The 72089-nt window shown below is 36.6% G+C and overlaps 1 protein-coding gene, 1 long non-coding RNA gene and 1 pseudogene across 8 annotated transcripts; 2 read left to right on the top strand and 1 right to left on the bottom strand.

Moving 5' to 3' along the window:
- Positions 1–3400: 3400 nt before the first annotated feature.
- LOC127116605 (uncharacterized) lies at positions 3401–3500 on the bottom strand (annotated as a pseudogene).
- A 37368-nt stretch (positions 3501–40868) lies between these two features.
- Positions 40869–41843, top strand: LOC127107643 (uncharacterized mitochondrial protein AtMg00810-like). The gene has a single exon (XM_051044948.1). The coding sequence runs from the start codon at positions 40869–40871 to the stop codon at positions 41841–41843; it is 975 nt and encodes a 324-aa protein (XP_050900905.1).
- A 1277-nt stretch (positions 41844–43120) lies between these two features.
- LOC127137355 (uncharacterized) lies at positions 43121–71134 on the top strand. Of its 7 annotated transcripts, none has more exons than XR_007808707.1 (11): positions 43121–43462; positions 43550–44056; positions 44133–44264; positions 44438–44580; positions 45149–45215; positions 45688–45818; positions 46654–46777; positions 47311–47426; positions 59023–59906; positions 59988–60078; positions 60167–60731. It is a non-coding gene; the product is annotated as an uncharacterized LOC127137355 (long non-coding RNA). The 7 variants fall into 7 exon arrangements; XR_007808706.1 differs by lacking the exons at positions 59988–60078; positions 60167–60731 and adding exons at positions 67630–67720; positions 67808–68881 and having other exon boundaries at positions 43122–43462; positions 47279–47426; XR_007808705.1 differs by having other exon boundaries at positions 43122–43462; positions 47279–47426; positions 60167–60729.
- The last annotated feature ends 955 nt before the right edge of the window (positions 71135–72089 follow it).

Here is a 72089-nt window from a genome sequence, read left to right as displayed (position 1 = left end):
TTTGTCGAAATATGGAACCACCAATCTGTCAAAGTGTCGAAAACACTTATCAACTAAACTGTTGAAAATGCTCTTCAAGTATATATTTCCATTTTTTTTCTTTTTGCAAGCATCTCCATTTGTCGAAAACACTATTCTGCTTATTAATTTCATGGCGTCAAAAATACATGTATACAATTACGAGACTGTAATTTCTTTTCTATTCTTTGTTTCAGATGTGAAAATTTTGATCGTCGATTTATTATAAACCGAGTTACCTCTATGTTTTGAAAACAAAAACCGAACGACTGATGATCAAATATTTCACCTTCGACATGGGCACTGATCATGTAATGTTGTGTGGAAGACATTTTGTTCAAATATTAAAAATTTAAGTTTCTTTACTGGAATTGAATGCATTTCTAAGTTGTTCATCTGCACAGCATAAATAGCATATCACATTAAACGCATTGATCACTTGGTTTGTCTGTACAGACTTGACCATGCATGCAGTGAAAAGAATCCACATGCATTGACAAGAATGACAAGAACACACATGCGCCCAGGGAATCCAGGAATCTCTGAAGCAAGGAATCTCCGAGCCCTAATATTCCTAATAGACGCCCATTCCTTAGGCGCCATAAAGCAACTTGCGCGCCAAGAGGAAGAACGCTCCTTCACTTCAAATGCACTAAGGCGCCACTAGGAATGACGCCCTTTCTTATTCCCTACACTAAGGCGCCAAGAGGAAGGGCGCCTCTTCCTTGCATGTGAAGAATCACATGCAGGCGCCAAGAGGAAGGGCGCATCTTCCTTGCATGTGATTCTTCACATGCATGCGCCTAGGACAAAGACAAAGGCTAAGGGTAGTCTGCATTTTGTCATTCCATTGACTACTTTTGTCATTGCATGCAACCAATCCCATTCGTCTTAGGTTGCAAACCTACTAACTCATTCATCTATAAATAGCCTTTCATATCAACAATATCAAATCATCTCCAACACTACTGATAACATGAAATAATATCACATTTTTGGACTCGATTTAATTAAATTATATTATTATTTGATTCGATTTATTTCATATTATTCGATATTACTTGGTATTTTCCTTCTATTTATTTCAGGTAACACTATTTGAAGCATACGTGAAAAAGAAAGAAAAGGAGGTGCAAAAAGAGGATAAAAAGCAATCCACTAAAGCCCAGCCCATAACTACAAGGAGAGGCACTATGATGCTGTGACGATCGCCACACAAGGTGTGACGAGCGTCACGCCCTCCTGCTAAGTGTTACGAGCGTCACACAAGGTGTGACGAGCGTCACACCCCCATTCCTATATTTTTGGCTTTGACGCGTAACAGAAGCACGTTCACCTATTTCTTCGCTTGACCAGTTGACGTGTGACAAAACCTACTGAAGGACTTTGGAAGAAACGGTCACTTGATGGATTGGTATAAATATATCCAATGGTGGAACCCTGCAGCTCTCTCAATTTTCCAGTTTTCGGTACCGTGCATTATTTTTTCCTGCTTTTTAATTTTCCAGCACTCAACTTTCTTAGCAATTTTTATTTCCTTTTCTTTTCTAGTTAATTTCCAAAGCATTGAATTTATTTTCTTTCACACTAGTTTCTACACCGGAAACTATTGTGTAGTTTTTACTGGATCTAACCTTACGTTAGATCATAGTATTTTATTCCTTCGCCTTTATTTTACTGTCTGATCGAAGATTGTGAAGAACAAATCCAACCGATTTGTGGTGGAGTGTTCAAGCATCGAAGCTAGGGAACAATCAAGATTTCTATTAATATTATAGGTTCATTAATTTATTGTTTTAATTTATATATGCTCTGTACTGCTGTTTATTTATATTGTTTGTCTGACATGGCTATATTTAAGCATAATTATTGTTTAGGCTTGTTTAGCATGTCCGGCTAAATAAACTTAGATATCGGTATGTAAAGTAAGCGGAATAAAGGAATCAAAACTAAGTTGGTTTAAATTTATTTAAAGATATAGTCACTCTTTTTATGGTCTCAATTTACAGGGTTAATACCAAAGTTTTTGAACGAGAGTAAAAGACGTAAAGAAGTTAAAATCAATAGAACGACGGTTTGAGTTTTTAACTGGACAGTGTAAATTGGACATTAACTTTAAATCAGGGCAAAAACAATTTTTAGAGTTAATTAAATTCTAATCATTTTCAAAAAGTATTTTTAAAGGTTAAATGTGAGGACGAGAGTTAAGCATTTAAGTTTAATCATATAATCTAAGTCAACGGAGCGAGAGTTTGAGACGAGGGTGTTTAAACGGTTAGTATTTTAATAAAAAGAGTTTCTATAGATTCTATTGTTTTCAAAAAGTGATTTTAGTTTTAACTAAATAGTGAGAGCGTACGTTAAGGTAAAATCATAGTCTATTCAACAGAGCGAGAGTTTGAGAAAAGATTTTTAATCAATAGTGTCTAATGAAAGGACTTATTTTAAAACTAAGAAACCAACGAAGATTTGATTCCCTAATTACGACGAACTACATACCGATATCCGCGTTATTCGATATTTAATCTAGATCCAATTTTAGTTTTACTTTTTCCCCCTAATCATCAAAGTATCATCCGCCTTAGCTTTACGAAGTAACCCTAGAAAAACGGTATATCGATTCATTAAGTCCCTGTGGGATCAATATATTTTATTACTACGCGATTAGACTGTGCACTTGCAGTTAATACCCCAATAGACTCATAAAGTCGCGATCAAGTTTTTGGCGCCGTTGCCGGGGATCTTTTATTTAGTCGATATCGTAACTCTTCTGTTACGCTGTAGAGACTAAGGCAATTTTTTATTTTTTTTCTTGTTTTTTCGTTGATTTGTATGCCACACACTCGCTCACAAGACGAACCGTATTACTTACGAATCAACGACGTTGAACGATATCTCCGAGTCTTACGACGAATTCGGGAGTATCGTGCTGCAAACAATCTTCCTCCAATCGAAATTCCTGATCTCAAAAATCTTCTTCCTTCGCCGATACCCGAGATGGCAGAACCAGCTCGTGCTCTTCGAGATTACGCCGCTCCATCGCAAGACGAGCCGCATTCGAGTATTGCTCCACCCACAATCGAAGCAAATAACTTCGAACTTAAACCTTCGTTGTTACAGGCAGTGCAACAGAATCAATTCTCTGGAAATCCTACCGAGGATCCAAACCTTCATTTATCCGTATTTGTTCAATACGCTGATACTGTTAAAGCTAATGGTGTCACTTCAGAGGCAATTCGACTTTGTCTCTTTCCTTTCTCGTTAAGAGATAAAGCTAGAAGATGGCTTCAGTCTCTTCCTTCCAACTCAGTCACCACATGGAATGAGTTGAAGAAAGTCTTTCTTGCCCGATATTTTCCTCCAAGCAAAACAGCTATGTTAAGAGCCCAGGTAAATAGATTTAAGCAAAAAGATAACGAGTCTCTTTTCGAAGCATGGGAAAGATACAAAGACATGATGAGACTTTGTCCACACCATGGTTTAGAGGACTGGTTAGTAATCCATACCTTCTATAATGGTCTCTTATACAACACAAGATTAACAATAGACGCCGCCGCAGGTGGTGCGCTTATGGATAAACCTTACGCTGACGCGTATCAACTTATCGAAAGCATGGCCCAAAACCATTATCAGTGGGGAAGCGACCGAACAATGGTAGAAAAACCTCAAACGAAAACTGGCATGTACGAGATAAGTAGCCTTGATCATGTTAATGCAAAAGTGGATGCTCTTGCCCAGAAAATTGAAAGTTTAAATGTATCACCTCCAGCCACCGTGGTTGCCGTGACTCAAAATTGCGAAGTCTGTGGAATCCAAGGTCACACGCCTACAGATTGTCAACTCCTAACAGGAATCCAAGCAGAGCAGGTGAACTATGCTCAAGGAAATCCTTACTCGCATACCTATAACTCAAACTGGAAGAACCATCCTAATTTTTCATATAAGAGTAATAATGCTTTATACGCACCAGGACAAGCTCCCAATCAAGCCCCAGCTATACCTCCTGGATATCAAAAGTCGACCCCATCTACACCTAACAATAACGTTCCTAGGAAATCCAACTTGGAACTCATGATGGAGAACTTCATAGCTTCTCAATAGTAAACCAATAAAGATTTCTTAAACCAGAATGTACACACTAACGAACAAATTAAACAACTAGCAAGTAAAGTAGATGCCCTGGCTACCCATAACAAAATGCTGGAAACACAAATCTCACAAGTAGCTCAACAACAAACGCCTACTGCTGCCCCAACTGGTACATTTCCTGGACAGCCCCAACCTAACCCGAAAAGCCACGCTCATGCAATTATATTAAGAAGTGGAACAGAGGTAGATGGACCGTCTGATCCAAGAATTGAAAACCAAAACTCTAAAAAGTCAACTGAGGAAGAAAATAAACCTAAGGAAAAGGAAGAGAGTAATAAGGAAACCGTAGAAAAGAAAGAACCTTATGTACCTCCACCGCCTTACAAACCACCTACCCCTTATCCTCAGAGGCTAATTAAAACCAAAGACACGGGCCAATTTAAAAAATTTGTTGACCTACTGAAACAATTAAACGTCACCATTCCTTTCACAGAAGTTATTACACAGATGCCTTGATATGCTAAGTTCTTAAAAGAAATTCTTTCTAATAAAAGGAAACTTGAAGATAGCGAAACCGTTACACTCACTGCTGAATGTAGCGCTATAATCCAGAATATGCCTCCTAAACTTAAAGATCCTGGTAGTTTCTCTATACCCTATCACATGGGAAAATTTGTCATAGACAAAGCTTTATGCGATTTAGGAGCCGGCATCAGTGTTATGCCCTTGTCCATATGCAAGAGACTTGAAATGGGAGAATTAAGACCAACTAAAATGTCTGTGCAATTAGCAGATTGTTCCGTTAGATATCCCGTAGGAATTCTTGAAAACGCTCCCGTGCGCATAGGTCAATTCTACATTCCAACCGATTTTATAATTATGGACATAAGAGAAGATGAAGTTACCCCCATTATATTGGGAAGACCATTCTTAGCGACCGCCGGTGCTATCATAGACGTAAAATGAGGACGACTCACTTTCGAAGTAGGAGAAGAGAAAATTGAATTCATTTTTTCCAAATTTTTGAAAGCACCTGCAATAGAAGACACATGTTACTTCATGGATATCATCGATGAATGCATAAAAGAAACAGAATTAGAAAATGACGAATTGACTGACTGTCGTGTAGAAGACAGACTGAACCAATGTTTAGCAGTAACATCGGATCCTACGCAATGCCTTAAGAAACCTACCCTCGACCTGAAAACACTTCCCAAAAATCTGAGATATGAATTCCTAGACTCAGAACTTGAACGACCCGTGATAGTCAATGCAGACCTAGGAAAACTCGAAACCGAAAAACTCCTACATATCTTAAGAAAATATCCGACCGCACTAGGATACAACATCACCGATCTTAAAGGGATAAGTCCTTCTATTTGTATGCACCGCATCATGCTAGAAGAAGACTGTAAAACTTCTAGGGAACATCAGAGGAGATTAAACCCGATCCTGAGTGAGGTAGTGAAGAAGGAAGTAACGAAGTTATTAGAGGCAGGTATCATATATCCTATATCCGATAGCAAATGGGTTAGTCCTGTACACGTAGTACCAAAGAAAGGAGGTATAACAGTTATCGAAAATGAAAAAGGAGAAACTATAACCAAACGAATCGAATCGGGATGGAGAATGTGCATTGATTATAGAAAGCTAAACAAAGCAACCCGAAAAGATCATTTTCCTTTACCATTCATAGACCAGATGTTAGAACGATTAGCCAAGCATTCTCATTTCTGCTATCTAGACGGTTACTCAGGTTTCTTTCAAATACCAATTCATCCTGACGACCAAGAAAAGACAACTTTCACATGTCCTTTTGGTACCTTCGCTTATCGACGAATGCCATTTGGCTTGTGCAATGCTCCTGCAACCTTCCAAAGGTGCATGATGGCCATATTCGCCGATTTTCTTGAAAACATCATGGAAGTCTTTATGGATGATTTTTCCGTATGCGGACAAAGTTTTGAAGAATGCCTTGAAAACCTAGAAAGAGTTCTAGAACGATGTGTAAAAGTAAACCTAGTACTTAATTGGGAAAAATGTCACTTTATGGTACAAGAAGGGATTGTTTTAGGACACATCATATCAAATAGAGGAATTGAAGTAGACAAAGCCAAAATAGAAGTAATCGAAAACCTTCAACCTCCGAAAACTGTGAGAGAAGTACGAAGCTTCTTAGGACATGCTGGTTTTTATCGACGATTTATTAAAGATTTCTCTAAAATAACTAAGCCTCTAACCGGATTATTAATGAAAGACGCTAAATTCATCTTCGACAATAAATGTTTAGAAGCATTTCAAACACTGAAACAAGCATTGATCTCCGCGCCCATAATGCAGACTCCGGATTGGAATGAACCATTCGAAATAATGTGTGACGCAAGTGACTACGCCGTAGGCGCTGTTTTAGGACAAAGAAAGGATAAAAAACTTCATGTCATATATTATGCAAGTAGAACTCTAGATGAAGCACAGATGAATTACGCCACGACCGAGAAAGAACTTCTAGCAGTAGTATTTGCACTAGATAAATTTCGTTCTTACTTGGTCAGAGCAAAAATAATCGTTTACACTGACCACGCTGCCATTAAGTACCTCCTAACAAAAAAGGACGCTAAACCTAGACTCCTAAGGTGGATCTTGTTATTACAGGAATTTGATTTGGAAATCAAAGATAAAAAAGGAACTGAAAACGTAGTAGCAGATCACCTTTCTAGACTTGAAAATCTGGAACCGGAAAGAACATCGATCAATGATGACTTCTCGTACGATAAACTTATAGCTAATTTGGAAGAAAATAGAGCTGATGAACGGGTAGAGACCACCTTGGTTGTATGCGTTACACCATGGTACGCCGACTTTGTCAATTATTTAGCCGCCGGAATGGTTCCACTTGATTTATCCTACCAACAAAAGAAACGATTCTTCCATGACATAAAACATTATTATTGGGACGACCCTTTACTTTTCAAAAGAGGCCCCGATGGTATCTTCCGTCGGTGTATACCTGAAGAAGAGGTAGAAAGTATAATCCAACATTGTCATTCCGCTCCTTATGGTGGACACGCAAGTACATCCAAGACCTGCTCTAAAATCCTACAAGCCGGTCTTTATTGGCCAAACATATGGAAGGATGTGCATGCTGCTGTCAAGAAATGTGATAGATGTCAACGCACAAGAAACATATCTAGACGTGACGAGATGCCACAAAAGGGCATTTTGGAAGTAGAGATTTTCGACGTATGGGGAATAGATTTCATGGGACCTTTTCCACCTTCTTTCGGTAACAAGTATATACTCGTAGCGGTTGACTACGTATCAAAATGGATTGAAGTTATAGCTTCTCCAACAAACGACACACGAGTAGTAACTAGACTCTTTAAGAATATAATCTTTCCAAGATTTGGTGTCCCAAGAATAGTAGTCAGTGATGATGGATCGCATTTCATATCTAAGATACTCGAAAAACTATTGTTTAAGTATGGTGTAAAACATCGAGTAGAGACACCTTACCATCCTCAAACCAGTGGACAAGTGGAAGTGTCTAACAGAGAAATTAAACAGATATTGGAAAAAACAGTCGCCACGTCAAGAAAAGACTGGTCATCAAAATTACCTGAAGCTGTATGGGCTTATCGAACTGCTTACAAAACTCCCATAGGAACAACCCCATTTAGGCTTATTTACGGAAAATCTTGTCACCTCCCGGTAGAATTAGAACATAAGGCCTATTGGGCTATTAAAAATTTAAATTTAAACTATAAGGCCGCCGGTGAAAAGCGAATCCTTGATATAAACGAATTAGAAGAACTTAGACAAGACGCATACGAAAATGCCAGAATCTATAAGGAAAGAACGAAAAAATGGCATGATAAGCGCATATCAAGGAAAACTTTCAAACAAGGCGATGTAGTCCTTTTGTTTAACTCTAGACTTAAGTTATTCCCAGGAAAACTATGCTCTAGATGGTCAGGCCCTTTCCAAGTCACTAATGTTTTCCCTAGTGGAGCAGTGGAAATTAAGGGAAAATCTATGGAAACATTTATCGTAAACGGGCATCGTCTGAAACATTATCACTATGATGAAAACAATGAAGACTCGCAAGTCCTGAGATTTGACGTATTGTCTCCTAAATCTATAGATTAACATTTACTAGTTTTAGGTCGAGCTTGCGACATTAAACAAAGCGCTTCGTGGGAGACAACCCACAAATTTTTACTATCTTTTCTTTGATTATTCTTTTGATTTTATTTAGTATTCATTCTTCATTTATTTTATTTTATAAAACTTTTCTTCTTTTCTTCTTTCGGCATCTGGCCAAATCCTGACTAAATTCTTGTTTTTCTTTTCTTTAGTTAACACTAACCTGATGGGACAAATTGATCGTATGGGTATCAAATTCAGAGGGAGAGCTCAGAGACAAAAAATTGAAGAACTTTCTGAGAGAGAGATGCACCCAACCTTCTATGCTGATGAAGATGCAATGATCGTACTTGGGCTAAGAGATAGTGTCATGTATCTGCTGAATCAAATAGGGTGGGAAACCACTCCTATTCGCAGACAATTTGTTACTTACCGAAGGCTAACTCTAGAATTCCTTAGCTCCCTGATCTATTTACCAAACCATGGAAAAGGAATAAACCGAGGTTTCATTCAATTCAGGATGTTCAATATGGAGTATCAATTTAACATTCAAGAGTTTACTAACCTTTTAGGGTTCCCTACCTCTTTTGATACATTCACCATGAGCCAAGAAGACCTTTTTGAATATAGAGAGCTTGAACATTTTTGGGGAAGTTTGACGGGTAATGACGACCCTGAAGAACATGAGTTTCTCTCTGGAAACATACATAACCCGACTTTTCGCTATTTCCACAAAATCCTAGCACACACTCTTTTTGGAAAGAGATCAAACATTACCACAGTATCACGTGATGAACTCTTCATAATATTTTGTGCTTCCCAGAACCGTCCAGTGAATGGTGCAACTTATATGTTGGCGAGTTTCGACCGTCTTATTCAAGCTGACCATGCACCGATTCAAATAGGAGGATTGATAACCATGATTGCCAATGCTATTGGATTGCGCCAACCCATGCTTGACTCGAACCCTTTCTGTGGCATCGAGTCTATGAACATACATTTCCTTTTCAACACTTTGTTTATCAGAAATCTGGGACCTGAAGAGTTTGAATTAGTAATTAATAACCAAGTTGTTTACCTATTCACAATGCATAGTCCGATGACTAGTGTCCATGACCGAAACAATTGGCTTTACAACCTGAATGGAATACCTTCTCCTGTTAGATTTGTTGAATCCATCCAAGACTATGAGATTTGTGACGACCAGATTCCTTATGCTGAGTCTGATCCATAGACACCAACTGGTTACCACGATGCAGCCTCTCCACCTCATCCTATCCCATCCGCAGAATCAGCAATACCAGATCTTAGACATCATCTGCCTGGAAATGATTATAATACCGCTATTCAAGCTTTGATGTCAGAACAAGCTGCCATGAGAGAGGAGTTAAATATGATGGGACATGAAATTCTGCAATACATGAGCACTATGACAAATCATTTTCTCGACTTGGACCGCCATGTCAATTCCTTTGCTCCTCCGGCCAGAGATCCTGCAAGTGGCTAGAAGTTTTTAGTTAATTAGTTTTAGTTTTAGGGAATCTATAGTTTCATTTAACATTGTTTTAATCTTAGTATTTGTTTTTCCATGTTTTCTTTTACCTTCAAATGTTACATTATGTTTATTTTATGAAGTTATTGCATTATTGGTTCAATTTTATTTTATTTTGATTTATGCAGTATCTACAATTATCAATAATGATATTTACTGTATGCTACTTACATAGCCTATTAGAGAAAAATATATATACACTATGGTGTGTAGTAGAGTAGCATGCATGGTAGTTCAAAAATATAACAATAGCAAAATATAATAAACATAAACAAAACAAAATAAAAACAATAAAATAATAAAAACAAATTATGAAGCACCCACGTAAGTGACCGTTGCAAGCTGACTGGTGTGACGAGCGTCACACAAGCCATCACGGTCGTCACGCAAGTGCATGTGACGCCCGTAACACCTTCTGTCACAAGCGTGGCAGCTCCAGAATAGGTGAACGTTGATGACCGTTGGGGACACGACCGTTACCCCCCACCTTTTTATTTTCCCCATTCATTCACCTCTTTACTCCATCCCACTCACATTCCTCCACATTTATTTTTCTCTCACCCACTCCTCTTCCAACTTCCAAAAACTTTTCCTATAAATACCTACACTCCATTTCTCCCTAAACCACATCATTCCAACAAACCACTCTATACAAATACATTTGCATCCTCTTTCCTTCTTTCAACCCACCTATCAATATGGCGGAAAACCAACAATTCGGAAATATCATCTTCCGATCCGAAGATGATAACTATCAACGAGAGCAATTCGATCGGTTTCAACAACGAGGTGTCGTCTCTACCAGGTATCCTGATTTAAATTGTTTACAAGAATTAGGATTACTTCAAGGTGTGCAATGGATGCTTCGGCTTGCTGATTTGACCTTTCTTTGCACACACAATCAACCTACCTACCCATCACTCACCTTAGAATTTTTAAGTTCTTATTCATACACCACTCCAGCCGGTGAAGACGAGTACTTAACCGGTACCGTAACTTTTCGCATGTTCAACACCGAGTACTCACTATCCCAGGATCAGTTGAGTGCCATGCTATAGTTCCCTGTAGGAGGCCAAGTCCACCCAAGAATCCCTCCGAACTCACAGTGGCCCATAAACGCCTTCGACCTCTTTAGAAAAATATCCGGTGTGGAAACCGATAATTGGGATGCACTACTTGCTTCACACATACATAACCCCACTATCCGGTATTTTATCCGCATTCTGCAAAACACCATTTTTGGTCGACCCAACAACAGCAAAGTCAATGCCAAGGAATTATTCTTCCTCCACTGCGTCTTTGAAATGGATACAAAGGTAAACGCCGCTTCTTTCTTATTTCAACATATCCGCACCCTATGTGCTAGAGGCCGCCAACCTTTCATGATTGGAGGATTAATAACCACCATCGCACTTGGTTTGAACCTAGGGGACCGACTTCAAAATTTACAATCTCTGCCACCTCTATTTATGGATATAAGCTATTGTCGCTCCAGTCGCTTAATCAAAAATAGGGTAGGCGGAAGGTATTATCTTATGGTGAATAACCAAGAAGTACCAAGCGTTGTTTTACCCAACATTGCCCTCACAGATGTCACCAACCCCGACCGATTCATCTACGACCTTAATGCTCCCGAAGCTACCGAGCCTACACAAGCAAACCCGGCCCCGGACGAGTTTGAAGAAATGGAGCAAGGTGATCAAGGTCCTGAACAACAGTCAACCCCGCTTAACCCTTCCGATAATGCAACTGGTCCATCCTCCCGACGTCGTCGAAGAAGAAGGCCAGCAACTAATGATGACATCATGGATGCTATTGATGCCATGCATGCGCAGAATAACGAAGTGATGCAACTGATGCGCCAGATGCAACATCAACGGGAAGCAAGGAATGCAATAACCGACCAGTGGTTCACTGATTTGCTCAACAGGTTTGATGACTTGGAAGTACGTTAACGCTCACCGGGCCCGAGAACAAGAAGACGCAGGCAAAATTGAGCATATTTATTTTATTTTCCTTTCTTTTCGCTTTTCTTTAAAACATTGGGGACAATATTTCACTTAAGTATGGGGGGAAAACTTTGTTTCCGTTATGATTATTTCTTTTCCAACATTCCTCTTTCAAGTATGTTATCTTCCCTTTCATTGTTATTTCCCTTATCTAAATATAATATATTTATTTTAAGTCGAGTCCCTAGTGTGAAAATTTTGTATTATCTTTTCCCCTCAATTTTCTTGAGCCATAAAAAAAAAATTTAACACTTAACACACTCAATAAGTATAAAGGTTGCTTATTTTATCAAACTTGAGTAAAATTAAGACGAAAATTATTACCGCCCCAACGCTCTAAAAACCTCAACATGCTAGATCAGGAAAAGTACCTATTATACCAATCCCTTGAACTTTTAGTTTTATAGTAACCCCAAGTAGTTTATACGAGAAGTCGACACCATCTTAATAGCAAACTACGTGGAGAGCCGATGAATATAAGTGAATGATTCCCAAAACAACATAAAAAAATATATATAAGGAAATGCACTAATTAAGTTAGGTGATCCTTACCCGATCATTTAATCCAAAGGTTGCGGACCCTACAAAAATATTGTATGAACGATCCACTGTGAGTTGGTTCAGCGGTTTCTGGTGTTGAACTTGGTAGGGCGGACTACGGTCCGATCCCCCGCAATTTATAATGGACTAAATAACGAAGTTATCCAACTTATGTACCAGAACTTCCAGCTAAAAAGGGAATCAGAATCGCTAACCGGTTACTCCACTATGTGCGCGAAAAGATAAAGGGCTTAATGTGATTTCGCTAGAATGAAAATGGGTGAAATAAGAGTAAAAGAACTAGGATAGCTATAATAGCGTGACTCGAACTGGTTTGCATAAGGTGGGGTTATATCTGAGGTTGTAACGGTAATTGTTGATGTTAAGATTAAGCGCAAGTTATTTTTAAACGAGATTTACTTGCAACCTACTACGAATTGATGTGTGTTTGGAAATTTCATCTGGCTAGTATTTTAAACCGATTTCTACATTGAATCTTGCTTGAGGACAAGCAAAAGTCTAAGTATGGGGGAGTTTGATAACATGAAATAATATCACATTTTTGGACTCGATTTAATTAAATTATATTATTATTTGATTCGATTTATGTCATATTATTCGATATTACTTGGTATTTTCCTTCTATTTATTTCAGGTAACACTATTTGAAGCATACGTGAAAAAGAAAGAAAAGGAGGTGCAAAAAGAGGATAAAAAGCAATCCACTAAAGCTCAGCCCACAACTACAAGGAGAGGCGCTATGATGCTGTGACGATCGCCACACAAGGTGTGACGAGCGTCACACCCCCATTCCTATATTTTTGGCTTTGACGCGTAACAGAAGCACGTTCACCTATTTCTTCGCTTGACCAGTTGACGTGTGACAAAACCTACTGAAGGACTTTGGAAGAAACGGTCACTTGATGGATTGGTATAAATAGATCCAATGGTGGAACCCTGCAGCTCTCTCAATTTTCCAGTTTTCGGCACCGTGCATTATTTTTTCCTGCTTTTTAATTTTCCAGCACTCTACTTTCTTAGCAATTTTTATTTCCTTTTCTTTTCTAGTTAATTTCCAAAGCATTGAATTTATTTTCTTTCACACTAGTTTCTACACCGGAAACTATTGTGTAGTTTTTACTGGATCTAACCTTACGTTTGATCATAGTATTTTATTCCTTCGCCTTTATTTTACTGTCTGGTCGAAGATTGTGAAGAACAAATCCAGCCGATTTGTGGTGGAGTGTTCAAGCATCGAAGCTAGGGAACAATCAAGATTTCTATTAATATTACAGGTTCATTAATTTATTGTTTTAATTTATATATGCTCTGTACTGCTGTTTATTTATACTGTTTGTCTGACATGGCTGTATTTAAGCATAATTATTGTTTAGGCTTGTTTAGCATGTCCGGCTAAATAAACTTAGATATCGGTATGTAAAGTAAGCGGAATAAAGGAATCAAAACTAAGTTGGTTTAAATTTATTTAAAGATATAGTCACTCTTTTTATGGTCTCAATTTACAGGGTTAATACCAAAGTTTTTGTACGAGAGTAAAAGACGTAAAGAAGTTAAAATCAATAGAACGACGGTTTGAGTTTTTAACTGGACAGTGTAAATTGGACATTAACTTTAAATCAGGGCGAAAGAAATTTTTAGAGTTAATTAAATTCTAATCATTTTCAAAAAGTATTTTTAAAGGTTAAATGTGAGGACGAGAGTTAAGCATTTAAGTTTAATCATATAATCTAAGTCAACAGAGCGAGAGTTTGAGACGAGGGTGTTTAAACGGTTAGTATTTTAATAAAAAGAGTTTCTATAGATTCTATTGTTTTCAAAAAGTGATTTTAGTTTTAACTAAATAGTGAGAACATACGTTAAGGTAAAATCATAGTCTATTCAACAGAGCGAGAGTTTGAGAAAAGATTTTTAATCAATAGTGTCTAATGAAAGGTGCCATACCCCAAAATTTGCCCGTTAATCTTTCAAGACATTCTTCAAGGCACTCCAACTCATTGTCCAAGGCATTAACCTTAAAGGAACAAAGACCCAGCTCACAGATGGCCAAATCCAGAAAATGGCCCAGAATGGCATGCTCGCTAGGCGAGCAACTCCTTCGCCTAGCGAACCCTTCGCTACGCCACTCGCCTAGCGAAGCTTGCGAATACCAGAATTTTTGGGCTTCATTCTGAGCCCATTAGGTCACAAAAACTATTATAAATACCAAGGACCTCATTCAGAAAGGAAGGACGAAAAGGGGAGATAGAGAGGAGGCACAGCAAACCCTGGAGGCTAACCCAGAGAATTTAGAGCAACCCTAAAGGAAACCCTGAAGGAAACTCATCGGCACCAAGGTTATCTTCGCCCAACTCAATCCGGCGCCAACCCTAAGAGTGACTTGCCAATTCAAGGTTGCAATTCAATTGCAAACAGGTTTGCATTACCATTACCGCTTTATGTTCTTAATTTGCATGTGGCATTATGATTGAATTTATAAAAATATCTTAAGTCTTGCATGTGAATTTAAGTATGTATGAATGTCTTGAACGTTTAACCATGTAATTTCTATGATGAATGCCATAGGGTTTGGAGCTTTCTGGAATTGTACTGCTATTAAAACCAGAATCCGCAGTCGCTCGCTAGCACCTCGCTAAGCGAGCATGTAGCGAGCATTCGCTAAGCCGTCGCTAGGCGAGGCAGGAGCGAACGTGACAGTCGTTGATTTTTTCATTCTGATTTTTGCTTATCTGACATGTTTTATTGTAATCATACATTATTCACCTAACAATATTTCTGTTGTGATGCCTTTTATTTGGTGCAACTCTTGATTGCACCCTGATTTGGTATTCTGACCTGTTTGCTGAATTTTGTAAGGGTTCACATACTCCCGGAGAAAGTAGCTTGCTAGGTATTCCACTTTATTTGTGGGATACCCTTGGAGAGATTCACCCTAATTACCTAATTGATTATAATATGGACCTAATTACCTAATTGATTACAACTAACTAATTGATTATAAAATATTGCCTTTGAATATGTGATCTTGGACCTCTCTTTATTGCCCTACGGTATTACGGTATTACGGTCATGTCCCGCGAACGTGGGGATACACTTAGCAAAGACCCTTCGGTTAAATCATCATGTCCCTATAAAATAAATCATTGTCCCTTGGATGTTGCCTGCGAATATATGATTTTGTCCCTCGATGACCCGTCGTTGTAGCCTACGGTTAAATGATGATCGTCCCTTCGAATGCTAAGGTATCCTTACAAATGTTGCCTTCAATGACCAAACGATGACCCTACGATGTCCCTTTACATCCAAAGGGATAAGACTACTTACTTCTCAATAGTAAGGACAGTTTTACCCTCATAAGGATAGGAAATACCCATAAAGACCTTGGGTGGGTATAACTCTTAATTGCTGGTTCACAACCTAAAACATTTTTCATACCTCACACTTCACAAATACTAGAAAATCACCACTTGGTATACATTCGTACTAGAATCATTGCCAAGTTATATTTTTCTAAACCGCTTTCAAAATTACACGAGATAACTACTTTGTATACATTCGTACAAGAATCATTACAAAGTTAAACTCTCTTTTCAAAACATTTTTTAAGCAATTCACAAACACTTTTTCAGACAAACATAAGTGATCAAGCAATTAAGAGCCCATGGATAACCATGGATACAAAGGGTGCTAACACCTTCCCTTTGTATAATGTACCTCCCGAACCCAAAATCTAATTAAGGTCTTTCCTGTTCTTTTCCACCTTTCCTTATTGGATAAAAGAAAAGTCGGTGGCGACTCTTGCTATCCGCGACATTTGCTTTCCAAAGCAAAAACACACAAAGTCAGTTCACCGTATGACAGAACTGGCGACTCTGCTGGGGATTATTAAAGAGAGGTTACCTTAAAAACAAGATCACTTATTCGAATTGTCTGATTTACTTTTAAGGGATTGCTTGGGTATTTTATGCTTGAGTGAAAGATCCTACACCCGGATCTAGTGTACCTTAGGTAAGTAGCAAAAGATCATCGCGACTATCCGGCGTATACTGGAATGGTCAAAATGATGGCTACGGTTAATGTGACACTTTGGATGTCCTGATGTTCCTCATGTTTACTTGAGGAAAAATTTGGCTTCCGCGTGGTGTCATCAAAGCATTAACCAGACCTTTAGAACCCTAATTGACTCATCCTAGCCATTAGAAAGTAGTGAGATAACTGACTTCGGTTCCGACTGGGGTTGGTTGAGACTCGATACTACACTCTTTGAGATTGGACTTTAGGGAAGCTTCGGTCAACCACTTGGTGTTGCACTGAAGTGGACTTAAAGGAAGGTCAATGATTTGAGATCCTTCTAGAACCCGGTTACTATTCTAGGACAGGTTGAACCAACCAAACTTCAGTGGGGAGGGTACTTACCTATGGAACTCATGCAAGCCTTAAAACCTAGGAATGATTGTTGTGTGACTTGTTTATGCTTGTTACTTATTTAACATCATAACATCATGACATCATAACATCATAACATCATGGCATTGTACTAACCATTTCAAGGACTCTAAACATTGAAAACATTTCATACATTGCATAGCATAACATACATTGCATAGTATAACATAACATTGCATAACAGGTACTCTAAAGGGATCAATGTTCTCACGATCTTCCTATTGCAAACAGAAAAATGGACCTCGAACAAACTGTCAAAGATCTCCAGGCTCAGAATGCTCAATTCTAGGAGATGATCTTGAACTTATCCAATGGGCAGGAGGAACTGAAGGCTCTATTGCTCGAGAAGAAGAAAGACAAGAAAGTTGTGAGTTACATTAACCCGGGAAGAAGGCTTAAAGGACAGACTGCAGGAGTCAAGATTAGATTTCCGAAGGGTAACACCCCGATTAAAATAAGAGAATTATTTAATTGAGTTAATATTATTTTATTAATTTAATTAAATAAAGTTGAATTATTGGATTATTTTTATTATTATTATAGATGTTATTTATTTTAATAATAATTAAATAAATAAAATAAATGGAATATGAAGAGTGGAAGGGTAAAAGTGGAAATTGGATAAAAGAGGCCAAAGTGAGGACTCAGGTTGTTTTCACGTGTTTTGTCTCAGAGTCAGAGGAAGGGGGAGAAACGCTGAAGAGAAAGAGAAGGAAGAGGAAAAGGCCAAAGATTTCTCAGAGCTTCCTTCAATCCAAAGAGGTAAGGGGTCTGAACCTTATTAAACAATAATATGCTGAAAATGGTGAAATATTGGATGAACGAAAATGGGGATTTTAATCGAAGGAATTCGTAGAAATTATATGCAATGATGTTAGGATTTGTGAAATCGAATAGGGGACTATTTGTATTAGATGATATGAATGATTTTGTGTGAAATTTGGACTGTGGAAGGATGAATTTGGATAGATCTCGTAGCAGAAAAAAGCCATTGCAGATCTGGAAATCTGGTTTCTGGTCATACGCGTATGGCACTAGGCAATACGCGTATGAGATTGCTGGTACGCGTATGGCACTAGGCAATACGCGTATGGATGAGGAAGATGATGTTTTGAACGTGTTTTGGTCTCTGTTGGTACGCGTATGGGATTGTGATACGCGTAGCATACGCGTATGGACATGGCAATACGCGTATGGATTTGGTCAGGCGTGGGCAATACGCGTATGGGCATAGGCAATACGCGTATGGGCAGACTGTGGTCTTTCCTAGGCTGTTGTTGTGCAGTTTTGGTTGTTTAGGCTGAGCGAGGTAACTTAGCTGATGCATGGTATATGAGGGATCATTTCCCGTTGCTTTGAGTGGTATAGATATTAGTAGAGTGTGATAATACTGTGTTTGATTATGTGGCATGATGTGATATGCTTTTGTGATAGAATGTGTTAATGATGATGATAACATGACTATATGATGCTGTTGTTGCTATGTTGATTATGATGCATGCTTGGTGTGCATGCATTCATGAAAGGCCGATGCCTAGTGATGAACGGACTGAGTTCCAATGATGTTGTTGACTCCGGGCTTGTTGAGAGGCTTGGTTCCTTGCGGGGAACTCGGATTCTATGGTGGTGAATCTGGGAGTGGTGATCCTGTAGTTGGTCACAAAATGGGTATACCGAGTCGTGTTGAGTCATGCATGGGTGTGTGCATTGCATTTGATATGTTGTTTTGTTGATGTTCATGACTATGTGATTATGATGATTATGATGAGCTGTGTTAGCATATGTGAAATATATTTATGTTTATATTTCTGTCGTTATATTATTATTTAATAATGTAATTCTTACCCCTTCTGCATGTGTTTATGTTCATCTATGATGAGCAATGTGCAGATAAAGAGGAGTAGCTATTGTTGAGGTTTGAAGAATAAGTGTAGAGTTATTCTACAGAGTCGAGTCAAATGCTCTGGTCATGTGACACCGGGGTTATGGGATTCGATAGATAATTGATTATTATTTACGTTGTTTATGATGACTAACATGTTGAGATGCTTTGTTGAGATAATGTTGAACCATTATTATGAATTGTTATATGATGAATGATAATATTGGTGTTGTTGTCCGCTGTGAAGTTTTAAATATTAAATAATATGTTTTATGTTGTAATGCAATAAGTGTTATGTTGTAAGAAATGTAAACTCTTCTACATGTTGTACTCTGATAATCTATTTAAATATGTCGTTTGGGTAGAAGGGTGTTACATTAGTGGTATCAGAGCATGGTCAGTCCAGTCGAGTCATAATGTGAGGTTTCCCTGTTGGTCGATTAGTGTAAATGACACTGTCGATATTTAACGGTTGTGGTTGTGTTGTGCAGAGTATGGCTGGAGAAAATGACCGTGCGATTGCTGAGGCTTTGGCTGCTATGGCGCAGGCTATGCAGGCGCAGCAGAATCCGCCGGTCGACGAGTTTAGGAATTTGGGAAGGTTTCTGAAGAATAACCCTCCTACATTCAAAGGGCGCTATGATCCAGATGGTGCTCAGATTTGGCTGAAGGAAATTGAGAAGATTTTCCGGGTGATGACGTGTACTGAAGCACAGAAGGTGCAGTTTGGTACGCATATGTTATCTGAAGAGGCTGACAACTGGTGGGATAACACTCGCCATAGAATTGTAGTACCAGGTGCTGAGATGACTTGGGAAAGGTTCAAGGCGGCCTTTCTGGAGAAATATTTTCCTGCTGATGTGCGATGTAAGAAGGAGATGGAATTTCTGGGACTGAAGCAGGGTAACATGTCTGTTGCTGATTACGCTTCGAAGTTTGAGGAGCTGGTGCAGTATTGTCCTCATTATAATAATGCTGATGCTGAGGAATCCAAGTGTGTCAAGTTTGAGAACGGGTTACGTCCCGAGATCAAACAAGGCATTGGTTACCAGGAGATTCGTAGGTTTCCTACACTGGTTAACAAGTGCAGGATATTTGATGAAGATAGCAAGGCTAGGACTGCTCACTACAAGAGTCTTAGTGAGAAGAAGAATAAGGATCGTGGTAGTCCTTATGCATCTCCGAATGGTAAAGGTAAGCAGAAAGTGGTAGATGAGAAGAAGCCAAGTGGGGGAGGATCTCCCATAGCTGGTAAATGTTTCAAGTGTGGCGAGCCAGGCCACCGTGCTGATAGCTGTACCAAGAAAGTGCTGAGATGTTTCCGATGCGGTCAGGCTGGACATAGAGTTACTGAATGTAAGGATGCTGGTCCGACATGTTTTAATTGTGGCGAGAAAGGCCATATCAGTTCGCAGTGCTCGAAACCGAAGAAGACGGCTACTGCAGCTCATACTACTGGTAGGGTGTTTGCTCTGAGTGGGACCGAAGCTCCTAAAGAAGATAATCTGATTAAAGGTACTTGCTTGATTAATAATGTTGAATTGCTTGCTATTGTTGACACTGGTGCTACTCATTCGTTTATTTCGTATGAGTGTGCGACCAGGATTGGTGTGATTATGTCGTCCCTAGGCGGAAGTATGGTGATAGATACTCCTGCTAATGGTTCTGTGAAGACTTCTGTTGTCTGTCGAGGTTGTCATTTGACGATCTTTGAGAGAGAGTTCGTGATTGATTTGGTGTGCTTACCCTTGCACCAAATTGATATTATTCTGGGAATGAATTGGCTAGAATTCTATGGCGTGTTTATCAACTGCTATAGGAAGACGGTGCGGTTTTCTGAAGTTGGTGAGAATGATGAGGCAAGATTTCTATCTGCTAGGCAGGTGGGGGAATTTGTGAAAGATGAAGCTCAGATATTCGCTTTATTTGCGTCTCTGCAAGCGGATAAGAAAGTGGTGAGTGTAGATTTGCCTGTTGTCTGTGAATTTCAGGATGTGTTTCCGGAGGATGTAAGTGAATTACCTCCAGAACGTGAAGTCGAATTTGCCATTGACTTAGTACCAGGTACTAGTCCAGTGTCGATGTCTCCTTATAGAATGTCGGCAACTGAATTAGTTGAATTGAAGAAGCAACTTGAAGAATTGCTTGAGAAGAAGTTTGTGCGTCCAAGTGTTTCTCCTTGGGGTGCACCAGTATTGTTAGTGAAGAAGAAAGAAGGTACGATGAGGTTGTGTGTCGATTATCGGCAGTTGAATAAGGTGACTATCAAGAATCGATATCCATTGCCGAGGATTGATGATTTGATGGACCAGTTGGTTGGAGCTCATGTTTTCAGTAAGATTGATTTGCGGTCGGGTTATCATCAGATCCGAGTGAAGTCAGATGATATTGCGAAGACTGCTTTCCGTACGAGGTATGGTCATTATGAATACACTGTGATGCCGTTCGGTGTATCTAATGCTCCAGTGTTGATCTTGCCTAATCCTGGTGAGTCCTTCGTTGTTTATTGTGATGCTTCTTTGATGGGTCTTGGTGGTGTTTTGATGCAGAATGGTAAAGTTGTAGCTTATGCTTCTAGACAGTTGAAAGTTCATGAGAGGAATTATCCTACGCATGATCTAGAACTTGCAGCTGTTGTATTTGTGTTGAAAATGTGGAGGCATTATCTGTATGGTTCCAGATTCGAAGTGTTCAGTGATCACAAGAGTCTGAAGTATCTGTTTGATCAGAAAGAGTTAAATATGAGGCAGAGAAGGTGGTTAGAATTACTGAAGGATTTTGACTTCGAATTGAGTTATCATCCCGGTAAGGCTAATGTAGTTGCAGATGCGCTGAGTAGAAAGTCTCTACATATGTCTATGATGATGGTTCGGGAGCTTGAGTTAATTGAACAGTTCCGTGATATGAGTTTGGGTTGTGAAGTTTCCGCTGATAGTGTAAAGTTGGGTATACTGAAGTTGACTAGTGGAATTCTAGAAGATATTCGGAATGGTCAGCAAGTTGATGTCGCTCTAGTTGATCATATTACTATGGTTAACCAGGGTAATGGTGGTAATTTTGAGATTGATGAGAATGGCATACTGCGATTTAAAGGTAGAGTTTGTGTTCCTGAGGTGTCTGAATTGAAAAAGAGTATTCTTGAAGAGGGCCATAGGAGTGGATTGAGTATCCATCCAGGTGCAACTAAAATGTATCAAGATTTGAAGAAGTTGTTTTGGTGGGCTGGTATGAAAAGAGATGTTGCTAAGTTTGTGTATGCCTGTTTGACTTGTCAGAAGTCAAAGATTGAACATCAGAAACCGGCAGGTATGATGCAACCTTTGAAGATTCCTGAATGGAAGTGGGATAGCATTTCCATGGATTTTGTGACGGGATTGCCGAGGACGATGAAAGGTAATGATTCTATTTGGGTTATTGTGGATCGATTGACTAAGTCGGCGCATTTCTTGCCGATGAAGATTAATCACTCTTTAGAGAAGTTGGCAGAGTTGTATATTGAGGAGATAGTGAGGCTGCATGGTATTCCATCCAGTATTGTGTCTGATAGAGATCCCAGATTTACTTCTAGATTTTGGGAAGGTTTGCAGAAAGCGTTGGGGACTAAGTTGAGGTTGAGTTCAGCTTATCATCCTCAGACTGATGGTCAGACTGAAAGAACTATCCAATCCTTGGAGGATTTGTTGAGAGCTTGTGTGTTGGAGCAGAGTGGTTCTTGGGATAGTTATTTGCCGTTGGTGGAGTTTACTTATAATAATAGTTTTCATGCTAGTATCGGTATGGCTCCATATGAAGCATTGTATGGTAGGAGGTGTAGAACTCCATTGTGTTGGTATGAATCAGGTGAGAGTGTTGTACTCGGACCTGAGATTGTGCAGCAGACGACTGAAAAGGTTAAGATGATTCAGGAGAAAATGAAGATTTCTCAGAGTCGTCAGAAGAGTTATCATGATAACAGGAGAAAGGCACTTGAGTTCCAAGAGGGAGATCATGTGTTCTTGAGAGTTACTCCGACGACAGGTGTGGGTAGAGCTTTAAAGTCTAAAAAGCTTACTCCGAGGTTTGTGGGTCCGTATCAGATTTTGAAGAGGGTTGGGGAAGTGGCGTATCGGATAGCTTTACCGCCGTCGCTTTCTAATCTGCATGATGTGTTTCACGTATCTCAGTTGAGAAAATATATTGCGGATCCTTCGCATGTTGTTCAGTTGGATGATATCCAGGTGAGGGATAATTTGACCGTTGAGGTGTTGCCAATTCAGATAGATGACCGAGAAGAGAAGACCCTGAGAGGTAAGAAGATTGCTCTAGTGAAAGTTGTTTGGGGAGGTCCAGCTGGTGAGAGCTTGACTTGGGAGCGTGAAGATCAGATGAAGGAGTCGTATCCGGCTCTATTTGCTTGAGGTATGTTTTCGAGGACGAAAACTCTTTTAGTGGGGGAGAGTTGTAACACCCCGATTAAAATAAGAGAATTATTTAATTGAGTTAATATTATTTTATTAATTTAATTAAATAAAGTTGAATTATTGGATTATTTTTATTATTATTATAGATGTTATTTATTTTAATAATAATTAAATAAATAAAATAAATGGAATATGAAGAGTGGAAGGGTAAAAGTGGAAATTGGATAAAAGAGGCCAAAGTGAGGACTCAGGTTGTTTTCACGTGTTTTGTCTCAGAGTCAGAGGAAGGGGGAGAAACGTTGAAGAGAAAGAGAAGGAAGAGGAAAAGGCCAAAGATTTCTCAGAGCTTCCTTCAATCCAAAGAGGTAAGGGGTCTGAACCTTATTAAACAATAATATGCTGAAAATGGTGAAATATTGGATGAACGAAAATGGGGATTTTAATTGAAGGAATTCGTAGAAATTATATGCAATGATGTTAGGATTTGTGAAATCGAATAGGGGACTATTTGTATTAGATGATATGAATGATTTTGTGTGAAATTTGGACTGTGGAAGGATGAATTTGGATAGATCTCGTAGCAGAAAAAAGCCATTGCAGATCTGGAAATCTGGTTTTTGGTCATACGCGTATGGCACTAGGCAATACGCGTATGAGATTGCTGGTACGCGTATGGCACTAGGCAATACGCGTATGGATGAGGAAGATGATGTTTTGAACGTGTTTTGGTCTCTGTTGGTACGCGTATGGGATTGTGATACGCGTAGCATACGCGTATGGACATGGCAATACGCGTATGGATTTGGTCAGGCGTGGGCAATACGTGTATGGGCATAGGGAATACGCGTATGGGCAGACTGTGGTCTTTCCTGGGCTGTTGTTGTGCAGTTTTGGTTGTTTAGGCTGAGCGAGGTAACTTAGCTGATGCATGGTATATGAGGGATCATTTCCCGTTGCTTTGAGTGGTATAGATATTAGTAGAGTGTGATAATACTGTGTTTGATTATGTGGCATGATGTGATATGCTTTTGTGATAGAATGTGTTAATGATGATGATAACATGACTATATGATGATGTTGTTGCTATGTTGATTATGATGCATGCTTGGTGTGCATGCATTCATGAAAGGCCGATGCCTAGTGATGAACGGACTGAGTTCCAATGATGTTGTTGACTCCGGGCTTGTTGAGAGGCTTGGTTCCTTGCGGGGAACTCGGATTCTATGGTGGTGAATCTGGGAGTGGTGATCCTGTAGTTGGTCACAAAATGGGTATACCGAGTCGTGTTGAGTCATGCATGGGTGTGTGCATTGCATTTGATATGTTGTTTTGTTGATGTTCATGACTATGTGATTATGATGATTATGATGAGCTGTGTTAGCATATATGAAATATATTTATGTTTATATTTCTGTCGTTATATTATTATTTAATAATGTAATTCTTACCCCTTCTGCATGTGTTTATGTTCATCTATGATGAGCAATGTGCAGATAAAGAGGAGTAGCTATTGTTGAGGTTTGAAGAATAAGTGTAGAGTTATTCTACAGAGTCGAGTCAAATGCTCTGGTCATGTGACACCGGGGTTATGGGATTCGATAGATAATTGATTATTATTTACGTTGTTTATGATGACTAACATGTTGAGATGCTTTGTTGAGATAATGTTGAACCATTATTATGAATTGTTATATGATGAATGATAATATTGGTGTTGTTGTCCGCTGCGAAGTTTTAAATATTAAATAATATGTTTTATGTTGTAATGCAATAAGTGTTATGTTGTAAGAAATGTAAACTCTTCTACATGTTGTACTCTGATAATCTATTTAAATATGTCGTTTGGGTAGAAGGGTGTTACACGAAGGATCGAGAAGAGGGGATAGATTCAGAAGATGAGAATGCTGATCCTTTCAGCCAGGAGGACGAAGATGAAGATTATGAGAATGAACAGTACTCTCCAAAAGATGATAAGTACAAGTTGCTGGAAGAACGTATGCTAGCTATGGAGGGTCAGAAGGCACCCAGTCTGGATTTCGAAAGCTTGGGTCTGGTCTCTGATGTGATCATTCCCCGCAAATTCAAGGTCCCCGCTTTCACTAAGTATGACGGGGCATCTTGTCCTCAGATGCATCTGAGAGCTTATGTAACACCCCGATTAAAATAAGAGAATTATTTAATTGAGTTAATATTATTTTATTAATTTAATTAAATAAAGTTGAATTATTGGATTATTTTTGTTATTATTATAGATGTTATTTATTTTAATAATAATTAAATAAATAAAATAAATGGAATATGAAGAGTGGAAGGGTAAAAGTGGAAATTGGATAAAAGAGGCCAAAGTGAGGACTCAGGTTGTTTTCACGTGTTTTGTCTCAGAGTCAGAGGAAGGGGGAGAAACGCTGAAGAGAAAGAGAAGGAAGAGGAAAAGGCCAAAGATTTCTCAGAGCTTCCTTCAATCCAAAGAGGTAAGGGGTCTGAACCTTATTAAACAATAATATGCTGAAAATGGTGAAATATTGGATGAACGAAAATGGGGATTTTAATTGAAGGAATTCGTAGAAATTATATGCAATGATGTTAGGATTTGTGAAATCGAATAGGGGACTATTTGTATTAGATGATATGAATGATTTTGTGTGAAATTTGGACTGTGGAAGGATGAATTTGGATAGATCTCGTAGCAGAAAAAAGCCATTGCAGATCTGGAAATCTGGTTTCTGGTCATACGCGTATGGCACTAGGCAATACGCGTATGAGATTGCTGGTACGCGTATGGCACTAGGCAATACGCGTATGGATGAGGAAGATGATGTTTTGAACGTGTTTTGGTCTCTGTTGGTACGCGTATGGGATTGTGATACGCGTAGCATACGCGTATGGACATGGCAATACGCGTATGGATTTGGTCAGGCGTGGGCAATACGCGTATGGGCATAGGCAATACGCGTATGGGCAGACTGTGGTCTTTCCTGGGCTGTTGTTGTGCAGTTTTGGTTGTTTAGGCTGAGCGAGGTAACTTAGCTGATGCATGGTATATGAGGGATCATTTCCCGTTGCTTTGAGTGGTATAGATATTAGTAGAGTGTGATAATACTGTGTTTGATTATGTGGCATGATGTGATATGCTTTTGTGATAGAATGTGTTAATGATGATGATAACATGACTATATGATGTTGTTGTTGCTATGTTGATTATGATGCATGCTTGGTGTGCATGCATTCATGAAAGGCCGATGCCTAGTGATGAACGGACTGAGTTCCAATGATGTTGTTGACTCCGGGCTTGTTGAGAGGCTTGGTTCCTTGCGGGGAACTCGGATTCTATGGTGGTGAATCTGGGAGTGGTGATCCTGTAGTTGGTCACAAAATGGGTATACCGAGTCGTGTTGAGTCATGCATGGGTGTGTGCATTGCATTTGATATGTTGTTTTGTTGATGTTCATGACTATGTGATTATGATGATTATGATGAGCTGTGTTAGCATATGTGAAATATATTTATGTTTATATTTCTGTCGTTATATTATTATTTAATAATGTAATTCTTACCCCTTCTGCATGTGTTTATGTTCATCTATGATGAGCAATGTGCAGATAAAGAGGAGTAGCTATTGTTGAGGTTTGAAGAATAAGTGTAGAGTTATTCTACAGAGTCGAGTCAAATGCTCTGGTCATGTGACACCGGGGTTATGGGATTCGATAGATAATTGATTATTATTTACGTTGTTTATGATGACTAACATGTTGAGATGCTTTGTTGAGATAACGTTGAAACCTTATTATGAATTGTTATATGATGAATGATAATATTGGTGTTGTTGTCCGCTGCGAAGTTTTAAATATTAAATAATATGTTTTATGTTGTAATGCAATAAGTGTTATGTTGTAAGAAATGTAAACTCTTCTACATGTTGTACTCTAATAATCTATTTAAATATGTCGTTTGGGTAGAAGGGTGTTACATTAGTGGTATCAGAGCATGGTCAGTCCAGTCGAGTCATAATGTGAGGTTTTCCCTGTTGGTCGATTAGTGTAAATGACACTGTCGATATTTAACGGTTGTGGTTGTGTTGTGCAGAGTATGGCTGGAGAAAATGACCGTGCGATTGCTGAGGCTTTGGCTGCTATGGCGCAGGCTATGCAGGCGCAGCAGAATCCGCCGGTCGACGAGTTTAGGAATTTGGGAAGGTTTCTGAAGAATAACCCTCCTACATTCAAAGGGCGCTATGATCCAGATGGTGCTCAGATTTGGCTGAAGGAAATTGAGAAGATTTTCCGGGTGATGACGTGTACTGAAGCACAGAAGGTGCAGTTTGGTACGCATATGTTATCTGAAGAGGCTGACAACTGGTGGGATAACACTCGCCATAGAATTGTAGTACCAGGTGCTGAGATGACTTGGGAAAGGTTCAAGGCGGCCTTTCTGGAGAAATATTTTCCTGCTGATGTGCGATGTAAGAAGGAGATGGAATTTCTGGGACTGAAGCAGGGTAACATGTCTGTTGCTGATTACGCTTCGAAGTTTGAGGAGCTGGTGCAGTATTGTCCTCATTATAATAATGCTGATGCCGAGGAATCCAAGTGTGTCAAGTTTGAGAACGGGTTACGTCCCGAGATCAAACAAGGCATTGGTTACCAGGAGATTCGTAGGTTTCCTACACTGGTTAACAAGTGCAGGATATTTGATGAAGATAGCAAGGCTAGGACTGCTCACTACAAGAGTCTTAGTGAGAAGAAGAATAAGGATCGTGGTAGTCCTTATGCATCTCCGAATGGTAAAGGTAAGTAGAAAGTGGTAGATGAGAAGAAGCCAAGTGGGGGAGGATCTCCCATAGCTGGTAAATGTTTCAAGTGTGGCGAGCCAGGCCACCGTGCTGATAGCTGTACCAAGAAAGTGCTGAGATGTTTCCGATGCGGTCAGGCTGGACATAGAGTTACTGAATGTAAGGATGCTGGTCCGACATGTTTTAATTGTGGCGAGAAATGCCATATCAGTTCGCAGTGCTCGAAACCGAAGAAGGCGGCTACTGCAGCTCATACTACTGGTAGGGTGTTTGCTCTGAGTGGGACCGAAGCTCCTAAAGAAGATAATCTGATTAAAGGTACTTGCTTGATTAATAATGTTGAATTGCTTGCTATTGTTGACACTGGTGCTACTCATTCGTTTATTTCGTATGAGTGTGCGACCAGGATTGGTGTGATTATGTCGTCCCTAGGCGGAAGTATGGTGATAGATACTCCTGCTAATGGTTCTGTGAAGACTTCTGTTGTCTGTCGAGGTTGTCATTTGACGATCTTTGAGAGAGAGTTCGTGATTGATTTGGTGTGCTTACCCTTGCACCAAATTGATATTATTCTGGGAATGAATTGGCTAGAATTCTATGGCGTGTTTATCAACTGCTATAGGAAGACGGTGCGGTTTTCTGAAGTTGGTGAGAATGATGAGGCAAGATTTCTATCTGCTAGGCAGGTGGGGGAATTTGTGAAAGATGAAGCTCAGATATTCGCTTTATTTGCGTCTCTGCAAGCGGATAAGAAAGTGGTGAGTGTAGATTTGCCTGTTGTCTGTGAATTTCAGGATGTGTTTCCGAAGGATGTAAGTGAATTACCTCCAGAACGTGAAGTCGAATTTGCCATTGACTTAGTACCAGGTACTAGTCCAGTGTCGATGTCTCCTTATAGAATGTCGGCAACTGAATTAGTTGAATTGAAGAAGCAACTTGAAGAATTGCTTGAGAAGAAGTTTGTGCGTCCAAGTGTTTCTCCTTGGGGTGCACCAGTATTGTTAGTGAAGAAGAAAGAAGGTACGATGAGGTTGTGTGTCGATTATCGGCAGTTGAATAAGGTGACTATCAAGAATCGATATCCATTGCCGAGGATTGATGATTTGATGGACCAGTTGGTTGGAGCTCATGTTTTCAGTAAGATTGATTTGCGGTCGGGTTATCATCAGATCCGAGTGAAGTCAGATGATATTGCGAAGACTGCTTTCCGTACGAGGTATGGTCATTATGAATACACTGTGATGCCGTTCGGTGTATCTAATGCTCCAGTGTTGATCTTGCCTAATCCTGGTGAGTCCTTCGTTGTTTATTGTGATGCTTCTTTGATGGGTCTTGGTGGTGTTTTGATGCAGAATGGTAAAGTTGTAGCTTATGCTTCTAGACAGTTGAAAGTTCATGAGAGGAATTATCCTACGCATGATCTAGAACTTGCAGCTGTTGTATTTGTGTTGAAAATGTGGAGGCATTATCTGTATGGTTCCAGATTCGAAGTGTTCAGTGATCACAAGAGTCTGAAGTATCTGTTTGATCAGAAAGAGTTAAATATGAGGCAGAGAAGGTGGTTAGAATTACTGAAGGATTTTGACTTCGAATTGAGTTATCATCCCGGTAAGGCTAATGTAGTTGCAGATGCGCTGAGTAGAAAGTCTCTACATATGTCTATGATGATGGTTCGGGAGCTTGAGTTAATTGAACAGTTCCGTGATATGAGTTTGGGTTGTGAAGTTTCCGCTGATAGTGTAAAGTTGGGTATACTGAAGTTGACTAGTGGAATTCTAGAAGATATTCGGAATGGTCAGCAAGTTGATGTCGCTCTAGTTGATCATATTACTATGGTTAACCAGGGTAATGGTGGTAATTTTGAGATTGATGAGAATGGCATACTGCGATTTAAAGGTAGAGTTTGTGTTCCTGAGGTGTCTGAATTGAAAAAGAGTATTCTTGAAGAGGGCCATAGGAGTGGATTGAGTATCCATCCAGGTGCAACTAAAATGTATCAAGATTTGAAGAAGTTGTTTTGGTGGGCTGGTATGAAAAGAGATGTTGCTAAGTTTGTGTATGCCTGTTTGACTTGTCAGAAGTCAAAGATTGAACATCAGAAACCGGCAGGTATGATGCAACCTTTGAAGATTCCTGAATGGAAGTGGGATAGCATTTCCATGGATTTTGTGACGGGATTGCCGAGGACGATGAAAGGTAATGATTCTATTTGGGTTATTGTGGATCGATTGACTAAGTCAGCGCATTTCTTGCCGATGAAGATTAATCACTCTTTAGAGAAGTTGGCAGAGTTGTATATTGAGGAGATAGTGAGGCTGCATGGTATTCCATCCAGTATTGTGTCTGATAGAGATCCCAGATTTACTTCTAGATTTTGGGAAGGTTTGCAGAAAGCGTTGGGGACTAAGTTGAGGTTGAGTTCAGCTTATCATCCTCAGACTGATGGTCAGACTGAAAGAACTATCCAATCCTTGGAGGATTTGTTGAGAGCTTATGTGTTGGAGCAGAGTGGTTCTTGGGATAGTTATTTGCCGTTGGTGGAGTTTACTTATAATAATAGTTTTCATGCTAGTATCGGTATGGCTCCATATGAAGCATTGTATGGTAGGAGGTGTAGAACTCCATTGTGTTGGTATGAATCAGGTGAGAGTGTTGTACTCGGACCTGAGATTGTGCAGCAGACGACTGAAAAGGTTAAGATGATTCAGGAGAAAATGAAGATTTCTCAGAGTCGTCAGAAGAGTTATCATGATAACAGGAGAAAGGCACTTGAGTTCCAAGAGGGAGATCATGTGTTCTTGAGAGTTACTCCGACGACAGGTGTGGGTAGAGCTTTAAAGTCTAAAAAGCTTACTCCGAGGTTTGTGGGTCCGTATCAGATTTTGAAGAGGGTTGGGGAAGTGGCGTATCGGATAGCTTTACCGCCGTCGCTTTCTAATCTGCATGATGTGTTTCACGTATCTCAGTTGAGAAAATATATTGCGGATCCTTCGCATGTTGTTCAGTTGGATGATATCCAGGTGAGGGATAATTTGACCGTTGAGGTGTTGCCAATTCAGATAGATGACCGAGAAGAGAAGACCCTGAGAGGTAAGAAGATTGCTCTAGTGAAAGTTGTTTGGGGAGGTCCAGCTGGTGAGAGCTTGACTTGGGAGCGTGAAGATCAGATGAAGGAGTCGTATCCGGCTCTATTTGCTTGAGGTATGTTTTCGAGGACGAAAACTCTTTTAGTGGGGGAGAGTTGTAACACCCCGATTAAAATAAGAGAATTATTTAATTGAGTTAATATTATTTTATTAATTTAATTAAATAAAGTTGAATTATTGGATTATTTTTATTATTATTATAGATGTTATTTATTTTAATAATAATTAAATAAATAAAATAAATGGAATATGAAGAGTGGAAGGGTAAAAGTGGAAATTGGATAAAAGAGGCCAAAGTGAGGACTCAGGTTGTTTTCACGTGTTTTGTCTCAGAGTCAGAGGAAGGGGGAGAAACGCTGAAGAGAAAGAGAAGGAAGAGGAAAAGGCCAAAGATTTCTCAGAGCTTCCTTCAATCCAAAGAGGTAAGGGGTCTGAACCTTATTAAACAATAATATGCTGAAAATGGTGAAATATTGGATGAACGAAAATGGGGATTTTAATCGAAGGAATTCGTAGAAATTATATGCAATGATGTTAGGATTTGTGAAATCGAATAGGGGACTATTTGTATTAGATGATATGAATGATTTTGTGTGAAATTTTGACTGTGGAAGGATGAATTTGGATAGATCTCGTAGCAGAAAAAAAGCCATTGCAGATCTGGAAATCTGGTTTCTGGTCATACGCGTATGGCACTAGGCAATACGCGTATGAGATTGCTGGTACGCGTATGGCACTAGGCAATACGCGTATGGATGAGGAAGATGATGTTTTGAACGTGTTTTGGTCTCTGTTGGTACGCGTATGGGATTGTGATACGCGTAGCATACGCGTATGGACATGGCAATACGCGTATGGATTTGGTCAGGCGTGGGCAATACGCGTATGGGCATAGGCAATACGCGTATGGGCAGACTGTGGTCTTTCCTGGGCTGTTGTCGTGCAGTTTTGGTTGTTTAGGCTGAGCGAGGTAACTTAGCTGATGCATGGTATATGAGGGATCATTTCCCGTTGCTTTGAGTGGTATAGATATTAGTAGAGTGTGATAATACTGTGTTTGATTATGTGGCATGATGTGATATGCTTTTGTGATAGAATGTGTTAATGATGATGATAACATGACTATATGATGTTGTTGTTGCTATGTTGATTATGATGCATGCTTGGTGTGCATGCATTCATGAAAGGCCGATGCCTAGTGATGAACGGACTGAGTTCCAATGATGTTGTTGACTCCGGGCTTGTTGAGAGGCTTGGTTCCTTGCGGGGAACTCGGATTCTATGGTGGTGAATCTGGGAGTGGTGATCCTGTAGTTGGTCACAAAATGGGTATACCGAGTCGTGTTGAGTCATGCATGGGTGTGTGCATTGCATTTGATATGTTGTTTTGTTGATGTTCATGACTATGTGATTATGATGATTATGATGAGCTGTGTTAGCATATGTGAAATATATTTATGTTTATATTTCTGTCGTTATATTATTATTTAGTAATGTAATTCTTACCCCTTCTGCATGTGTTTATGTTCATCTATGATGAGCAATGTGCAGATAAAGAGGAGTAGCTATTGTTGAGGTTTGAAGAATAAGTGTAGAGTTATTCTACAGAGTCGAGTCAAATGCTCTGGTCATGTGACACCGGGGTTATGGGATTCGATAGATAATTGATTATTATTTACGTTGTTTATGATGACTAACATGTTGAGATGCTTTGTTGAGATAACGTTGAAACCTTATTATGAATTGTTATATGATGAATGATAATATTGGTGTTGTTGTCCGCTGCGAAGTTTTAAATATTAAATAATATGTTTTATGTTGTAATGCAATAAGTGTTATGTTGTAAGAAATGTAAACTCTTCTACATGTTGTACTCTGATAATCTATTTAAATATGTCGTTTGGGTAGAAGGGTGTTACAGCTTATGTGAGAAAGATTCAGCCGTATACCACTGATAGGAAGCTATGGATCCATTTCTTCCAAGAGAGTCTATCTGGCACACAGTTGGAATGGTATTATCAGCTTGAGAGCTCTAACATCCGCACCTGGACTGATTTAGCGACAACTTTCTACAAGCACTACCAGTATAATTCTGAATTGGCGCCTACTCGGCTACAGTTGCAGAATACGACTATGGGATCTAAAGAAAGCTTCAAAGAATATGCTCAAAAATGGAGAGATTTGGCTGGCAGAGTCAAACCCCCCATGACTGATCGAGAATTAGTGGACATGTTCATGAGCACACTGACTGGCCCATTCTACAGCCATCTATTGAGAAGTTCCTCATCGGGTTTCACTGAACTTATATTAACAGGTGAGCATGTTGAACGCGGCATTCGAAGTGGAAAGATACAGGCGGCTACCTCTGATCCTCCGGAGACTCCTAACGACATCACTGCCCCTCTGCCTAACCATGACGAGACTGTCAATGCTGTGGAAGATGCTGATAACGATTGTGACTTGGATAGTTGGATTTTCCTAACAATTGGTGACAGACTCAATAATTGGAAGGCTGAAGACACTATCCCGATTTCCTTTAGTCAGGAGTAATTGTTATTGCTTATTTTAATGTATTAAATTTTGTTAAAGGTTTTGTCATTTTTATAAGCATATTCACATTCAATAAATCAATGGACCTTTTTGCATTCAAATATTGCGCTCTTTATCTTTCCTGTCATCTTTCAAATAAGTTATGTTTTCTTGCACACACTCACGTAACAAATTGCAGATCCATATCCACTCTGGATCCTGTTGATAATAATTCTGCTACTGTTCATTATGACTTTGAAAATCCGATCTACCAAGCCGAGGATGGAAGTGAGAAAGATTGTGAAGTACCTGAGAACTTGCCAGACTGTTACTCCAAGAAGAAAAGACCATACAGCCGCAGGAATAATCAATTGAAACTGTGAATCTGGGTACGGAAGTAGACAAGAAAGAAGTCAAAATAGGAGCAGGCTTGGAAAACAGTGTCAAAGAAAGATTACGTCGGATGTTACGTGACTATGTAGAGGTTTTCGCTGGAAAAATCAAGAGATGATATGGAATGATGAATGTCAAGAAGCTTTTGACAAAATCAAGAAGTATCTCCAAGAACCTATAAATCCGATGCCACCAGTTGAAGGAAGACCTCTAATCATGTATTTGACCGTGTTAGAAAATTCAATAGGGTGTGTGTTGGGGCAACATGACGAGTCTGGTCGAAAAGAGCATGCAATATACTACCTTAGCAAAAGGTACCGACTGTGAAACAAGATACTCACAGCTCGAGAAAGCTTGTTGTGCTTTGGCTTGGGCTGCTCGCCGACTAAGACAGTATATGTTGAATCATACCACTTTATTGATTTCTAAGATGGATCTTATCTTATATACATCTGAGAAACCTGCTCTCTCCGAAAGAACAACAAGATGATTACTGAACTCTGCACGCAGTTCAAAATAAAACACCATAACTCTTCTCCGTACCGGCCAAAGATGAATGGCGCCGTGGAGGCTGCTAATAAGAATATTAAGAAGATCATACAAAAGTCGCGATCAACTACTCATCTATAATCTTTCTTTGCCACATTATTTCTCTACCACACTCAAGCTATGCAACATCAAATCATGTCTTTGTTGACTATAGGCGATGAACACAGAGGAACACTCGAGAATATCTCGGCTTTTGTAAGTTATCTCTCTCTTTTCACTTATTCCGTTTTTAAGTCGTATACCTTTGTTATCTATGTTTTTCTTACTTCTTATAGAGTTGTCTTTGTTGATTATGTATTTCTTCTTCTTATTGCATTTCTTACTTTTTTGTTATTAGGATCTGAAGCGTTTTAGATGCCGTGTACATGAATATGTACCCCACGATCCTTTAATAGAACCATATATTAGAGGATATGGATTTGGAAATCTACTCAACATTGTTTCGTACTCGATGGACTACAAGTTCATTCTTGCATTGTTGGAGCGGTGGAGACCCGAGACCCACACATTTCACCTTCTGATTGGTGAGTGTATCGTCACACTAGAGGACTTGTACATGTTGTTGGATCTCCGTATAGATGGAAAGGCCGTGAATGGTAGAGTTCACCAAGACAACTCTATCTGCAATGAATTATTGGGTGCCCCTTTGTTAGACGACGAAATTGAGGGAGATACATCCGGTCAAGCAATATTATGCAACCGAGTACGAGAAAATAATAAAAACTCGGTGTTATATTATGATTTTATTTGGTAATTTTTTTTTCCAGAAAGTACGGGTAATTCTGTAAATATAATGTATTTACCTTTATTACGCAACATTAATAAGGTAAACACATATAGTTGGGGTTCAGCTGTGTTGGCCCATCTATATAGTGCAATGTGTAGAACTGCAAAAAAGGATACATGTACTATTTTTTCATGTGCGTATTTGCTTCAAGCTTAGGTTTGGTCAAGAATGTCGTCGCTCGCCCCGATAAACGAGTGCCCATTCGTGTTCCCATTTGCAACCAAGTAAGTCTAACACCTTACCATTTAGTTAATTATATTTTATATTATAATTAACAATAAATAATATTTTTTACTTTTTTTTATCTAAGGTGGTCAGTAAGGGGGATGAACTATAATAGGTGTCCGAAACACGCTATTATAGTCTATCACAATCTATTGGACCACATTGGACATGACGATGTAATACTCCTACACAACTATATTTTAATATAAAAATACTTATCAAATTATTTTCCATCTAATCGTTTCTTATTGTTTTACAGTTTATCTAGAGGCCATATCTAGGTCTTGATCATGATGTGAACCATGATGATGTTGCAGTTTGGACAGCAAAGACACCGATTATTCGATTCACTACGGTGGAAATGCACCAGAGTGATCGGGTCAAACTGCAGTTCGGCATGCTACAACAGAATCTAGAATCTCCCACGTGTTTGGGGAATTGGCATCAAAAAAGGGTTGATGCAGAATGGGATTATTCTGACTGGAGAGACTTTGCAAAAGAGATGTGTCGTCAATGGAGGAATCGACAACAACATATCTTAAACGAACCATTCATCCATGATGCAAGACCGACTCAACAATATATGACATGGTTTAGGTCGGTAACAACTCAACAATTTGTATCTGAGCCGCAGTATTTAATGGATCCACGCCAACTTGCTTCTTCATCGTACGCCCCACAACAATTCCCCACCCAACACCAATGTTAACCCAAACACAACAACCAACCACACAACATCAACCTACCACATACACACAACAACCAAACACCCAACCTCGCAACCCGTTCATGCCATCCACCCAACAACCAACCATCCAACGTCACAATCCATTCATACCACTCACCCAAACACAATACCAAGAATCAAACCCCGCAACCACAATCGTCTATAGCCCAGATGATTCATATGGGTCACTTCATCGTAGCCCCCTCACCAATGACCACCTTAACATCCCATCAACATAACACCCAACCATTGTTTAACTATAGTACGCCTTAGGAACCATTGTTTCGTTTATAAAACGACTCAATGGCCCAATTTGGACAACTATACCGTCCCCTATCTACCCAACCCCAACTACCTAACTACGATGACATGGGCACCGAACTCCATTACGGAAGCGTCGTTGGCCAGTGCCCCGAACGAATGATGTCACATCTGTCAAATATCGTTGGAACTTCCGCTGGACCTTCCCACCAACCATCACTCGATCAGGTCACCACACAAAGACCGCAAACACCTCAAGAAAATCGTGGGAGACCTCAGAGACAAACTAACGCACCTGGATGTGGAACAGGGGGACGTTATAATCGGGTCGGTCATTAGTTTATTGTCAGTCTAATGTAACCAATTATTACATCATCAATAAATTTATTTTTTTCCATTACTATTTTTTATTTATTAAATAAACAAAATAAAAATTTTAAAAATTTCAAAAAAAAATATATAAGGAGTGTATGTACCAGATGAATTGGCGCATACACCATTAATTGCACCTAGGCACCAGGAGCATTGTCGCCTTGTCATGAGGGCCAACGCATTGGCGCCTCCTCATGAGAAGCCCAATGCATGCGTCAATGCTATTGACACCTCCTCTTACTGCTTAGGGGGTGCGCCAATTCATCTGGCGCACCGTCTTGTAAACCTGGTTATTTTGGTTTTTTTTAATTATTGGTTATTTTTGATTTTTTTTAAAAAAATTCTAATATATAAATGTGACAACATATATATTTATATTAAGATTGATTGTTATGCACTGTCGGTGTAAAAAGTTTTACATTGTCAATGCATCACAATCATCCGTTTGTATTACTTTTAAAATATTTAAAATAAAAATCAAACATTTTAAATATATCAGTAGTTGTGATTAAGTGATGGTGTAAAATTTGTTTACACTGTCAATGTATATCAATTAAATTTATTTATATTTTATTCGTTATTTTTTAAATCTTTTATACCTTACTGTTAAGATTTATTTATTTATTTGTTTTAGAATTGTTTCTGTTTAAAACTAATGGCAGTTGCTAAAACCTGGTCTTTAGGAATTGTGTGTTAGTTGGTTAGTGGATAGCTAGTTTTTAGGAAAACTGGAAACAATGGTTACACTTTGTAATGCCTACAAAAGGGACCTATTCTTATGAATAAAATTATCCAGTATTTTGTTTCTCTTATATCAGTGGTATCCAGAGCCTCGTTACGTGAGAGGGATTGCAGTGAGAAAAAAAATACTGCGAGGGAGAGAACCAGGAAAAGCTGTAATTTTTTTTCTCACAAATGACTTCAGAAAATGGCTTTGTGCAAGCAGCTATTCCATGCTTTGATGGTCACTATGACCATTGGAGCATGCTCATGGAGAACTTCTTGAGATCCAAAGAATACTGGACGGTTGTTGTTTCTGGCGTAGCAGAACCTGCAGCAGATGCTGAGTTATCAGACGGGCAAAAGACGGAGCAGGAAGGACTAAAGCTGAAGGATCTCAAAGCAAAGAATTATCTTTTCCAAGCAATTGACCGATCAATTTTGGAAACCATTCTTTGCAAGGACACTGCAAAGCATATTTGGGATTCCATGAAGAGAAATACCAAGGTACAACAAGAACAAAGAGGCAGCAGCTTCAATCACTTCGTTCGGAGTTTGAATTACTTTGAATGAAACCATGAGAGTCAGTTACAGACTACTTTTCAAGAATGATGGCTATCGTTAATAAGATGCGGATTCATGGAGACAAGACAACAGATGTCACCGTTGTTGAGAAAATTCTTCGATCCTTGACACCAAAATTTAATTTTGTTGTCTGTTCGATAGAAGAAGCAAATGATGTGGATGAACTTTCAATTGATGAATTGCAAAGTTCCTTGTTGGTTCATGAGAAAAAAATTAACCAGCAGGAGAAAGAAGAGCAAGCATTGAAGGCCGTATCCGAAAATCACACCATATCTAGTGGAGGTGATAAAGGACGAGATAGAGGAAGACATTGAGGCAGAGGAGGAAAAAATAACTATGATCGGGTGAACCAACAAAATTATCAGCATCAAGAAAGTTATTTTCAAGGAAGAGGAAGAGGACGTGGAGGCCATCAATTAACAAAGTCATTAAACAAGTCCAATATTGAATGCTACAGATGCCATAAGTATGGCCATTACAAGTCAGAATGCAGAACAAATTTGAGATATCAAAGAGGAGAAAAATCCAACTTTGCAGAAAGAGAGGAAGAGGTGTCTCTTCTAATGGTGTGTCACGTGAAGGAAGAAATTCAACCAAACTTATGGTATTTGGATACTGGCTGCAGCAATCATATGTGTGGCGATAAGAAGGCATTCTCTGGCTTAGACGAATCATTTCGCAGCACTGTTAAATTTGGTGACAACTCTACTGTGTATGTCATGGGAAAAGGAACAATTGGCATTCATACCAAAAAAAGATTATGTTCAAACTATTTCTAATGTTCTTTTTGTTCCAGATTTGAAAACAAATTTACTAAGTGTTGGGCAGCTTCAAGAAAAGGGATATGGAATCTATGTCAAAAATGGAGTTTGCAGAATTGAAGATGAAAAATTGGGTTTGATAGCTCAAGTGAACATGACAGCTAATAGAATGTTTCCATTGTATCTACAAGACAATACTAAATCATGTCTTTCTGCAAGGTTAAAAGAAAAGGAATGGCTTTGGCACTTTCGCTACGGGCATCTTAGTTTTTGTGGGTTAAAGACTTTACAACAAAAGAATATGGTGACAGGTCTTCCTCAAATCACAATCCCCTCTGAAGTTTGTGAAGAGTGTGTCGTTAGCACACAACACCAGAATCAATTCCCACAAGGAAAATCATGGAGGGCAAAGGCTACACTAGAGCTTGTTCATTCAGATATATGCAGACCAATTACTCCATGTTCCAATGGAGGCAAGAGGTATATAATTACTTTCATTGATGATTTTAGTCGTAAAGTCTGGGTTTATTTCTTGCAAGAAAAATCTGAAGCATTTCTAGCATTTAAAAGCTATAAAGCATTGGTTGAAAAAGAGGTAGGCAGTCCAATCAAAGTTCTGCGCACAGATCGCGGTGGAGAATGTTGTTCACATGAATTTGCAAATTTTTGTGAGACTCATGGAATCAAAAGGCAGCTTACAGCAGCTTATACGCCCCAACAAAATGGCGTATGTGAGAGGAAAAATCACACTATTATGAATATGGTGCGTAGCATTTTGTCAAGGAGTTGTATTCCAAAAAGTTTTTGGCCAGAAGCCGTCAACTGGAGCATACATGTACTGAACAGAAGTCCCACACTTGTTGTTCAAAATATGACACCGGAAGAAGCATGGAGCGGAAGAAAACCAGCTGTACACTATTTCCAAGTTTTTGGGTGTATCGCTTATGCTCATATTGCAAATCATAAGAGAAAAAGCTAGACAGCAAGGGAGAAAAATGCATATTTCTTGGTGTTAGCGATGCATCAAAAGCTTACAAATTATACAATCCAAGCACCATGAAAATTGTCATTAGCCGTGATGTAGTCTTTGATGAAGAAGCAACCTGGTCATGGAAAGAAGATAAGGCTAAACAATATATCCCAATAGCCTGCGATGATAATGAGGAAAGGGAGAAACCTATGGAAAATGTGCAAGTAGTAGAAGGAAATCAGAATGTTCCTATAGCCGATCGAAGTCCACTTGTAGCGGAATCACAAAGGCCTCAACGTCATAGAAGAAGACCTGCATGGATAGAAGATTATGAGGTTACTGGAGTTGACCAAGGTGAGGATGTACTTACACATTTTGCTCTCTTTTCAGATTGTGATCCTACTACTTTTGAAGTTGCTATCAAGGAATCAAAATGGAAAAAGGCTATGGATGCAGAAATTACATCAATAGAAAAAAATGATACTTGGGAGCTATGTGATCTACCAAATGGACAGGAAACCATTGGTGTGAAATGGGTTTTCAAAACAAAGCTAAATGAGAAGGGCGAAGTTGACAAGTATAAGGCTCGTTTGGTCGCCAAGGGATACAAGAAACGGTATGGGATTGATTACGCAGAAGTTTTCTCTCCAGTTGCAAGGCATGACACAATCAGATTAGTGGTTGCATTAGCGGCACTACAATCTTGGCAGATTTTCCAGCTTGATGTCAAATCGGCATTCTTGCATGGATACTTGGAAGAACAGGTATATGTCGATCAACCTCCTGGCTATGTAAAGGTTGGATTAGAACATAAAGTTTATAAATTGAAGAAAGCTCTCTACGGACTAAAACAAGCTCCACGAGCTTGGTATAGTTGAAGCTTATTTTCTGAAAAAGGGTTTTCATAAATGTCCATACGAGCACACACTTTTTGTTAAAAGGGGAGATATCGAGAAAATGCTCATTGTGTGTTTATATGTTGATGATCTTATATTTACTGGAAATGATGATGCCATGATGAAAGAATTCAAGAAATCAATGATGAGTGAATTTGAAATGACTGACCTTGGTATGATGCATTACTTCCTTGGCAAAGAAGTAGTGCAATCAACTTATGGGATCTTTATTTCCCAAAGGAAGTATGTGCAAGATATTTTGGACAGATTTAAAATGCAGGACTGTAATCCTGTAAGCACTCCAACCGAGTTTGGCTTGAAGCTAAACAAAGATCATGATGGAAAGAAAGTGGACAACACATTTTACAAGCAAATTGTTGGCAGCTTAATGTACGTAACAACAACGAGGCCTGACATAATGTATTCTGTGAGCTTAATAAGCAGATATATGGAGAGTCCAACAGAAATGCATTTGTTAGCTGCCAAGAGAATTCTTCGTTATTTACAAGGAACTAAAGATTTTGGGTTGTTCTACAAGAAAGGTAAAAAGTTGGAATTATTCGGGTTTTCGGATAGTGATTATGCAGGAGATCAAGATGATAGAAGAAACACATCTGCATATGCTTTCTTGTTGGGGACAGGGGCTGTTTCATGGTCTTCTAAGAAGCAACAGATTGTCACTCTGTCATCCACAGAAGCTGAATTCATTGCTGCAACAGCTTGTGCTTGTCAAGCTATTTGGTTGAGACGGATTCTTGAAAAGCTATGGTCAAAACAAGTTGAAGCTACCACAATTTTTTGTGACAACAACTTAGCAATCAAACTTTCCAAGAATCCTGTACTACATGGTAGAAGTAAACACATTGATGTGAAATATTATTTTCTAAGAGATCTTAGCAATGATGGAACAATTAAATTGATTTATTGTAAGAGTGAAAATCAGGTTGCAGACATTTTGACCAAGCCCCTAAAGCCTGCTGCATTTTTTAAGCTTCGAAGTATGCTAGGAGTTTGTTCGGTAATGGAGACAAAATAAAGAAAGAAGTTGTTGCATTGTGCTTGTTTCTAAACTGATAGTATCTGCAGATATCAGTTTAAGGGATGGTGTTAAGATTTATTTATTTATTTATTTGTTTTAGAATTGTTTCTGTTTAAAACTAATGGCAGTTGCTAAAACCCGATCTTTAGGAATTGTGTGTTAGTTGGTTAGTGGATAGCTAGTTTTTAGGAAAACTGGAAACAGCGGTTACACTTTGTAATGCCTACAAAAGGGACCTATTCTTATGAATAAAATTATCCAGTATTTTGTTTCTCTTATATCACTTACACACATTTAATATACAAATGTGACAACATATATATATTTACATTTTATTTGTTATTTATTTGTTATCTTTTATACCTTTTATATATATATATATATATATATATATATATATATATATATATATATATATATATATATATATATATATATATATATATATATATATATATATATATATATATATATATATATATATATATATATATAGAGAGAGAGAGAGAGAGAGAGAGAGAGAGAGAGAGAGAGAGAGAGAGAGAGAGAGAGAGAGAGAGAGAGAGAGAGAGAGAGAGAGAGAGAGAGAGAGAGAGAGAGAGAGAGAGAGAGAGAGAGATTAATTGAAATACACTGACAGTGTAAAAGGATTTTACACCGTCAGTTAATCATAGCCGTTGGATATTGAAACAAGTTTGACTTTTATTTTAAAAATCTATAAAGTAATACAAATGGGTGATGGTGATGAACCGACGGTGTAAAACTTTGTACACTGACAATGTATAGTAATTAATCTCATATAGTAATTACTATTCACTGTCAGTGTAAAAAGTTTTACACAATCGATTCATCACCATCACCTGTTTGTATTACTTTATAGATTTTGAAAATAAAAGTCAAACTTCTTTTAATATCCAACGCCTATAATTAACTGATGGTGTAAAACCCTTTTACACTGACCGTATATTTCAATTAATCTTTTATATATATATATATATATATATATATATATATATATATATATATATATATATATATATATATATATAACACTTTTGACAACAAAATTTTAATGTGTAAAGCATAATTACTCATAAATTAATAAAAACTTTGTTCATTGTATATCTTCAAAATAATCATTAAAAAAACCAGTATAAATGTATAAGAGAGGATTTTATAAAGATAAATAATATTTGAATACAAAATTTTAATAGAATTCGAGAACAATTTATACGAACTGCCACCATATTTATTATATTCATTAAACTTAAACTGAACTGAGACACTTTATCATTTCGAAATCCCTTTATTCTTAGTTCTAACGGCTATTTTAATTTCTATCTCTATTTTTTTCTTCTCTCTTCTTTCTCTACAAATTCAACGCACTCTCTCCTTCCTCCAGTTCACTCTGAACTAAACCCATCCTTTCACTGGCGTCCACACAATCCGGCTTTACAGAAACCAATCCGGGTCCGAAGGTTCGGGTAATAGCAAAGATTCGTGGGTTTTCGGATCCAGATACCAATTTCGAAACCTCTAAACTGTGGAGTGGGGTTCGGTGAACACCGAAAATTCTGGGGAGAAGTTACCATCTCCTTTAAAGAACAATCTTCTAGGTATGATTACTTTCTTAATTATTCAGTTTTCAGCTTCATGATTACTTTGTGGAGTTTTCAGCTTCATGATTAGTGGGTTTTTTTCAGATCAGCTTTTATAGACCGAATCCGAACCATGTCCGACCGGTATCCACCCCTACTCTCTGGGGGGAAGTTTTTCACTCTTCATCTTGAGCTTCACCGGAGAAACTTCTTCCGGCGTCATCCACCAGCTCACCGAGCACCACCACGAAACCTTCCACTGACCATCATCTTCCATTCAACACCGCGGGCACGACCATCATCACCTACCAAACCCGCCGTGAACGGAACAACCACCACTACTATTGGCTTCCCGTCGCCGGCAACACCACACACAACCACCCACATCCAAACCACAAATCTCAAATCTACCTTCGGACTACCTCCACCCTCACACGATCCAACAAATCTCTGACGAACACACCTTACAACACCACTCCGCCACCACTGTACGACGGTTTCTACTCAATATGTAAAATTTGAGCTGTTATTCTTGTAGTAAGAAAGAAGGCATCAGTATCGCGTAAAGAGGAAATATGTTTGGTTGCGAGGGGGCGGATCCACGTGATAACTGTAAGATTTTCCTATTTCCTTCTTTTTAACAAGCTAATATATGAGTACTATTTGATATCCATTTATTCCTTTGCAGTGTATAGGGGTTATTGTTATAATAAGCGACCCAAGTTCAAAATTAACCTAGAAAATGTAGCTCTGGATATATATACAAAGAAAGCTGCTTTGAAGGCTTCTTCTTCTGTTGTTGCTCTTTTATCTTATTCTGGTATTCATCTTTTCAGTCCATAAGCTATTTGGAAACTTTATTGCCATTTCAATTGGGAAATTAATACTACAAGATTCACATATTAATTTTACAACCATTCTCCCTCGTACAAACACATACAGTTTTTGAATAAATTGACATTTTAGCATAATCATTGTTTTATTTGAATACAGGGGAGCAAGAGTTGACTCAATGTTGTGGTGTTATCAATGAAAATAATGCCAGTAATCGTCATACTGTTTTGACATCTGCAAACCTCATCCAGTGTCGTACTGAACAAAATGTGTTGGAAGATAAATTGGCTGATAGTCTTAAGGTTGCTTTTTATATCCATGCCCTTCAACTAAATTGGGTCTTAAACTTAATAGGGACCTTGTTTACCATCTTTGATATGCAAATGTATTCCATTTATTTACAATTTATAACATTTTTAAAAAAGCTATTTGTTTATTATAAGACAAAAATCAGTACCTCACTATCAGGAAACATTGCAAAGTCTAGCACTATGAGGCATATGATTTTGCTTAAGTATCGATGGTATATGTTATGTTGTGAGTTTCGAGGTTGTTAGATGTTAGAAATAGGTATTTATAGTTCAGAACTTCATGTTAAAAATCATTACAATTTGTATATTCTTTTTATGCCTTTCACATGCATTAGTCATATGTTTATCCTAAAACTTGATATTATTTATCAGTAAAGTGAAAATGATAGTGGAGTTTAATTCTTTTTTGTAGGTTATCATATACCTGTATGATGGTACATTTGAGTTAGTAATATAGACAGAGTTTTTCTAATTATACCTATTAATTGTTTAAAATATCTTAAGTTTGAGGGGGTTATATGTTGTTTTATATTAGTAACTTTTGTTCGTTCCTTTCCAGTATTGCTCCTTGTGATGATGATCTTAATTGTTAGGAGCTCTTCAAGGGGACTTGCTCGATCACAAAGGTTATTTCTCTCCCCTTCTATCTCTGTTGAGTGTTAATAAAGAATAGTTGCTAAATTTTTAGGATATTATTGATTGAGATGCATGAATAAGATAAAAGTATTTGGTTTTACTATATGGTTAAGAGTTTGTGGGGTCTTACGAGTAACAAGCAAGCGAGTATGTTAAACTAAATAATGTTGAACAAATTGTTGTGTGGATATAATTGGTCAAAGTATATAATTATGCTATCTTTGGGTTATTTCATACAATTGTAAGAGTGTGTCCTATGCTTTGGGTTCTGTCCTTGGTTAGGACATGATTGAAACTTGATTGGTGTTTTGTTGGGATTTTGTATTTTGATATGGTTGTATTTCACTTTCTTGTATGTTCTATTTTCTTGGGAGAAATTCTTTGGATTTCTTTATTCTTGTGTGGTGCATTTTGCCATTCATAGCTCTCCTGTAGCTTTATTAGTGATTGTTTCTTTTGTAGTGTGGTGAGGGTGGCGCGCTCGTAAACCTTTAAGGACAAGTTATTGGTATTACATTTTATGAAGTGAGCTTTACTCCTTTTGTGCCTATATAAATAGCTCAGAAATACTGGGAGCATTACGAGAGATATGGGTATGTTAATGTTGTGTTTCTCAATCCAATTTTATTGTTTAGATTTATTAATAGTGCATTACTTAGTTGTTCACCGGTGTTTATAGGCCTTTAGTAATAAGACAATCTCGTACGCAGTTCCAAATACATAATTATAATTATGGTCAAATTGCACTTTTGGTCTTTTAACTCCAATTCCTTGCCAGAGCGGTCATTTTTCAACAGAAAAGACCAAAATGAAAAAAAAAATCCATTTGACACTCCTTTGGCACATAAAAGGACCAAAGTTCGAAAAAAGACCCCTTTTGACACATATTTTAGACATAAAAGACCAAATTGAAAAAAAAATAGGAACCACTTTGACATGAATTTGAAATATAAATGATCAAAAGTGAGAAAAAATAAATAACCAAATTGAAATTTTGGTTAAAGATAAAGGACCGAAAATGCAGTTTGGCCTATATAATAAATTATTACTGTTTCCTTTTGATGAAGATTGCTTACTTACTACCATCTATTAATTTATTGTTTTGTTATGTTACTTGTCTATGATCATTACGTTACCTGTAGAAATTTTTAATATACTCATTGGATTTCGTTTTTATGTTGGTAAGACTTGGCCATAAGCCATTTTCTCCCCTATTTCTACTTTTTAGTACCCCATCAAGTCAAAGTGTTGATCAACTTTCTAAGCGTGTCATGCAACTTTGTGTTACTAATGTTGAAATTTCATGTGGTGGTGGATGTTTCACAACTTATTACATGTTGCACATTTTTTACGGCGTTCTGAAAAAATAACTTATTCTAATCTCTAATTGCTGAAGATATAGCTAATCATTCATGATCAAATTCACAGCATGAGACTCTGGCGACCTTTATTGGGAATTGTGGCTACAAACTTATATGCAGTTGATATATCTCACATAGAGAAGGTTATTCATAAGATTCCAAGTATTTGCAATGGGATTCTTGTTGAGGAGGTAAACTTTATTGTCTAGGAATACATAGTGATTTCACATACTACATACCATTGATTTAATATGCACCAAAAATGCTACTAACTGGTTCATTTAAAATGGTCGAGAAATGAATGTTAGTGATTGGTTTGTTAAAACAGTTTATGAATCAATAAGTAAACTTTATTGTCTAGGAATACAAAATGATTTCACATACTACATACCTATGTTTCTTGAAGTGATAGACTTTGATTTAATCTATACTTAATATGTACCGAAAATGTTACTGACTGGTTCCTTTAAAATGGTCGAGATATGAATGTTACTGATTGGTTTGTTAAAATAGTTGATGAATCAATCTAGCTGTTGTTGCATGCAATCTGTGTCATCTCTCTTTTAGCTTTTACCCCAAAGAAATCTCTCTTTTAGCTTTGAATGAAAGCTGTTCTTCTTATGTTGGTTTTGATTTTTATGATACCTATGACAATTTCATTTGATTGAATATAATCTAACCGTTGTGAGTAGGTAATTCAAGGTTCTTCTCTTGATTCTGCTAGGCTACATGTGAATGGCGTAACAGTTCAATGTGATGGAAAAACAGTTCAGTTTCTTGGAAAAACAGTTCAGTTATGTTCCTTAACTAAATCTCATATCACACCCCCTAAAGCAGCAGGTGAACACATTCTTACTTAGTGTTATTTATATTAATTTTGTTTGAGCTCACTTATGTAGAATCGAGTCATGTAACATATCCCTTGGCATCCTTCTTTCATGGTTAATCTATCGAGTTTCTAATATTTAACTTTTAATTATTTTTTAGTGAATCAATTTAACGGTAAATAATTAAATTAAAACCTATATATTTCCCCATTAAATATTCTAGTCTTGATTTATAAAATATTAAATAAGTCAATAATAAAAAGGAGTGAGGCTCCTCTCAACAATTTGCTACAAAAAATAAATGAGGGTTTTACTATCTTTCATAACGATGTCACTTCTACTTATAAAAAAGAATGCCGTCGCCGTTTCATCCATTTAATCACATTCTTTCTCTTCTAGTTAGATGGATGAACACTTCGTCAAACTCTTCTTATATGGAACAATTTTAATTTTTCATGTAGCACAACTATTGAAGTTGTATCCCTATAAAAAATTTAAGTTTCTTTTCAAATTGAAGATGTCCATAATGATAATGCAATCCTTTTTCACATTCTTTTCTTTTTTTGTTATTGATTATTATTTTACTTTTTGCACCGACATTTTATTTAAAAATATTTTATTGAATTGTAAGATGAAAATAATTATTTTAAAGATATACATAATAATTTAAAAAGTGTTACTATGTTTTGGAAGAGAAGTGACCTATGGCTTTAGGTTTTCCATAGATTCCGTGAAAAACCACTTTACCGTGTTTTAATGGGTGAAACCTTACTGCAAGTGAGTCACGCACACAACTTTGTTTGTTCTTTCTTTGTATGACGTGTTGTATATCAATGTGTCGAGATGAACTTCCGTACTGTTGGCATTTGTGGTGCTCATGTGTTATCTAGTATGAAGAAAACTCACACACATCTAATAACGAAGATATATGAAATAAATAATATTTTATTGAAAATAAATGGTCGTTTATGTTTGAGAAAATTTTTAATGTTAACACTCCAATTATACAATATGCGGGTCTATGTGGTAGAGAATGTTGATTGGGAGACCCGATATTTAATAGACTGAGTCATATTGTGGGTATAATGTTCTTCCTATTAAATACCGGGTCTCCTGAACAACCTTCTCTATGATATAAACTCGCATATTGTATAATGAGAGTCTTATCATTAAGATTTTTCTTAAATGTAAATGATGATTTTTTGTTTTCAATAAAATATTCTTCATTCCATATCCCCATTATGCAATGTGTGAGAGTTTAGTGCATGTAAGTAAATTAGCATCATTGACACATTGATACATCATGCTCTACAAATAAGGATCAAACAAAGTTGTGTGCATGATCAAGTGTAACAGGATTTCACAATCAATATTGAAATATCACTAGAGGGTTTAATGACTATTATTTCTGCTTTCAAACCAAATTCCATCATGCCTCTGAACTCTAATAAAATTGTAATTTTTTCCTTTAGCATTAAAAATATGCGACCAACTCATACGACAAAGTCGTCTTTCACTGAATTTATGGCAAATTGACAAAGTCGTCTTTCACTGAATTTATGGCAAATTCAGGCTCATATGTGACTTCTCTTCTATAATGTATTTGAATAATCTAAATAATATGTTTTAAATTATCACCTAGATCCCTAAAATGATTATCTTCCTTCTAGGATTGAATAAAATATTTATATAAAAATGTTGGTGCAAGAAAGGAGAATAATAACAGAAAAAAAAATGGTTGCATTACCATTATGAGCATTATTGATTTGAAATAAAACTTAAATTTTTTTAAGAGAGATACAACTTCAACCTTAATATTACATGAGAATTGATATTGTTCGGAAGAGCTTGACGGAGTGTTCATCTATCAAAAAGATGGTAAAATCCGAATGGTTTTTTTAGCAAATTAGGAGCCTTACTCTTTTTTATTATTGACTTTGTTAATGTTTTATAAATCAAATCTAAAATATCTAAGGGAGAAACATGTATAAATTTTAATTTAATTATTTACCATTAAATTGATTAAAAAAATATAAATAAAAAAATATGTTAAACATATTGATTTAACTTTTATTTTATTGAAGTAGAATTTAAGCGAATTTGAAAATAATTACACAATTTTTTGATAGCAGTTATATATTTAGACTCGTTTTTATAGAAAATTAGCTTGATAAGTTGTTTATAAAAAATAAACTAGACTCTTAAAATTTATAAATAAAAGTATAATAAATTAGATCGTAGTAGTAGTGAACATAGTAGTGAACACGTAGAAAATACTAAAATGTAATATATTTAGAATTGTAAATTTGTTAGTAATGATTAATTTTTATTCATTAATCCTTAATTACAATGACCTGCCGATGCGTTTTACATTTTGTTAATTTTAAATATTATATTTGTAATATATATACTGTATTAATTTATAAATAAGATATGAGCATAATCATTCAAAAAATAATATGAAAAAAAGAATGAAGTAGAATTTAAGCGAATTTGAAAATAATTACACAATTTTTTGATAGCAGTTATATATTTAGACTCGTTTTTATAGAAAATTAGCTTGATAAGTTGTTTATAAAAAATAAACTAGACTCTTAAAATTTATAAATAAAAGTATAATAAATTAGATCGTAGTAGTGAACACGTAGAAAATACTAAAATGTAATATATTTAGAATTGTAAATTTGTTAGTAATGATTAACTTTTATTCATTAATCCTTAATTACAATGACCTGCCGATGCGTTTTACATTTTGTTAATTTTAAATATTATATTTATAATATATATACTGTATTAATTTATAAATAAGATATGAGCATAATCATTCAAAAAATAATATGAAAAAAAGAATGAATATTTTTTTTAAATAATCATCTTTTTTTTTTAAAATTCAAAAATGATCATAATTTAAATTTTTTTTTACAAAAATGAGCACTTTTTTGCCCTAAAGACACATGAGCGCTACCCTAGATGGCGCCTACCCTTTAGTTGGAGGGCAAGTCGCCACTAGGAGTGGCGCCTACTCCTAAATATTTTTTAAAAAATTTTTTTTTTGCTTTTTTTAAAATTTTTTTAAATCTTTTTTAACTTATTTTAAATTTATTAATTTATATTTATTATAAATTATATTAATTTATATTAATACATATATATAAATAATATTATTTACAAGATATATATATATATATATATATATATATATATATATATATATATATATATATATATATTAATTTAATTTATAACTAAATAATATTATTTATAAATTATTAAAATATATTAATTTATATACATGTAAATAATTAATAAACATAATATATTTATATTAAAATAATACACAAGACAAATATTATAAAGTTTAATTAAAATGCATTATTAATTTGGGATTTTTTACATATTATGCGGTCCCTGGTACGATCCACACGAGGGAGGTCTAACTACTCGTCTAGACGGCTCACGTGGTGGTGGTGCTTCCCTATTCCCACCCCTAGTCCTAACGCGTCCCCTTGCCCTTTGCCGTTGTGGTTGGGTCGAAGTCCCTTCAATGCTGTAGGAAAGACGGGTGCCCTCTACGCCCTCAAAGTTTTGTCTCGGTGGGACAAACTGACTCCTGTTGGGTGCGCCCTCGAAATGTGGCCTTTGATAGTTGAGGGTTGAATCGGGTTGTAAAGAACAATGTTTATTGTGGTGTGTAGTAGTCTTGTTGGTAATCCTCTAGTATACCTGTGTCGGGGCTAAGTGGGGGACTGGAAGAGCCCGGGACATCGTCGTGATGGAAGTGTTGGGATTGGTGTTGGTGGGGGGATTGAGTTTGTGGTAGGTGTTGGGACTGTTGATGGTGGTGGGAATGTTGAGGTTGGTGTTGGTAATCTTCATGATATTGAGGTTGAGTTTGTGGTATGTAGTGTTGATTTGGTTGGGGGGTGGACATATGTTGTGGTGGTTGTTGTTGGTAATACGGTGGTGGTTGTTGTTGTTGGTAATACGGTCGTGGTGGTTGTTATTGGTAATATTGTGGTGATTGTTGTTGTTGGGAATATTGTGGTGGTTGTTGTTGTTGGAAATATGGTTGTTGCATTTGGGGATCGTCCAAATAAAACGGCTCAGACACAATCATTTCTGGATTTGTATTTGCTTTATACTAATCCACATATTCCCTTATCAGATTCATTTCGTTGGGCGCCACCGAAAATTGTAGAACATAGTGGGCACGCTCTTTCCATATTTTACGGAACTCCTTTGCAAATGCCTTCCAATTTTGGACATACCACTGGTGGCTGATTTTTTTAAGATGCCAAGGTTCCAAAGACATTGGGGGGCCTGGAATTTCTTGATGCATTCCGAATTGCAGTTTGACACGGTCACTTTGGTGCATCTCCACAGTGGTGAACCGCATGATAGTCATTTTTGCTGTCCAAACAGCTGCATCTTCGGGGTTGGGTTGATGTTCCAATCCCAAATATGGTCTCCAAATAAACTGCAAAGAAAAAATAAATATGTTATTTATTGAGAATGCTTGATATTAATAAATTAGTTAGAAGATGAATGATTTAGTGGTAATACATCTTGTGCTCGGAGACGATCCAAGAGTTAACGATAAAATATTATTTTATTTTTTGGGATAAGACTGTAATCTAGTCCAGTTGCAATGAACCTAAACAAAAAAAGATAAATAATATTATTTACAAATATTTATAGAATAAATATACAAAATGAAATAACATCATAAACTTACCTAGTTGCGTAGGGGAAGGAGTAAACGTTAGGATTTTCGGGGGCTAGCCTCAGCAATCTCCACCGCCCTCATGTTTGGAGCAAAAAAGCACATCCAGAAAATGTACAATGGTCATTTTGTGCATTTTTACACAAAGAGCTATATAGGAAAGCCAATACAGTAGAACCCCAATTATACGTGCTTATTCTATCTATGTCCTCGAGCAAACTTAAGTACATAAAGTTTATGCTATTTCCCGTGTCTTCGGGAAATAGCAAGTTCCCAAATAATAACATAATGTAAACCCTTGTTTTTATTATTTTTTCTTGTTCGGACGAATCCTCAATCAAAATTATAGCGTCGTGGTAGAATTGGAGGCTCGATAGTTTAATACTCTGGCCCTTTGCTTTCGCAGATCCCTCACCCTCGACTAGATCTATGCCCAACATTTGAACACATAGTTCGTTGGGCTGTTGAACATTTTCAGTCACAGGCTTACCATATATTCGAAGACCCAAAAGCATGTACACGTCCTCTAGTGTGACGGTACATTCACCAGTTGGTAGGTAAAAAGTGTGTGTCTCTGGTCTCCAACGTTCACACAAAGCAAGAATAAATTTCACATCAATTGTGGCATTTACCACATGCATAACATGACCGAACCCCGCACGCTCTATGTAAGGTACGCACCATGGGTCTGGATAAGCCATAAGGTGTGAACGTTGACGAAATTTCTTGGGATCCTTTAAAAACAAACAATATAAACAATCATTAGATTGGAGTTTTAAAAAATAAATTATAAACATACGAAAGAGACAATGTTCAAGAAAAACTTACGAATGAGGCAATGTTCGCCCTAGTGCCTATGTGTTCTTGGCCCATGGTAAGAAGAGACATGATTGCAATGTAGAACGTAGGTTTGTTGATGAAAAGTTCGCCGATGTTCTCTGAAAAAAAGTGTTAGTGGATGATGAAAATTTTCAAGAATGACCTGCTATTTATAACCGTATTCAAATAGTATGAATATGTAAAAAAATTGGACACGTGTAACGCATGCAAAGTTGGCTGAAAATTTTCAAGCATGCATTGGTACAGGTTAGGTTGCACTTGTCTTGTCTAGGGGAAGGCTTGGTGGATGTGTTGCATGCAAAAATGTGACACGTCTAACGCATGCATCACAATTGAATCCGTGTATCTAGGCATGCATGAGAATCTTGCAGGCTAGGTGGATATGACTTTGATGGATATGCATGCGTGAGAATCTTGCAGGCTAGGTGGATAGGTTAGCATGCATTGGTACAAGTTAGGTTGCACTTGTCTTGTCTAGGGGAAGGCTTGGTGGATGTGTTGCGTGCAAAAATGTGACACGTCTAACGCATGCATCACAATTGAATCCGTGTATCTAGGCATGCGTGAGTACAAGTATTCACACAAATTTTCACACAGGTATTCACACAAATTTTCACACAGGTATTCACAAAATCTTCACAATATCTTCACATATTTCACACATATCTTCACATATCATGGCATCTTCATCACAATACAAAATCAAAGCTCACGTGAATGGTGAGACTTATGAATGTGATATGTCTGACTTTCTATTTAGAAACATCGATTGCACTCGTTTTTGTCTAAATAGAGGAGCTGACTTCTCTTATCTGAAAAAAAAGATTGAGTCCAAACTTAGAAAACCTGTGTCCCAAATTTTTTATCAACAACCTTTTTTTTTCCTGAAAATAACTCAGTCAGGTTTTATAAGTCATTGATTCAAAATTACATGGAGGCACAAAACATGTTTCGTAACCATGAGTATTCTGGTTACGATTATATAGTGTTGTACATTGTCTTGGAACAATTTCAACCAACTCAGAATATTCTGTCACAGGTTATTGATCCTGGATGACGAACAAGATGTTGAACACCCCATTGAAGACGTTGTGGTTGATGATGCAAAAACGTGGTTGATGACTTGGTGAACCGTGATTCCGAAGACGAAGACCAAATACAAATACCTATAGCGCAACGTTACTCACCGCCTGCGCACTTCACAACCCTTAACTTGGGCGAGGATGAGCCCTCGTCAGATATGTTCTACAACCCATATATGAGGTCTGATGAGGAGTTAAAGAAGAGTGACCAATTTCGGACCGAGGAAGAGTGTCTGTTAGCAATAAAAAAACTGGCATTTGAAAAACTGTGTTGACTACGATGTTAACAAATCAAACCCGGAAAGATACGTTATTTTATGCAAAAACCTAGAGTGTGGGTATAGGTTGATGGCATCGTACAAGAAGAAACATAATGCGTGGGTGATAGGGTCCATTTCTCAAGCTCACACTTGCGTCAACACAAACATGGCGCAGGATCATCGCAAACTTAGCCATGATATGATCTGCCATTCCATAATACCTCTTGTTGAAGCTGACCTGTCACTCAAGGTCAAAACTATTATCTCCCATTGTGTTGCTGTTTTCAAATATACACCGTCGTACAGAAAGGCTTGGTTAGGGAAAACCAAGGCAATTGAATTGGTATACGGTAATTGGGAGGAATCATACAAACAACTTCCGCGCTACCTGGCTGCACTATATTTGTATTCACCTGGGACGGTTTCTATAATGGAGACCTTGCCGGCACAATCCCTTGACGGAACTCGTCTAGAAGGTAATGGAATATTCCATAGACTTTTCTGGGCATTCTGTCCCTGCATCATCGGTTTCACATTCTGCAAGCCGCTTATTCAAGTCGATGGAACTTGGTTGTATGGGAAATACAAAGGATCGTTACTGATGGCGGTCGCACAAGATGGAAATTCTAATATTTTCCCAATAGCCTTTGCATTGGTAGAAGGAGAAACGGCTGCTGCTTGGAGTTTCTTTCTTAAGAATCTCCGAACGCACGTGACTCCACAAGCTGGCATCTGTGTGATTTCTGACAGGCACGCTTCTATAGACAATGCATACAATAATCCAGCAAATGGTTGGCATGACCCCCCGTCTACGCATGTCTACTGCATCAGGCATATTGCTCAAAATTTTGTGCGGGAGTTCAAAGATAAATTCTTGAAGCAAAATTTGATAAACGCGGGGTATGCATTAAACCAACCTGGATTCCAATACTACCGCCGGGAAATACTGTTGGCAAATTCTGATACAGGGAGGTGGATCGATAATATTGACAGAGCAAAGTGGACTAGGTCATACGACGATGGGGTGAGGTGGGGCCACATGACAACAAATCTTGTGGAATCAATGAACGGCGTCTTTAAGGGCATACGTAACCTCCCGGTAACCGCTTTGGTGAGTGTGACCTATTTTCGGATGGCAACGTTGTTCGTAACACGAGGCAAGCGCTGGCATGCAGTGTTACAGACAAGTCAAGTGTATAGTGATGCCTGCATGAAGTTTATGAGGCGAATCTGCCAAAGCCAGCAGCCATCGGGTTATGGAATTCGACCGCCATGGCCACACTTTTAGTGTCAAGGAAACAATTGACCACAACCAGGGGCTGCCGAAACAAGAGTATAAGGTCCTAATACCAGACTGTTGGTGCGATTGTGGTCAATTTCAGGCCTATCGTATGCCTTGTTCCCATGTCATTGCAGCGTGTTCACACACCCACTTCAATTAATCAAGTGCAACTTTGTAGATGGAAGACACTAGCGACAATGCATCGAAGTGGGTGTGTGAACACGTTGCAATGACATGGGAACAAGGCATACGATATGCCTGAAATTGACCACAATCGCACCAACAGTCTGGTATTAGGACCCTATACTCTTGTTTGGGCAGCCCCTGGTTGTGGTCAATTGTTTCCTTGATACTAAAAGTATGGCCATGGCGGTCGAATTCCGTAACCCGATGGCTGCTGGCTTTGGCAGATTCCTGCCTCATAAACTTCATGCAGGTATCACTATACACTTGACTCGTCTGTAACACTACATGCCACCGCTTGCCTCGTGTTACGAACAACGTTGCCATCCGAAAATAGGTCGCACTCACCAAAGCGGTTACCGGGAGGTTACGTATGCCCTTAAAGATGCCGTTCATTGATTCCACACGATTTGTTGTCATGTGGCCCCACCTCACCCCATCGCCGTATGACCTAGTCCACTTTGCTCTGTCAATATTATCGATCCACCTCCCTGTATCAGAATTTGCCAACAATATTTCCTGGCTGTAGTATTGGAATCCAAGTTGGTTTAATTCATATCCCGCGTTTATCAAATTTTGCTTCAAGAATTTATCTTTGAACTCCCGCACAAAATTTTGAGCAATATGCCTGATGCAGTAGACATGCGTAGACGGGGGGTCATGCCAACCATTTGTTGGATTATTATATGCACTGTCTATAGAAGCGTGCCTGTCAGAAATCACACAGATACCAGCTTGTGGAGTCACGTGCGTTCGAAGATTCTTAAGAAAGAAACTCCAAGCATCAGCCGTTTCTCCTTCTACCAATGCAAAGGCTATTGGGAAAATATTAGAATTTCCATCTTGTGCGACCGCCATCAGTAACGATCCTTTGTATTTCCCATACAGCCAAGTTCCATCGACTTGAATAAGCGGCTTGCAGAATGTGAAACCGATGATGCAGGGACAGAATGCCCAGAAAAGTCTATGGAATATTCCATTACCTTCTAGACGAGTTCCGTCATGGGATTGTGTCGGCAAGGTCTCCATTATAGAAACCGTCCCAGGTGAATACAAATGTAGTGCAGCCAGGTAGCGCGGAAGTTGTTTGTATGATTCCTCCCAATTACCGTATACCAGTTCAATTGCCTTGGTTTTCGCTAACCAAGCCTTTCTGTACGACGGTGTATATTTGAAAACAGCAACACAATGGGAGATAATAGTTTTGACATTGAGTGACGGGTCAGCTTTAACAAGAGGTATTATGGAATGGCAGATCATATCATGGCTAAGTTTGCGATGATCTTGTGCCATGTTTGTGTTGACGCAAGTGTGAGCTTGAGAAATGGACCCTATCACCCATGCATTATGTTTCTTCTTGTACGATGCCATCAACCTATACCCACACTCTGGGTTTTTGCATAAAATAACGTATCTTTCCGGGTTTGATTTGTTAACATCGTAGTCAACACAGTTTTTCAAGTGCCAGTTTTTTATTGCTAACAGACACTCTTCCTTGGTCCGAAATTGGTCACCCTTCTTTAACTCATCATCAGACCTCATATATGGGTTGTAGAACATATCTGAGAAGGGCTCATCCTCGCCTAAGTTAAGGGTTGTGAAGTGCGCAGGCGGTGAGTAGCGTTGCGCTATAGGTATTTGTACTTGGTCTTCGTCTTCGGAATCACAGTTCACCAAGTCATCAACCACATCGTCTTCAACGGGGTGTTCAACATCTTGTTCGTCATCAACCACAGGATCAATAACCTGTGACTGAATATTCTGAGTTGATTGAAATTATTCCAAGATAATGTACAACACTATATAATCGTAACCAGAATACTCATGGTTACGAAACATGTTTTGTGCCTCCATGTAATTTTGAATCAATGACTTATAAAACTTGACTGAGTTATTTTCAGAAAAAAAAGGTTGTTGATAAAAAATTTGGGACACGGGTTGTCTAAGTTTGGACTCAATCTTTTTTTCAGATAAGAGAAGTCAGCTCCTCTATTTAGACAAAAACGAGTGCAATCGGTGTTTCTAAATAGGAAGTCAGACATATCACATTCATAAGTCTCACCATTCACGTGAGCTTTGATTTTGTATTGTGATGAAGATGCCATGATATGTGAAGATATTGTGAAGATTTCGTGAATACCTGTGTGAAAATTTGTGTGAATACTTGTACTCACGCATGCCTAGATACACGAATTCAATTGTGATGCATGCGTTAGACGTGTCATATTTTTGCATGCAACACATCCACCAAGTCTTCCCCTAGACAAGACAAGTGCAACCTAACCTGTACCAATGCATGCTAACCTATCCACCTAGCCTGCAAGATTCTCACGCATGCCTAGATACACGGATTCAATTGTGATGCATGCGTTAGACGTGTCACATTTTTGCATGCAACACATCCACCAAGCCTTCCCCTAGACAAGACAAGTGCAACCTAACCTGTACCAATGCATGCTAACCTATCCACCTAGCCTGCAAGATTCTCACGCATGCCTATCCATCAAAGTCATATCCACCTAGCCTGCAAGATTCTCACGCATGCCTACATACACGGATTCAATTGTGATGCATGCGTTAGACGTGTCACATTTTTGCATGCAACACATCCACCAAGCCTTCCCCTAGACAAGACAAGTGCAACCTAACCTGTACCAATGCATGCTAACCTATCCACCTAGCCTGCAAGATTCTCACGCATGCCTATCCATCAAAGTCATATCCACCTAGCCTGCAAGATTCTCACGCATGCCTACATACACGGATTCAATTGTGATGCATGCGTTAGACGTGTCACATTTTTGCATGCAACACATCCACCAAGCCTTCCCCCTAGACAAGACAAGTGCAACCTAACTTGTACCAATGCATGTTAACCTATCCACCTAGCCTGCAAGATTCTCACGTATGCCTATCCTTCAAAGTCATATCCACCTAGCCTGCAAGATTCTCACGCATGCCTAGATACACGGTTTCAATTGTGATGCATGCGTTAGACGTGTCACATTTTTGCATGCAACACATCCACCAAGCCTTCCCCTAGACAAGACAAGTGCAACCTAACCTGTACCAATGCATGCTTGAAAATTTTCAGCAAACTTTGCATGCGTTACACGTGTCAAATTTTTGCATGCATTACACGTGTCCAATTTTTTTTACATATTCATACTATTTGAATACGGTTATAAATAGCAGGTCATTCTTGAAAATTTTCATCATCCACTAACACTTTTTTTCAGAGAACACCGGCGAACTTTTCATCAACAAACCTACGTTCTACATTGCAATCATGTCTCTTCTTACCATGGGCCAAGAACACAGAGGCACTAGGGCGAACATTGCCTCATTCGTAAGTTTTCTTGAACATTGCCTCTTTCGTATGTTTATAATTTATTTTTTAAAACTCCAATCTAATGATGCATGCGTTCACACCCTATGGCTTATCCAGACCCATGGTGCGTACCTTACATAGAGCGTGCGGGGTTGGGTCATGTTATGCATGTGGTAAATGCCACAATTGATGTGAAATTTATTCTTGCTTTGTGTGAACGTTGGAGACCAGAGACACACACTTTTCACCTACCAACTAGTGAATGTACCGTCACACTAGAGGACGTGTACATGCTTTTGGGTCTTCGAATATATGGTAAGCCTGTGACTGGAAATGTTCAACAGTCCAACGAACTATGTGTTCAAATGTTGGGCGTAGATCTAGTCGAGGGTGAGGGATCTGCGAACGCAAGGGGTCAGAGTATTAAACTATCGAGCCTCCAATTCTACCACGACGCTATAATTTTGACTGAGGATTCGTCCGAACAAGAAAAAATAATAAAACAAGGTTTTACATTATGTTATTATTTGGGAACTTGCTATTTTCCGAAGACACGGGAAATAACATAAGCTTTATGTACTTGAGTTTGCTCGAGGACATAGATAGAATAAGCACGTATAGTTGAGGTTCTGCTGTATTGGCTTTCCTATATAGCTCTTTGTGTAAAAATGCACAAAATGACCACTATACATTTTCTGGATGTGCTTTTTTGCTCCAAACATGGGGGTGGTGGAGATTGCTGAGGCTAGCCCCCGAAAATTCTAACGTCTACTCCTTCCCCTACGCAACTAGGTAAATTTATGATATTATTTCATTTTGTATATTTATTCTATAAATATTTGTAAATAATATTATTTATCTTTTTTTGTTTAGGTTCATTGCAACTGGACTAGATTACAGTCTTACCCCGAAAAATAAAATAATATTTTATCGTCAACTCTTGGATCGTCTACGAGCACAAGATGTATTACCACTAAATCATTCATCTTCTAACTAATTTATTAATATCAAGCATTCTCAATAAATAATATATTTATTTTTTTCTTTTGCAGTTTATTTGGAGACCATATTTAGGATTGGAACATCAACCCAACCCCGAAGATGCAACTGTTTGGACAGCAAAAACGGCAATCATGCGGTTCACGACTGTGGAAATGCACCAAAGTGACCGTGTCAAACTGCAATTCAGAATGCATCAAGAAATCCCAGGCCCCCAATGTCTTTGGAACCTTGGCATCTTAAAAAAGTCAGCCACCAGTGGTATGTCCAAAATTGGAAGGCATTTGCAAAGGAGTTCCGTAAAATGTGGAAAGAGCATGTCCACTATGTTCTACAATTTCCGGTGGCGCCCAACAAAATGAAGCCGACAAGGGAATATGTGGATTGGTATAGAGCAAATACAAATCCAGAAATGATTGTGTCTGACCTGTTCTATTTGGACGATCCCCGAATGCAACAACCATATTTCCAACAACAACCACCACAATATTACCAACAACAACAACCACAATATCATGAAGATAACACAAATGTCACGCCTCATACACGTATATGTGAAAACGGCGTATTGACACGATCCGATCCGAAAACATAATCAAATTATAACATAAAATAGAAATATATATATATTTAACACACTAGTTACATATATGAACATGTATTTGAAACACAGTAACAAATATATCAACAAAATAGATAAAGTATATATCATATATAAACTATTATCAAACTGTGTGTACGATAGTATAGATCAGCCACTCTCAGTTTCTCTTTTTTGTTCAGTAATGGGCCTAAGTTTATTTTGAAACCCAATATTAAATTAAAAACTAAATAAAGTTAAATAATTAAAATAGTTAAAATTAAAATAAAAACTAATTAACCTATTTATTTATTCTAGACCCAATATAAAAATAAATAGACTCAAAAAAAAAAAAGTCGGGCACCAAAACTACATACCACAAACTCAACCCCAATATCATGAAGATTACCAACACCAACCTCAACATTCCCACCACCATCAACAGTCCCAACACCTACCACAAACTCAATCCCCCCACCAACACCAATCCCAACACTTCCATCACGACGGTGTCCCGGGCTCTTCCAATCCTCCACTTAGCCCCGACACAGGTATACAAGAGAATTACCAACAAGACTACTACACACCATAACAGACATTGTTCTTTAGCCAACCCGATTCAACCCTCAACTACCAAAGGCCACATTTCGAGAGCGCACCCAACAGGAGTCAGTTTGTCCCACCGAGACAAAGCTTTTAGGGCGCAGAGGGCACCCGCCTTTCCTACAACATTGAAGGGACTTCGATCCAACCACAACGGCAAAGGGCAAGAGGATGCGTTAGGACTAGGGGTGGGAATAGGGAAGCACCACCACCACGTGAGCCGTCTAGACGAGTAGTTAGACCTCCCTCGTGCGGATCGTACCAAGGACCGCATAATATGTAAAAAATTCCAAATTAATAATGCATTTTAATTAAACTTTATAATATTTGTCTTGTGTATTATTTTAATATAAATATATTGTGTTTATTAATATAAATTAATATATATTTATATATATATATATCTTGTGTATTTTACAAATATATACATAATATTATTTATTTACATGTATATAAATTAATATATTTTAATAATTTATAAATAATATTATTTAGTTATAAATTTAATATATATATATATATATATATATATATATATATATATATATATATATATATATATATATATCTTGTAAATAGATATATCTTGTTAATAATATTATCTAAATATATGTATTTATATAATTTATAATAAATATAAATTAATAAATTTAAAATAAGTTAAAAAAGATTTAAATTTTTTTAAAAAAATAATTAAAAACATAATAAAAAAATTTAAAAAAAAAGCAAAAAAAGAAAATAAAAAAAAAAACATTTAGGAGTAGGCGCCACTCCTAGTGGCGACTTGCCCTCCAACTAAATGGTAGGCGCCATCTAGGGTAGCGCCCATGTGTCTTTAGGGCAAAAAAGTGTCCATTTTTATAAAAAAAATTAAATTATGGTCATTTTTGAATTTTTTTTCAAAAAAATGATTATTTAAAAAAAATATTCTGATTAATTAGTCTTAGGGAGAATTAGGGTTTGAATTAGGTCATAACTACCAAACTCTAATTATAACCGATCAATAAACCCTAATTATAATTGATTAATTAACGCTAACATGATTAACCATAATTCTCCCAAAAATTTATAAATAATATTATTTAGTTATAAATTAAATTAATATATATAAATTAATATATATATATATATATATATATATATATATATATATATATATATATATATATATATATATATATATATATCTTGTAAATAATATTATTTATATATATTTATTAATATAAATTAATATAATTTATAATAAATATAAATTAATAAATTTAAAATTAGTTAAAAAAGATTTAAAAAAATTAAAAAAATAATTAAAAAAAAAAAAAAAAAAACAAAAGAAAATTTTTAAAAAAAACATTTAGGAGTAGACGCCACTCCTAGTGGCGACTTGCCCTCCTATTAAAGGGTAGGCGCCATCTAGGGTGGCGGCCATGTGTAATTTAGGGCAAAAAACTATCCATTTTTGTAATTTTTTTTAAATTATGGTCATTTTTGAATTTTTTTAAAAAAAGATGATTATTTAAAAAAATCTTCAAAAAAAATAAATGCTATATTTAAATATTATTATTATATTTAAATATATAATTAAAATATACATTTAATTAAAAAATTTGACTGTAGTTCTTTTGTGACTTGTATTTACATGGCGGCTCACCCTGAGTCTTAGATATATAAATTACGAACTAAGATGACTCTTAGCTAAGTTGGTAGATCACACCCCTATCATATTATACTGTTTTTTTTAAACCTTAATCGATAGATGTATAAATTTTTTTGGATTAAATTACTAACTAATTTATGTATCTATATTTATTTTGCTATTGAGATGATTGGTCATTTTGATTTGACAATATTTATATTATCAATGACTCTTGATAAATTGGAAATTTTCAAGCTAAGTTAATGGAGACATAATTTTTTTTTAGGTTTAATGGATTGTTTGGTCATTTAATTTAATTTTAAGTTTCACTGTAGTTTCTTAAATTCCGTTCCCTTAGTCACATTGCTCATTTCTGTTAAATTTCGTCAAAATCTATTAAGTTTGGCTGATGTGGCACTCTTAATTTGAAATTATTTTTAATTGATATGAAATATTTTATTATAATACCTTCTTTTCTCTTCCCAAAAAAAACCATAGCCGTCCCACCTCTCTTTTCTCCTTGTCTCTGTTTCTGTCTTCTCCTTTCTCTCTCTCTGACTATTTAATCCCAAGAAATAAGAGCATTGGTGTTTTGGTTGGTGAATTTGGAACATGATGTGTTTTATTGGTGTTGGTAAGTAATGAGATTGTTTTTTCTTCCCATGTCATTAAAGAGGTCATTTAGTTTATTGGTTTGATTTGTATGTATATACATTTGTATTGAAATATGAGTTATGATATGCAATTTTGTAGGTGGCATTCTTCATGAATCCACCCTTAGACTGTGTAGTGGAATGCTTTGAAAGTTGCTGCAGTGAAGCATCTCCATCCAGGTAAAGAAAAATATCATCCAATTTGCATTTGAATTTAACTTTTACACATAAAATGTTATAAGGTTTTGTGAATTGTTGTGTGGAGATAGCGGGGACTTAAATGCAAAATCTAGACAAAGAGCTAAAGGTAGTATGTCCCTACTTATAAGTGCTGCAAGCCTCTGCAAAGTTCAGAATGCAGTCTATTAAAATACTCACATGTGATATGGAGTTTATTATTGATATTATTCTTGTATATCAGTTTCATTTGAATATGTTCGGATAATTGAATTTTATGAGTAGAAAGAACAATTGTTTAGTAATGAGCTTAATTAATTAGAATTGTTGGATAAGTGGGTTAAACCTTAAACCTATTATGAGTTAAAAGGATATTAAGGGTTTTAGAGATTAGAGTTAGTTTTGTAAAACAAGAGAAGAAGAGAAGAGAAAGAGGAGAAGAGGAAACTAGAATAAGGATCTAGAGATTTCATCTATACTAAGGTAAGGGTGGGATTTCAAGTGGTTATGGGGTAAACATAATGTATAATGTATGTAATGTATGTGAGTTAGATATCATGAACTTAGGGTTTGGGGATTTTGATTTTTGAGAAACCCTAACATGTGTTTATGTTTTAATCAATGAAATTGATGTTTATGCTATGATGTTTCTATATTGAATTCCATGAATGTGTATACAACATTATTTGGCGTATAATTGCATCTTCGAGTTTCACTTGAAAATGGTTGATTTAGGATTTTAGTGAAAATTAGTGGAGCTTAAAATCTTGTTTCTATGATCCTAAGCGTTGCTATATGATATCTATAAGTTGTATAACTATTTATTTTATGAAAAATAATGGATTAATGTGGTTTTATGATGAAAATTTGTGCTGGACAGTAGCATTTTCGCAACATGGATTAAAATATAAACCCATGTTAGGATTTCACAAAAATCAAAATCCCCAAATCTCTAAAACTCTTATTATCTTTTTAACTTAAAATGGGCTTAACCTACTTATCCACCCATTCTAATTAATTAAGCCCATTTCTACTCATAAAATTCAATTATTCAAATAATCACCCGAACACATATGTAATTAATTATCACACCAAATAATAATTAATTAAAATAAACACCTAATAAAAAATACAGAAATTAAATCGGGATGTTACAACTCTCCCCCATTTGAAATATCTTCGTCCTCGAAAATTACCTCAAACAAACAACTCGGGATATGAACCTCTCATCTGACTCTCAAGCTCCCACGTCACATTTTCACCATGATGTATTAAAATCAAGATTCGATATGAAATGTATGGTCTAGTAAAATCTATGAAAATTGTAGGGTCACTTTAATAGCAATTTGGTTGATGTCTTGATATGATTCCTTAAGTATCTATAAGGTTTTAATTTAGCCTTTTAATTAAATTGTTGACTCACTATTTTGTTTTTTTTATCATTATGTCATGTCACATCATCATTAACATTTATTAGATAAAAGACTAAAATAAAAACTGAAATTAAATTAAAGAATTTTGTCACTAATTAAATTTTTTTTTTATATTTGACCCATCATGTAAATTTGGTTTAGCTCGGCATTTATATTATTTCCGACTCCAACATGGAACATGACGAGCCACTCTAAATAAATAAATGTTTCTTATACTATATTAGTATTAAATAATAATATCTTTCTTTAATAAACTGATTGTATTTATATATTTCCTCCCTTCATATTTAATTATAGACTTAAATGTATTTTTGGTCTTCTTAGATTTAGCGTTTTAAACTATTGGTTTCCGTATTACAAAACCAATTATTTTGATCTCTTAATTTTAATAGTCTTTGGATTTTTGTAGTCTCCTCCAATCTTGAATACGTGGCGGTGATGATTATGATAAAAAAAATTTAGTTCTAATGACATGGCATTGATGACTATATTATGCTGTGTGTGTTTTGATATTTTAGTTCCTCTTTGCTTGGATTTGTTTCTGTGTTCCATATTAATCAAACGATATCATGTTGTTTCGGTGTATGAGACTGATTGTATGTGATTGATAATTGTTCATTTTATGGGACTGTTTATATGTGATTGTTTCTATGTTAAAGTTGAATTTATGGGACTGCTCTATGTTGAATTTATCCATTCTGAATCATATATGTTACCTATTCTGTGATATGTTTCGATTTTGTTTTTATAACTGGGTGATATTTAATCTACTATCTCTCAATTACAAATCAATGACATGTTTTGTCTAAATTATCCTTTCTGTTCAAATTATTTACACTACGAAAAGGACGTTTAAGTAATTAATTAATGTTAACATTTAATCATCTCCATATCCTATTAGAGCAAGACATATGTACATTTTCACATTTCAAATTCAAATCATTTCTTCCATAAAGTGTGACTCTTAGTTGTGTTTTTATGAGAATATGGTGTTATTACTTTCAAAGAGTCATTCTCAGTGACCGAGTTAATTTGCATAATTTCCATTTCAAGATTGTGGTTGTGTTAAGTGACCGAGTTTTTTTAGGCAAGTGATTAAGTACTATAGAGTATATGTGCTAAAATGATTATTTAAAATCAAGTTATGCATTTTCAGATGATTTCAGGTATTTCATTCAGTTTGATTCTGCACTTTCACATCTATGATATTACTTTTGATGACTCATTCTCGAAAATGATTGGTTCAAATTAAGTTCTACATTTTTAGATGATTTTAGTTATTTCATTCGGTTTGATTATGCATTTTCACATACATGACGTGCTTCTTCACTTTCATATATGGATTGTGTCATCGTGATTGAAGCTTAACCCTTTTTACTTATCCACATATTTGTTTTTTAATAAAAAAACCATATGGTGTAGGAGATGTTATTAGTTATATGTATTCATTATAACAAACACATGTCAATGGGAAGCTCTGAGTTTCTCCGCATAGTTATTCAAAAAGGAGTCCTTGCTATGGATATTATTAATCCTATCATAATATAATTATATCAGATGAGTCCTTTTCTCTACGAGATGGGAGTTTAATTAAATCAGACAAGTACAATATCTTAGTAGTACTTTCTTAGTCCATCATGCTTATAGGAAGTCTACTTAGTTGGTCACTGCAGGGTGGATGACATGACCATGTAGGTTTTATCGAGACTGATTTTCCATAATTTAATAATTCAAATAAAGTGCACACCTGCTGGAAATTTCAAGGAACGACTTTTTTTTACCAAAGTGTCCCATATCTCAAATAAAACTTCCAATATATATATATATATATATATATATATATATATATATATATATATATATATATATATATATTTATTTTTTTTGAAGAAAAAAATCTAGAATACCCTGCTTTTGTTTTTGGACTCGCCCATTCAAAGGACGAGTTGGTGAAGTTTTATTCGTGTTGGATAGACTCGGCCAATGGTTGGCCGAGCTAATGAAGGGTTTTTTTTTAAATACAATTTTATAATTTAATTATCTTATTAAAATTATTATTAAATAATTTTTTAATTATTTTTTATATTTAAATAATAAAAATGCTATTTCCCGAAGGCACAGGAAATAGCATAAACTTTATGTACTTGAGTTTGCTCGAGGACATAGATAGAATAAGCACGTATAATTGGGGTTCTGCTGTATTGGCTTTCCTATATAGCTCTTTGTGTAAAAATGCACAAAATGACCACTGTACATTTTCTGGATGTGCTTTTTTGCTCCAAACATGAGGGCGGTGGAGATTACCGAGGCTAACCCCCGAAAATCCTAACGTTTATTCCTTCCCCTACGCAACTAGGTAAATTTATGATGTTATTTCATTTTGTATATTTATTCTATAAATATTTGTAAATAATATTATTTATCTTTTTTTGTTTAGGTTCATTGCAACTGGACTAGATTACAGTCTTACCCCGAAAAATAAAATAATATTTTATCGTCAACTCTTGGATCGTCTCCGAGCACAAGATGTATTGCCACTAAATCATTCATCTTCTAACTAATTTATTAATATCAAGCATTCTCAATAAATAACATATTTATTTTTTTCTTTGCAGTTTATTTGGAGACCATATTTGGGATTGGAACATCAACCCAACCCCGAAGATGCAGCTGTTTGGACAACAAAAACGGCTATCATGCGGTTCACCACTGTGGAGATGCACCAAAGTGACCATATCAAACTGCAATTCGGAATGCATCAAGAAATCCCAGCCCCCCCAATGTCTTTGGAACCTTGGCATCTTAAAAAAGTCAGCCACCAGTGGTATGTCCAAAATTGGAAGGCATTTGCAAAGGAGTTCCGTAAAATGTGGAAAGAGCGTACCCACTATGTTCTACAATTTCCAGTGGCGCCCAACGAAATAAAGCTGACAAGGGAATATGTGGATTGGTATAGAGTAAATACAAATCCAGAAATGATTGTGTCTGACCCGTTCTATTTGGACGATCCCCGAATGCAACAACCATATTTCCAACAACAACAACCACCACAATATTTCCAACAACAACCACCACAATATTACCAACAATAACAACCACCACCATATTACCAACAACAATCATCACCACCGTATTACCAACAACAACCACCACCACCGTATTACCAACAACAACCACCATAACACATGTCCACCCCCCAACCAAATCAACACTACATACCACAAACTCAACCCCAATATCATGAAGATTATCAACACCAACCTCAACATTTCCACCACCATCAACAGTCCCAACACCTACCACAAACTCAATCCCCCCACCAACACCAATCCCAACACTTCCATCACGACGATGTCCCGGGCTCTTCCAGTCCTCCACTTAGCCCCGACATAGGTATACAAGAGGATTACCAACAAGACTAGTACACACCACAACAGACATTGTTCTTTAGCCAACCCGATTCAACCCTCAACTACCAAATGCCACATTTCGAGGGCGCATCCAACAGGAGTCAGTTTGTCCCACCGAGACAAAGCTTTGAGGGCACAGAGGGCACCCGTCTTTCCTACAGCATTGAAGGGACTTCGACCCAACCACAACGGCAAAGGGCAAGGGAACGCGTTAGGACTAGGGGTGGAAATAGGGAAGCACCACCACCACGTGAGCCGTCTAGACGAGTAGTTAGACCTCCCCCGTGCGGATCGTACCAGGGACCGCATAATATGTAAAAAAATCCAAATTAATAATGAATTTTAATTAAACTTTATAATATTTGTCTTGTGTATTATTTTAATATAAATATATTGTGTTTATTAATATAAATTAATATATATAAATTAATATATATTTATATATATATCTTGTGTATTTTACAAATATATACATAATATTATTTATTTACATGTATATAAATTAATATATTTTAATAACATATAAAAAATATTATTTAGTTATAAATTTATATATATATATATATATATATATATATATATATATATAAATTAATAAATTTAAAATAAGTTTAAAAAGATTTAAAAAAATAATTAAAAACATATTTAAAAAAAGCAAAAAAAAAAGCAAAAAAAAAAACAAAAAAAAAACATTTAGGAGTAGGCGCCACTCCTAGTGGCGACTTGCCCTCCAACTAAAGGGTAGGCACCATCTAGGGTAGCGCCCATGTGTCTTTATGGCAAAAAAGTGTCCATTTTTGTAATTTTTTTTAAATTATGGTTATTTTTGAAATTTTTTTAAAAAGATGATTATTTAAAAAAAAATATTCTGATTAATTAGTCTTAGGGAGAATTAGGGTTTGAATTAGGTCATAACTACCAAACTCTAATTATAACCGATCAATAAACCCTAATTATAATTGATTAATTAACCCTAACATGATTAACCCTAATTCTCCCAAAAATTTATAAATAATATCATTTAGTTATAAATTAAATTAATATATATAAATTAATATATATATATATATATATATATATATATATATATATATATATATATCTTGTAAATAATATTATTTATATATATATATATATATATATATTAATATAAATTAATATAATTTATAATAAACATAAATTAATAAATTTAAAATTAGTTAAAAAAGATTTAAAAAAATTAATAAAATAATTAAAAACATATTTAAAAAAATTTAAAAAAAAAAGAAAAAAAAAACAAAAAAAAAAACGTTTAGGAGTAGGCGTCACTCCTAGTGGCGACTTGCCCTCCTATTAAAGGGTAGACACCATCTAGGATGGCGCCCATTTGTAATTTAGGGCAAAAAACTGAACATTTTTGTAATTTTTCTAAATTATGGTCATTTTTGAATTTTTTTTTAAAAAGATGATTATTTAAAAAAAATCTTCAAAAAGAATAAATGCTATATTTAAATATTATTGTTGTGTTTAAAATTAAAATATTCATTTAATTAAAAAATTTGACTGTAGTTCTTTTGTGATTTGTATTTATATGGTGGCTCACCCTGAGTCTTAGATATATAAATTACGAACTAAGATGACTCTTAGCTAAGTTGGTAGATCACATCCCTATCATATTGTACTGTTTTTTTAAACCTTAACCGATAGATATTTAAATTTTTTTTTGATTAAATTACTAACTAATTTATGTATCTATATTTATTTTGCTATTGAGATGATTGGTCATTTTGATTTGACAATATTTATATTATCAATGACTCTTGATAAATTGGAAATTTTCAAGCTAAGTTAATGGAGGCATAATTTTTTTTTAGGTTTAATGCATTATTATTTGGTCATTTAACTTAATTTCAAGTTTCACTTTAGTCTCTTAAATTCCGTTCCCTTAGTCACATTTCTCATTTCTATTATATTTCGTCAAAATCTATTTTATTTGGCTGATGTGACACTCTTAATTTGAAAATGTTTTTAATTGATATGAAATATTTTATCATAATACCTTCTTTTCTCTTCCCAAAAAAAACCATAGCCGTCCCACCTCTCTTTTCTCCTTGTCTCTGTTTCTGTCTTCTCCTTTCTCTCTCTCTCTGACTATTTAATCCCAAGAAATAAGAGCATTGATGTTTTGGTTGGTGAATTTGGAACGTGATGTGTTTTATTGGTGTTGGTAAGTAATGAGATTGTTTTTTCTTCCCATGTCATTAAAGAGGTCATTTAGTTTTTGTATGTATATACATTTGTATTGAAATACGAGTTATGATATGCAATTTTGTAGGTGGCATTCTTCATGAATCCACCCTTAGACTGTGTAGTGGAATGCTTTGAAAGTTGCTGCAGTGAAGCATCTCCATCCAGGTAAAGAAAAATATCATCCAATTTGCATTTGAATTTAACTTTTACACATAAAATGTTATAAGGTTTTTGTGAATTGTTGTGTGGAGATAGCGGGGACTTAAATGCAAAATCTAGACAAAGAGCTAAAGGTAGTATGTCCCTACTTATAAGTGCTGCAAGCCTCTGCAAAGTTCAGAATGCAATCTATTAAAATACTCACATGTGATATGGAATTTACTATTGATATTATTCTTGTATATCAGTTACATTTGAATATGTTTGGATAATTGAATTTTATGATGAGAAATATCAATTGTCTAGTAATGGGCTTAATTAATTAGAATTGTTTGATAAGTGGGTTAAACCTTAAACCCATTATGAGTTAAAAAGATAGTAAGGGTTTTAGAGATTAGAGTTAGTTTTGTAAAACAAGAGAAGAAGAGAAGAGAAAGAGGAGAAGAGGAAACTAGAAGAAGAAGGACCTAGAGATTTCATCTATACTAAGGTAAGGGTGGGATTTCAAGTGGTTATGGGGTAATCATAATGTATAATGTATGTAATGTATGTGAGTTAGATATAATGAACTTAGCATTTGGGGATTTTGATTTTTGAGAAACCCTAACATGTGTTTATGTTTTAATCAATAAAATTGATATTTATGCTATGATGTTTCTATATTGAATTCCATGAATGTGTATAGAACATGATTTGGGTATAATTGCATGTTTGAGTTTCCTTGAAAATGGTTGATTTAGGATTTTGGTGAAAATTAGTGGAGCTTAGAATCTTGTTTCTATGATCCTAAGCGTTGCTATATGATATATATAAGTTGTATTACTATTTATTTTCCGAAAAATAATGGATTAATATGGTTTTATGATGAAAATTCGTGCTGGACAGTAGCATTTTCGGAACATGGATTAAAATATAAACCCAGGTTAGGATTTCACAAAAATCAAAATCCCCAAATCTCTAAAACCCTCATTATCTTTTTAATTTATAATGGGCTTAACCCACTTATCCACCCATTCTAATTAATTAAGCCCATTTCTACTCATAAAATTCAATTATTCAAATAATCACCCGAACACATATGTAATTAATTATCACACCA

The sequence above is a fragment of the Lathyrus oleraceus genome, chromosome 1, assembly GCF_024323335.1.
Source record: "Lathyrus oleraceus cultivar Zhongwan6 chromosome 1, CAAS_Psat_ZW6_1.0, whole genome shotgun sequence".
Lineage (NCBI taxonomy): Eukaryota > Viridiplantae > Streptophyta > Magnoliopsida > Fabales > Fabaceae > Lathyrus > Lathyrus oleraceus.
This window is presented reverse-complemented; position numbering and strand designations above follow the sequence as displayed.

Bases quoted from the DNA above. Each gene is read 5' to 3' on its own strand.
- LOC127107643 (XM_051044948.1), top strand. From the start codon at position 40,869: ATGCTCATTGTGTGTTTATATGTTGATGATCTTATATTTACTGGAAAT.